The sequence below is a fragment of the Pituophis catenifer genome, unplaced genomic scaffold, assembly GCF_029215685.1.
Source record: "Pituophis catenifer annectens isolate HBS135680 unplaced genomic scaffold, rPitCat1.0.hap2 SCAF_2, whole genome shotgun sequence".
Taxonomy (NCBI): Eukaryota; Metazoa; Chordata; class Lepidosauria; order Squamata; family Colubridae; genus Pituophis; species Pituophis catenifer.
The window spans coordinates 149,099,419-149,171,507 of NW_027256882.1; the positions used below are offsets into that span (position 1 = coordinate 149,099,419).

The 72,089-nt window shown below is 42.1% G+C and overlaps 1 protein-coding gene across 1 annotated transcript; it reads right to left on the bottom strand.

The window, feature by feature from the left end:
* Positions 1 to 13,825: 13,825 nt before the first annotated feature.
* C1QL4 (complement C1q like 4) lies at positions 13,826 to 55,599 on the bottom strand. The gene is made up of 2 exons (XM_070934782.1): positions 55,036 to 55,599; positions 13,826 to 14,005 (listed from the first exon to the last, which is right to left on the bottom strand). The coding sequence occupies exons 1-2, from the start codon at positions 55,597 to 55,599 to the stop codon at positions 13,826 to 13,828; spliced, it is 744 nt and encodes a 247-aa protein (XP_070790883.1).
* Between the last annotated feature and the right edge of the window lie 16,490 nt (positions 55,600 to 72,089).

The window sequence follows — 72,089 nt, forward strand, 5'->3', positions numbered from 1 at the left end:
CTGGTCGAGTCACTACATGACCAGATTTTATGTTTATAATAGTTGTTAAGCGAGTGATCATGATCATTAAACAAATTGCATGGTTATAAATTTCAATCCAGTTTTTTCCAATGGATGGAGGTTTTTTGCTGAAAAAAGGCAAAAAAAATAATAATCACAAAATGTGATCACGTGATGCAGGATGCTGCCAACAGCTGTAAATGCAAACCAGTTGTCAAGTGCCCGAAATGAAATCACGTGACCATGGGGATAGTGCAACAGTTATAACTTTGAGGATCGGTCATAAGTACTGTAACTTTTTTTTTTGAGCCTGCTGTAACTCCGAACAGTTGTTAAGCGAGGACCATCTATATACATCTTTGATGCTGCTAGGCTTTTTTGAGTAAATATAGTTTAATTCAAACTTTCTGTAAAGAAAAGTTTCCTGCTACTTTTTGATATTCCCGTGGTGTTTCTAAATTGCAGAGACACGAGCAAAAGACACTTTTCTCACTTAATTAGGGGCGATTCTTGTCACATGTTCCATGTTGGAATTTGAAATAGGGTATTAAAAATATCTAATTCTAAGTCTTGGCTGAAATTAAGCTCAGTGTGTGTGATTCCTTGCACTATAACTTTTAACCCTTACAGAATCAGGGGTGGATTTAACTTACCTTTACCACCGGTTCTCCGTACCTGTGTGTATGCTCACTTCATGCACTCTGTCCGTGCATGTGCCGAGCCTCGAAAATGTGCCTAAATAGCATGTCTTGAAGCCTGGGCGGCCCCACCCGCAATCACTGCTACCGGTTCGCCTGAACTGGTGCGAACCGGCTAAATACCACCTCTGCTTCCAGTGCTCGCTGGCCAAGATCCTCGGATATTTTAAGATATGGAATCTGTTCAAGAATGCTTCAGCAGCAAGGTAACATACCTCAAGTGAGCTTATCTCAAACTCAATGATTATAACTAAGATCTGGCATTCTTCTTTAGCTCTTTCACTAAATCTACTTGAGGACGTTGAATTTTCTTCTTTAGGCCCTCACAAACCCCAAAAACAAACGAGCAATTAAATATATAATATTTATGCTGATTCCTTCAAATATATAAAATTGAATAAACACTCTACCTCCATCAGATGCCCCTGGAATTATTTGGATTACAATGCCTAAGAATCATTCTGATTGACTGTTCTGGGAGTTGAACTATCCCGATAGATGTGGAAGTTTGGAAAAGTAGAAGAAAAAGATTAAGAGTATAACAAAGCAAACTTTTTATAGGCCATTCCCACAACAGCCATAATTTCCTGCACAATTGTCTAATAAATTTACCTGCATGGCCAGTGTAGTGAGTGTTGTAATTAAAATAAAACTAAAACATTCCTAAAGGTTAATTCTAGTCTGTAATTAAAATTAATGTTAATTTAAATAATTACATGAAAGAATTAGCGCTTGGTTGTGTGAGAGGTCCTTGACTGAAACAATCTCTCTGGAGAATTATTCAGACAGTAATCCCTAACTCTGTTTACTTAGAAGTAAGAACTGTTTTACTTCAATGGAATTTATTCTCATGTAAAAATTAATAGGATTGTAGCTGTAGATATAATTCACCATTGGCCAACCTTGTGCTCTTCAGATAAGTTGAATTTCAAGTTTTTTTTATTTGCTTTTAACTAGTGTGATGAAGGAGTTGGCTGCAAGCGGGGCTTTAAATCTGAGAATTAATTCAAGTAGTACAGATTATTTTATTTGATCTATTTATTAATATATTTTTAAAATAGAATTTCACCTTAACCAGAAGTGCTACACTTAAATGAGCTTATTTTGAATTCACAAGGATGCTGCTTTTAATATAATATCTATGGCTTTTGAAGACATTTTTTCATTTTTTTTCTTTAAACAGTTATAACAATCTTATTTAAAAGTTTAAAACAAAAATGAAGCTATAGCTTGTTTGAGATTGAATGAAAGATGGAGCACAGCCTCTGGAACTATTCCAACTTTAAAAGTTTGTTTTAATTAATAGAATGTAAATTAGACCCTGAAAATTTGGTAAGAAGGCAAGGGTTGGGTGTACAGTGACAAAGGAAATGTAATGTTTGAAGATCTGTGTTGAATGGAGAAATAATTTGCGGACATACTTTAGGCTCCTTTATATTCTGATAGGAGACCAACGTGTGCGAAACAAGTGATGAATATAGATTGGGAATTTGGTAATACAATTACTTTAACTTTCACAGAACAAGCAGTATCAGTGTTAATTAATGTAATTAACGCTATCCTACAACTGAGCTGCATTATTTCGATCCTTTTTCTCGGAGTGTTTTCTCACTCTGTGTGTGGACATGAAATGCCTCAAAACGGCTTTACTTGCTCTCTTCTAACTTTGATTCAGTACAGCTGAATTGAATTAAACTTGATTGTGCAATTGTTTCTTACAGACCCCATGCCTCATCCAAAGAAAGAACATCTTCTAGATCAAGGCTGTCAAACTAGCAGTCCGCGGACCAGATGCGACATGTGTTGGCCACGTCTGGTTTAGCGAAGGGGAAAAAAACTCACAATATGTCACGTGATGCCACTGTGACAACGTGAGTTTGATACCCCTGCTCTAGATAGCATAGTCCTCAATGGTCAAAAGTTATTTAATATACAGTATGTCACAGAAGTGAGTACAGCCCTTCATATTTTGCAAATATTTAAGTATATCTTTTCATGTGACAACACTGAAGAAATGACACTTGGCTACAATGTAAAGTAGTGAGTATACAGCTTGTATAACAGTGTAAATGTGCTGTCCCCTCAAAATAACGCAACACATAGCCATTAATGTTTCCTCTGGTGTGAAGCGCTGGTGAACTCTATGCCCAAGAGGGTTAAGGCAGTGCTGGAAAATAATGGTGGCCGCACAAAATATTGACACTTTGGGCCCCATTTGGACATTATCACTTAGGGATGTACTCACTTTTGTTGCCAGCAGTTTAGACGTAAATGACTGTGTGTTGCGTTATTTTGAGGCAACAGCACATTCACACTGTTATACAAGCTGTATACGCACTACTTTACATTGTAGCCAAGTGTCATTTCTTTAGTGTTGTCATATGAAAAGATATACTTAAATATTAACAAAATGTGAGGGGGTGTACCAGGGGTGGGTTCTAGTTACCTTTACTACCGGTTTGTAACGGGGCCGCGCGCACGTGCGCTGCTTCACTCGTGCGCTGCTTCGCTCTTCTACGCAAGCGCAGAAGGTTCTGTGCATGCGCAGAAGCATTTTGATGACATCGGGGTCGGTGGACGGAGCCTCCCGCTGGTTTTGCTACCAGTTCTATAGAACCGGTGCAAACCGGGGGCAACCCACCACTGGGGTGTATTCACTTCTATGACATACTGTACCTTAAATGGGTCTCTCCTTCTCTCTTGTGTGCTTTAACAAAGAGGAGTTTCAAAAACACTGTGTTGCAGAAGACTCCTGTTTACCTCAAGAACTTCTAAGACTACTCACTCTTAAATAAAAGAAGGAGTAGATTTAACAGGACATCTTATCCTTTGATCTGCAAGAGGGGAACCCAAGTTGTTTTGTAGAGGAAGCACCAACCAGATATACTATAATGGAGCTTTCTTAGTTGAATCCTATTGTCCCATACACTAAATAGGATCTCATAAGTTCCTCATAGAGTAAGTGACCTCAAACCATGCTTCTTGCTTAAAGTTACTATTTACAAGACATATCTACCCATCTAACTAATGATGAATTTATGATGGTTCTTCATTGTTGAGCCTGAGGTGTTCATCGTTTACTTTAAATCTCTCTGGCATCAGTCATTTTTTGCTTCCTAGTGATGGGATTTAGGTAGGCTTCCAGGTAAGTTTTTAATCCTAAATGATACAACCAAGATCATTGGCTGATTTTTCTGGAGAACTTTTTCTCACCAAAACCCATTTATTGGCATCTTTTCTGCCAGCCCAAGAAAATCGAACTGAGAAAGTAGGAGAGAAAATATAGTATTTTACCTGTCAAGTAGTTATTTTTTTTAAAGTGAACGTTGATAGCAAACCTACATTAAGACAACACATCTTATATGATTTAAAAAGTAAGGCTGCATACTCCTTGATCTTGTTTTATTAGCTAGACATAAACTGTTGTAGGCATACTCTATAGCAAAGTCAATGTTCTGGAAAGACTTTTCAGGTTTATAATTGGGTCAGCCAACCCAACCTGGTGCTCTCCTGCTGTGTGAGCTATACGGTAGTTATCTTCATTCTTCATAGCATGAGAATTGTGAATGTAGTAGTTCAAAATATTGAAAGGGCAGCTGGTTAGGCAAGGCAAGCGATTGAGAGCAGTCATGAATTACTTGTAGTAAAGTTGCTATTTTTTGTGCAAACGGTTGGGGTTTAATCCCAGAGTTCAGTTTGGGGAGGGAATAGCATTAGCACACATGGTTTTGTATGTCTGTGCACATTAAAAAAGGAGCCCAACCTTGCAATGGAATCCCCACCCTTCTAAATGTGAGTTGCATATACAACACGTTAAAAAGTAGGACATTGTGCACTCACAGCCACCATCTTGACTTTTTTGACTTTGCTGCAGAGATCCCCCTCAGGTCTGAAGCAGATAAAATTGGGCTAAGAAGCCCAAAGTACAAATCAAGTTCCTCTGATAGCATTTTTTCCTCTGCTGAAAGTAGAAGAAATTAGGTGTAGTTGACCATTCATTTTGTACTCATTTGTCTTTCGGAGTTTGCAAATAAGTTTTTGCAAACTAGGAATGCAATATTTTATGACATTTTCTGATATTTCCAAGTAGGAGCATTTATGTTATGAAGGTTGCCTGTTCATAAGCACAAGCACAATGTGCAGCAGTCTTCTGTAGCGAGATGGGCAACAGTTTGGGGTTTTGAGGGCAACAGCTGGTATCACTTGCAAGCTTTGGGGGCTGCAGCAATACACACATGCATTTATCTGTCCCCTGCTCCTTTCTTTCAGTGCGATTATCTTTTGGCCTTCTAGGGTAGTGAGGAAACAGAGTTTGATCTCTTTTAGTAGGAAGAGATTTTGATCACATGACCACGGGGATGCTGCAAGAGTTGTAAGTGTGAAAAACAGTCATAAGTCACTATTTTCAGCACCGTCGTAACTTTAAATGATCACTAAACAAATGATTGTAAGTCAATAACCAACTGTAGTTTAACGAAGCTCTCAACTACAGGAGATGGACAGATGAACCTCCCTTCTGAAAAAACTTCATGGCCAAAAGCTGACCATGACAGCAGCCCCAGCAAAACGCCTCTCCATCTACATAGTATATAGCTCCATCTATCTACTTATTTAAAAGGGATGCGGTGGCTCTGTGGCTAAGACACTGAGTTTGTCAATCAAATGGTCGGCAGTTCAGCAGTTCGAATCCCTAGTGCCGTGTAACAGGGTGAGCTCCCGTTACTTGTCGCAGCTTCTGCCAACCTAGCAGTTCGAAAGCACGTAAAAAATGCAAGTAGAAAAATAGGGACCACCTTTGGTGGGAAGGTAACAGCGTTCCGGGCGCCTTTGGTGTTTAGTCATGCCGGCCACATGACCATGGAGACGTCTTTGGACAGTGCTGGCTCTTCGGCTTTGAAACGGATAATGAGCACCGCCCCCTAGAGTCGGGAACGACTAGCACATATATGCGAGGGGAAACTTTACCTTTATCTTATCTACTTATTTGCACCACAGCCTCTGGTACACACCACAGCACTTTGCCTAGAAAGGTCTGCTTTGGTATTTGCTCATCCGCTCTTTATTGCGCTCATGTGTGGCTGCCTCAGATGTATGCTCCCTTTTGCTTTCTCAGCCCCCTCTAACTTGTCCTATTTGCACTTCCAAGATTAGCTCCAGCAGGCACAAATGTTCTTTAAAGCCTCGCTCTCACCTCCGTGCACTCTCCCTTTACAAGCTGTCATCGGAGTAGTGAACTCCCAAGCTTCCATTTGACTTAATGAAGATTCTCGCCATGCCATGGGAATAGAGGGGGAAGGGGTGGGTGGGTGGGTGGGTCAGATTTGGAGAGAGCTCTTGACCCATTTCCTCCCAAGCGTTGATTTAATCATCTCAACAGGCAGCTCACAGTCCTCAGGCCCTTGGCTCTTTTTCAGAGCTGCTCTCCCAGCCTGAAATGTCAGGAAGTTTAAATCCCTGGTTTCCCACCTCAGTCAGGCTGGGGAGCTCATTAAGTACTGCGAAAGTATCTCTCATTCCCCCCCCTCGGCATCATGACAGGGGCAGGGCAGAGTGCCAAATTTTATTGTGTTTGCCTCAGACATGTGATATAGCAATAGCACTAGCAATAGCACTTAGATTTATACACCATATCACAGTGCTTTACAGCCCTTTTTACGCAGTTTGCAGAGTCAGCATATTGCCCCCCAACAATCTGGATCCTCATTTTACCAACTTCGGAAGGATGGAAGGCTGAGTTAACTTTGAGCCAGTGAGACTCGAACTGCTGAGCTTCCTGGCAGCCGGCAGTCAGCAGAAGTAGCCTGCAGTACTGCATTCTAACCACTGAACCACCACTAGGTGGCCAGGCCTCCCTCCCTCCCTCCCTCCCTCCCTCTCTCTCTCTCCCCACCCCCACTCATCTCACAGGGTTGTTGTTGTGGAGAAAATGAGGAGGAGGAAGGAATATTAGATATGTTCACCAATTTGTATTGTTCACAAAAACACAGGTAGTCCTCGACTTACGACACTTCACGTAGTGACAGTTCAAAGTTACGACATCACTGAAAAAAGTTATTTTTGACCATTTTTCACACTTATGACCATTGCAGCATCCCCATGGTCATATAAACAAAACTCAGCTTTATGACCTTTGCAGTGTCGTGGGATCCCCTTTTGCGATTTGACAAGCAAAGTCAATGGGGAAGCCAGACTCACTTAACCACCGTGTTACTAGCTTAACAACTGCAGTGATTCACTTAACAGCTGTGGCAAGAAAGGCTGTAAAACGGGACAAAGCTCACTTAACAAATGTCTCCCTTAACAACATACATTTTGGGCTCAATTGTGGTTCGTAAGTTGAGGACTACCTGTAATAAAGGCTGGATGTAAATAAATGAAAAATATGGGAGGGGGCTGTCTAGAAGGCCTCTGGGAAACTCAGCATTTATGGAGGGGGATTACATTTTCTTCCACATGCAGCAGTTCTTCAGCAGATGTCTCCTGCTTTCTTAACGTGTTGCCTGTGTGAGCTTAAGCACAAGGGTTAATATTTCTACAAGTGTACGCGAGACTCCTGCACCGCTGCACCCTCCTGAGGCTGCCCACGGGAGTCGGTGTGCATTAGAGCAGAGGCTTGTTGGACAAGGCGCACGTTGGGAGCGCGACGTCTGAGGTGATGAGGCTCCTGTGATGAATTCAGGGTGACGTGTTTCCATTCTTGTGACTTTCTAGTCTGAGCGAACTGGATGGGGAGGCGTGACAGCCATCCCACAAATCCAGTGCTGTGAGGCCCTTTTACCAACACTGACAGCTTCTGAGCTGAGGAGAGGAGAATAACTGTGAGTGGCAGGGAAATGAAGAAAATGTTCAGAGAAGATGCTGCCTGCCTGCCTGCCTGCCCGCCTGCCTGCCCTGTAGAGGAAATCTCAGTATTGGATCCTAGCTGAGTCGGTTAAATAGAGGTGGTGGGTGAAGGGCTACTATCAGCCAAGATAAAATTCAGATATGCTCTGCTTACAAACTATACACACCACAGCCCCATTCTGTATGGGTAGTCCTCATTTAGCAAGTGCCTCGGACAGTGACCATTGATGAAAAAAATATTTTTAGGACCAATCCTTGCATTTACAACCTTTGTGGGTCTGCAAAGCAAAGCAAGGCTGAATTAAGATCATAAGCACAGATCGAGGTTTCACTTAGCAACCACTTTGCTTAACAACCACATTGCTGATCCCAACTGTGGTTGCTAAATGAGGACTATATGTATATGCTGGGTATGGATATTTATTGTAAACCACCCAGAGTCATTAGGTGAGATGAGTGGGATAGATGGATGGATGGTTAGATTAGATAGATGATAGCTAGCTAGCTGGATGGATGGATGGATGGATGGATGGATGGATGGATAGATAGATAGATAGATAGATAGATAGATAGATAGAGATGGATAGATAGATATAGATAGATAGATGATATAGAGATAGATGGATGGATGGATGGATGGATGGATGGATGGATGGATGGATAGATAGGTATAGAGATAGATCAATGGCTGGATGGATGGATGGATGGATGATATAGAGATAGATGGATGGATGGATATATACACTATATAGATAGATAGTTATAGATAGATAGATGATATAGATAGATGATATAGATAGATAGATGATAGATAGATATAGATAGAAAGATGATATAGAGATAGATCGATGGATGGATGGATAGATAGATGATATAGATATAGATAGATATAGATAGATAGATGATATAGAGATAGATCGATGGATGGATGGATGGATAGATAGATATAGAGATAGATCAATGGATGGATGGATGGATGGATGATATAGAGATAGATGGATGGATGGATATATACACTATATAGATAGATAGTGATAGATAGATGATATAGATAGATGATATAGATAGATAGATGATAGATAGATATAGATAGAAAAATGATATAGAGATAGATCGATGGATGGATGGATAGATAGATGATATAGATATAGATAGATATAGATAGATAGATGATATAGAGATAGATCGATGGATGGATGGATGGATGGATGGATAGATAGATATAGAGATAGATCAATGGATGGATGGATGGATGGATGATATAGAGATAGATGGATGGATGGATATATACACTATATAGATAGATAGATATAGATAGATAGATGATATAGATAGATAGATATAGATAGATAGATGATATAGAAATAGATCGATGGATGGATGGATGGATAGATAGATAAATAGATGATATAGAGATAGATCGATGGATGGATGGATGGATAAATAGATAGATAGATGATATAGAGAGATAGATGGATGGATGGATGGATAGATAGATAGATAGATGATGTAGAGATAGATAGATTGATGGATGGATGGATGGATGGATAGATAGATATAGATAGATGATGTAGAGATAGATGGATGGATAGATAGATGATATAGAGATAGATGGATGGATGGATGGATAGATAGATAGATAGATAGATAGATGATACAGAGATTGATGGATGGAGATAGATAGATAGATAGATAGATAGATAGATAGATAGATAGATAGATAGATAGATAGATAGAGATATAAATAGATAAACAAGCTTAGGTAGTCTCTCCCCTGATGAATGTTGTCCTTGTAGAGCCGATGCTGAGATCTGGTTGATTATAGCAGCCCCTGACTGCTCCTATCAAGCCTGAGTTCCGTTTTTCCTTTCTTCTTGTCACCCCAAAACTACTCAACCAGGGTCTGCTTCTGCCAGGTTGGTGTTAGGAGGGGATCGTGCACAACACCCAGATTATAAATCCCCGTAGGCTTGTACTCTCCATTTAAAAATCAGCCAGTTTGGAGGAGGCTAGTCCTATTGCAGCTTTTTTCTTTAAAAATAGTATCCTCCACTTACAGCATTAATCCTGCCATTTTGTTTCCTGGGAGTGTTTTTGTGTGTGTATTGAATGTGTATTGTGTTGAGGAATATGAAAGGAAGTATGGGAACATATACAAACACACATTTATATATAAATGAATACGCAATACTCTCCCCCCCCCCCCGTGTATTTCTTGATATGGCTTTCTTAAAAAGAAAGCAAACTTTTCAAAAAGAGATTATCAAGAAGTAAAATACTTTTTCTGAGCTTAGGTTGGCCTACAAGGTAGAGAAAGTGTTCTGATGGTGCTGAAAAGTGATCTGGAGATGTTTCTTTAAAATTATTATCCAGTGGGGCATGGGACAAACAAATGTGTATCTTTCAAACGTGTGTTTTCAAATGTGTGTGTTTTCATGGACCTAGTTTGTGTAGGTGCAGCCCTATAAAACATGTAGATGTTTCTGGGATCATCCATCCCCATGCAAATGAACGTGCTAAAGACAAGACATGACTCAAAAACAAAGTATCTTTATTAACTGATAAAACACAGATTCTGATAATTCAGTGACACAGAGCTGATTGGGCCCAATAGGATTTACAGTATATTCTTGGCTGCAAAGCTGGGCTGATGCTGGAGGTTATACTGTGCCCTGGAGACCCTTCACCAGGTTTCTTCTTCCCAGGCAGTGTTTCTCAACCTTGGCTCCTTAAAGATATGTGGACATCAACTCCCAGAATTCCCCAGCCAGCATGGGTGGTTGAGAAACACTATCCTAGAGCATGTACTGAGCACCATTCGAATTCTCTCTAGGTCTCTAAAGAAAGAGCAGACATGCAGGGCAGGTCTTGCCAAATAACAGGGCTGCAATAAGAACAGAACTGCAGCCCTTGGAGGCAGACAGCGCTTTCTCTGTCCCCAAAAAGATGAGGAATGAGAGAGCTCAGAGACGAAAGCAGAAGGGGCTTCGATAGCTGAGAGGAAACTGAAATGGAGGTCTTTAATCTGCAAGACATGCCTATGCTGAATAATAATATGTGCGCTCACAGGTGTGTGTACTAGAATACGTGTGGATGGATGTGCCTTCTTTATGTAACAATGATATGGCCGTGCCTCTCACAATTGTAGACCTTTTGCCACTCACACCTTTGGATGTGCAGTCTGTGTGTGCAGATGCCTGAATTCCCTTTCATAGATTCCCTTCTGGTCTTCCAACCTCAGCCATGTTCATCCTCAAATAAACACGCATAAATACATAAAAGTGATGGATGTCCTGTAGATACAGTGGAAAGATTCCTGCATTTGTAAGCACTACCACAAGTAGGCACAAGTACATATATTCATTGGGCTCTATTATACATCTCAAAGCAGCATGAGAACTCTCAAGATCTTTTTCACTTTTGGTACTTGAAAATATAACAGTGCTTCATGAGTCAGTTCGGCTAATTCTGTTTTGTTTTTTGTTTTTTTTGGCTCTGAGGCTACTGAACTTCTCTTCACCCCCCTTTAAATTTTGAATAAATAGCCCTGTACATAAACATAAATATACAGTACATTTACAATTTCATTTGTATTGGCACATGCATGAACAGCTATGCTATTTATGGGGTCAAGAATCTCGTCTGAACAATTTTTTTGACAACATGTGGAGAGATGGTGAGATCTACAAACATGTGTAAATATACAAGTGCAAGTGCACACGTTTTCATATTTCAGTGCAGATAATGACACCTAGAAAGAGTTGTTGGTCTTGCTGTCCACCATGTAGAGACGTGTGGAATGAAGAACACTTTTTGTTTGTTGTGAGAAGAAGAGGAGGAGGAGGAGGAGGAGGAGGGGCCCAGGGTAAAGCCAACTTAGAGCATTGACTATCTTGTCTCCTTGCTTTGATCAAAGTTCTAGACGCCAAAGCAGTGTAAAGGCAACATGCACTTGGTTGAAGAAGCTCAGGAATTATTATAGGCATGCCATGGACTGGGGGAGAAACAGTCTGAAATGATTCCATGGTTTTGGCTTAATGTGAATGCAGTTTTAATTGATAAGGCCCTGTTGGATAGGTCAGGATTGCAATGTCAGGCTAAGAGATGTTCTGTCTGAAGAACAGCCAACAAGATGTGTCCTCCACCAGTTCGACATTTCATTCAGGCACCAGTTCTCTTGCTTGCTTCCATCTCAACCCCTCATGGTGCTACTTGAAGCCAGTTGCTTCATTGCTTGAATCCGTTCCATCCTTATTGAAGCGCATGGGTGCAGCATGACTTCGTTTGCATCTGGGAGCTGTTCTGGTGCATATGAACATGTGTTGGGGAGGTAGCTGGAATAGGATTTCCACAGCTCTGCAAATGAAGGAGTCAAATGCTAGAATGAATACGGATGTCTTGCTGGCAAGTATACATACCTGAAGTATGATAAGAGGGATGCAGTCTTTGGTGGATAGGTCAAGGAGAAAGTGAGGTCAGAGTGAGACATCTCAAGCTTCTATTGATGCCTGTTGGGCTGGCTGTTCTGTTTTTGAGGAACATGACAAAACCCATCCATCAGCCCTTTGGCTGATTCCAGGATGGCAGCCAAAGAGAACATTTGCTGCTCTTCTTGTTCGGTAGTAGAGTCATCATTTGATGTGAGGATCTATGATTCAGGATAGTACAAGTCTCATTTCTGAGTTCAAAAGGACTATGTGGAAAATGGAACAGACTCCACTGGTTTGATGTCTGAAGTCTATTTTCACATTATTTATATATCTTCATGCAGGTGAACAAAAGATTGTCCTCTGGAGCAGCTACGCCCACAATCTGTGAATAAGTGTACAAAGCTTGACAGGAATTGAGGTTAACTGTCTAATGTCTGTTGAAAAGCAAGGTAGGAGGCAGGATTGATGAATGAAAAAGGATCCCCCCCCAATTGCTTTCAATAGAACAATCTCATATTGGAAAACTTTGGCCTCATATGCAGAGTTTTATCTGAATGTTTTCTCATGCTGATATATTTCAGATTATATGGAGGCCAATAGGACTGCGGAAACAAAAACTTGCTTGAAGTGCTCCATCCAACAAATAACTTCACATTGGCTGTTCTACTTGGAAAAGCATGGTCTATTTTTGCTAGCCATCAGTTGAGATCCTTAATGAGGATTATGTGTCTCTTCACCAGCAATTGAACATGTAGGCGGGATGGGTGAAGAGGAGTGTGTGTGTGTGTGTGTGTGAGAGAGAGAGAGAGAGAGAGAGAGGAAAGAGAGAGGAGAGAGAGAGGGAGGAAAGAGAGAGAGAGAAGGGGGTCAGACAAAAAAAATATTATTGAGATGTTGGATAAAGAGAGGTGGATGGTCCCACACATTTTCAGTTTTGGCCCTGCCCATCATGTCTTCACCATTGGCATTCAATGCAAATCTGCAACAGATTATTCTTGTAGAAATGTAACCCCTTCACACACAAAAGGATCTCACTCTAATCAACATAGTTTCAAAGACGGCAGGAGGATTGAAAATATATATAGCAACCAGAGCCAGCATAGTCCCATGAAATGATGCTACTCTCAGTTAAGACACCCAAATTAAATTCTCATTTAGCCATGAGGCTGGTTGGGTGATCTTAAACTGGTACTCTGAAACGGAAATATCTCATAGGATACTTGTAAGGTAGTAAGTCATCCTGAGCTTCTTCGAGGAAAGATATCAGGGGTATCAATGCAATGACTTCTATTTGGTGAACTATGAAACAGAGTGCTGGCAAAAATCCCCCTTCTTTTATTTAGGGAAGGGGTATATATGTAGAGAGAATGAGTTTTGTAGAATTTGCCAGGGATTTGACTCCATTCTTATTTAATTAAGGGCTTTTTCCCTCCAAAGTACCCAAGCTCCAAAATTAGAAGTTATCTCTCTTAGGGACACTCTTTTATTGACCAAGGTCTCATAATAATTATAATAATAGGATAAAAATGCCAAATCCAGTCTAAACATCTGGCGGACTGGGCCACCAACCATAATATAATAATAGTTTACCCTGTTTCCACCCCCTCCCCGATTTTCCCCATGCAGAGAAAGTCTCATATCACCCACCCTCCTTCCATAGGAGGGGCTGGATGGGGAGGGTAGAATCGCTGCGTCTCCCAAGTTTTTCTGATTCATCCTTGATTGACCAGAGCTTACAGAAGAAGCCTCTGGGAATCCACAGAGATGGTTAAAGCCAAGAAGAATAAAAGCCGACTCACGGGGAAAGGATTTGGGGAGGCAAAACAGGGAGGGAAAAACTGGAGCTGGGAAAGCTCAGTCTGGGTAGATGATGAATCCAGAGAACGTGCTGTACTTATTGGTGTTTCCACCATGAACCTTCCCGCCATCCAGCTTGATGAAGACTTCATCACCTACGTCCAGGTGCAGGATCACGCTGTTGCTGGCATAGTCGTAGTTCTGGTCAGCATCTTGTGCAATAGCGCTGGCGCGGACCTGGTTAAAGAAAACAACAGAGGTTGTGCCTCGTCTGCTTGCAGAAACAATGAGAATCCAAGAGTTAGGTAGAATCTCTAGTCTTACCTCCCCAGGTGAGGGTGGGATGAATGACAAAAGGCAAGGGACAAAATGTGTCCAGGTAGCCCTCGGCCCAGGGCCACAACTGAACTCAAAGTTTCCATGGCTAAACCAGACAGCTTTTAAGGGAGTTTTGCTCCATTTTACGACCTTTCTTGTCACCGTTATTAAATGAATCACTGCAACTGTTAAGTTAGTTCCTCATTCGTTACATGACTCTGACTTCCTCATTGACTTTGCCAGTCAGAAGGTCACACAAGGTGATCACATGACGCTGCAACCATCTTAAATACATGCCAGTTGCCAAGTGCCAAAATTTTGATCACATGACCATGCTGCAAAGGTCGCAATTATGAAAAATGGTCACTTTTTTCAGTGCCTTTGTAACTTTGAACGATCACTAAATGAGTGGTTGCAAGTCAAGGACTATTTGCATGTGGTTTTACAATGCAAGCTCTGTTGCCTGTTGTTGTGTGAAAGAATAGACTTTGCATTGTGACTCACAAGACCTGGGATTTTTTTCCATGTTGATATCATTGTGCTCAGGAATGGATGCATATATTCTTATCAATAGGTTTTGAAGTAGATATGAAAACCTTTACGGCTATTCACTAAGAAGACTACATAGAGGGTGAATTTATTTAATATAAGTAGTCCTTCATTTGCATTTAGTTTGATCCCTAATTTTCTTCCATTTTCTGCCAAAGCCAATTGTTTCAGGAACTTACCTAATTTACACCTTGAATATATATATATATATATCTTCACCTTGAATGGTGAATATATATACACTGGGCACCTACTCTTTGAGAATGGTCATCACTCTCATCCTAGAGCCAACGTAGTATAATTTCTACCAGGAGTGTAGCAAAATCCTGCCTATGTTGCCACCAAACCGTAATTTTTAAACTGTGAAGGAATTTCACTCAGTTCATTCTAAATTGAATGAAATGGCTGGTCCCATTATCAGCCCAAGCAGGTAAACCAGATTAGGAAACCAACTACACAGGAAGCAAGGAATTACTTTTAATGAGATTGGCTATAATGACAGAATTGTCTGATTGTGCTGTACCCAGGGCCGGATTTAGATGAAAAGAGGCCCTAGGCTATTCCACTTATGAGGCCCTTTCACCTATAGTGAAAATGTAATTTTAATTTTGCTAACAATTTGAATGTAGGCCCCTCTTGATCTTGAGGCCCTAGGCTGAAGCCTAGTTAGCCTATAGGAAAATCCGGCCCTGGCTGTACCCAGTGGTGGGTTGCCCCTGGTTCAGACCTGTTCGCAAGAACCAGCAGTAAAATTGGTGGGAGGCCCCGCCCACTGCCCCGGAAGTCATCATTGGTGATCTGCGCATGCGCAGAAGCAAGGCATGCGCGCAAGCCCATTGCGAACCTGTAGTAAAGATAAGTAGAACCCACCCCTGGCTGTCCCTCTATCCCCTTCTTATACATACTCCAGTGAAGTAGGGAGATCTTTCCTAAGCTGCTTCTAAATGTTATCTAGTTTCTCAGGATTTAATTTTTTCGTTTGTTTCAACACTGTTGCCTAGTTAAGTGTTACCAATATTGCATATTTACTCTCTACATCTGCTCAGGCAACCTCTGGCCTTCTTCCTCTTTTTTTTTTTTGGTGCAGCTTCGCTTGAGGGTAAAGAAAAAAAAAAAGGATGGCTCTCCACCCCAAACAAGTAGTCTACAGTATCCCACATGGACACCCTTCCAAACAGGTTGGAATTACAATTCCCAGAATTCCCTAGCAGCACAGCCAATGTTTTTGGCACTTCTGACAGCTGAAACTCCCATCCTATCTGGAGAACATCAACTTTAAGAAGACTGCTCTAAAGAAATAGGGTTACCTATACAAAACATGTGATTCTGTTCTCTCTAGGAGCTGCAAATTCAGGAAGCTGTAAACTCAAGGACTCCCTGGATACAGCTGCAATTTATAACCATTCGTTTAGTGATCATTCATTCAAAGTTACAACAGCATTGAAAAATGTGACTTGTGACCAGTCATATGACCTCCCCCCAACAAGCCACACCCACAGAACCAGTAGGGGAAATTTTTAAATTTCACCACTGCTTACAACTATTACCATGCCCGCATCCCCATAGTCACATGATCAAAATTCAGGCGCTTGGCAAATTGGATGTATTTACAACCGTTGCACTGTCCCGGGTACATGTGATCACCATTTGTAACCTTCCCAACTATCTTACGAGAAGCAAAGTCAATGAGGGAACCCAGATTAACAGCCATGTGATTCGCTTAACAATTGCAGTGATTCACTTGGCAACTGTGGCAAAAAAAGGGGGCACAACTCACTTTAACAACTACTTTGGGCTCAGTTGTGCTTGTAAATTGAGGACTACCCGTACTCTGAATCCTGAAAACTGAGTTAATTATGAAAAGAGAGTAAATTTGCTATATTTCTTGTCACTTCAAAGAGAGCATCCAGAGACCCAAGAAGAAATCTCATTCGCTGTGCAGTCAACCACTTTTCTGCCTTCTGAGATGTCGTGAAAACCTGTGCCCACGCTCTTGCAATGTATTTTCCTGGCATTATGGGCTAAGGTACTTCAGGGAACAAACAAGGCATTAACACTGGCATGCTCAGGAAGATTAAGTTCAAGTATCAAATTCTGTACATCTGCAATGTGATCATAGAGCAGGTAACAAATGTGGCTCAGACAGAGCATACCAAACAGTGATTAATCTTTGAGGAGCACTCAATAATTGTAGATTGACAAGGGACGGCAGCTGCAGCTCACAGAGGACACCTGAGGCCTGAATACCTCCTATACATCCTAACTGGGCATTAACTCAAGGCGCTGTTTCTCATCCAATCAAACTTTTAGGAGATACAGTATAATTTCTGGAGCTTCCTTTGTGTGCTAAGGCACCTTTTTATTATTTTTATTCATTTTATTCAACCTTTATTATTTTTATAAACAACTCAAGGCAGTGAATATATCTAATGGTCCTTTTTTCTCCTATTTCCCCAACAGCAACAACCTTGTGAGATGAGTTGGCCTGAGAGAGAAAGACTGGTCCAAGATTACCCAGATGGCTTTCATAGCTAAGGTGGGAAAAACTCAATAGTTCCCAGTTTTTAACCTGGTACTTTAACCACTGGACCAAACTAGCTTTTTCATTCCAGACAGCTTCGTGTTTGGAACATCTGCCTATTAACTGATTTACACATGGACTATTCTAATGTGAATAGATACCTCAGCCTGCGCATTTAAAAATAAATTCCATTGATTTATGAGCATTAGCTTGTCTGGCTGTTTGGATAATTCCTTTGGTACTGATAAAAAAAAGTAATCTTTCTCCTGTTGCTAAGTGAAAATAGCTTTCTGGCATTTATTTTGATTGTCTGGAAGGCATATTTGGTAAAGATGTTGAATACCTGAGGCTGGATTACACCTGGCCACTTTCTTCCTCTTTTCCCATAATATTTTATGATGTCTTGATTGTTATGTCTTGTTTGGGCAAGAAAAAACCCAAATGCACAGGTATAGTATATAGGTGGTACCTGGCTCAATAGTAGTAACTGTGAGAGAGTTCTTGGAGTCCTAGTGGACAATCACTTAAACATGAGCCAGCAGTGTGCTGCAGCTGCCAAAAAAGCCAATGCAGTTCTAGGCTGCATTAATCAAGATTACATGAAGTGCTGATATCACTTTATAATGGCTTGGGAAGACCACACTTGGAATACTGCATCCAGTTTTAGTTGCCACAATGTAAAAAAGATGTTGAGACTCTAGAAAGAATGCAGAGAAGAGCAACAAAGATGATTAGGGGACTGGAGGCTAAAACATACAAAGAATGGCTGCTGGAATTGGGTATGCCTAGTTTAATGAAAAGAAGGACTAGAGATGACATGATAGCAGTGTTCCAATATCTAAGGGGCTGCCACAAAGAAGAAGGGGTCAACCTATTCTCCAAAGCACCTGAAGGCAGGACAAGAAGCAATGGGTGGACATTAATCAAGGAGAGAAGCAAACTAGAACTAAGGAGAAATTTCCCGACAGAACAATTAATCAGTGGAACAACTTGCCTCCAGAAGCTGTGAATACTCTAACACTGGAAGTTTTTAAGAGATTGGACAACCATTTGTCTGAAATGGTCTAGGGTTTCCTGCCTGAGCAGGGGTTGGACTAGAGTAGATCTTAAGCTCCACTCCAACTCTGTCGTTCTGTTATTCTGGTGTTACAAGTCCATCCAAGTGAGAGCAACTAATTCACTGTAGGTGCTCCTAAAAAGTGACTTGTTGTTATCAAAACCATCTGGACATGGCTTTGTAGTCACCAGGAACTGAGCCTAAACTAAAGGTGTCCCTACTTTTATTGAGTAGGTCCAAAGGTAGCTGCTGCCTCCTCAAATGCAGATTTCCTTCAGGAGAAGAGGTGTATGAGCCGAGTGCCTTCACTCTGTAAATCAGCTCACTAAGTTCTGAGAGTTATAGACAAAATACAGATTATAGATGCAGATGACAATGCCCAAAGAAAGAAAACATCAACCGTAACATTTGCAACAGCCAGGAAGTTTCCCTTTGCATGAAAATTGGATTGTTTAGGGGTCCACAAAGTAAGAGAGACAAAAGGATTAGGCCACAGCAATAATTCTGTCTTTTACTTTTAAATCCCATGAAAGATCACATATTTAGCAGTTTTGTGAAATAGCTCCCATCTCATCCCTGACTTCAAATGACAAGGCTGGTTTTACAGATTACGCTGTCACAATTTTGTTAAACTTGGTTTCTTGAATAAAGCGTGATTGATTGGGTTGGCACAACACGCAGAATTGAAACCAAAGAAACTGCATTATGGCTGAGCACGTACAGAATTGTGAACCCTTTCTAGGATGTTTTTAGTGTTGTGATGTTGTCCTCCATCACAGCCCAGGACTGGATTAAGATGGTATGAGTCAGTCGGTAAATAAGAGGGTAGAGGGCTGCCAACTCAAATAATATTCTTCAGTCTTCTGCCTCAAGTAAGACTTTGGCATTTGTGCTCCTGCCTGGTATGGGGGAAAAAAATGGAAGTCCTATTTACGTACTTTAACAGAAGGGAGGTGGGACAATGTGTGAATCTGTGTGTGTGGTTTGAATCGGGGAGATATTAATTGCCAGTTAATCCTATTGGATGCCTGGATGCTTCTAGATAAATAACCTCTAGTGTTGTCATTCAAAAGAGGATGACACATTACTGTTTTTCCAACCTCTGTTAGCACAAATTCTATGAAGGAAAAAAAAAATCGGAAGAAATACAGAGGAAAGCACAAAGGGTTTTTACAAAGGGGTTTGCAATCTGACTTCTCCCTCCTTCCCTTTTATAAATCTCATGAATGAAGCATGTTACTATAAGAGCCTGTTTTGCAAGCAATCCTGGAGTTGTCTCCAGGGAGCCCACAACACCTATTTCTGGATGTGCAATTTAGTTGCAGGGAGTTGAGGCATAGCTAAGGGAGCTGCATAATGAACAACCCAATGAGTATTAAGATGTTTTCCTACCGCAGAATATTCTGCACTTGAAAGGCACCAAGGTAGCCAGAGCTGACCATCACAAGAGTTTTCTTTGAATGTGCCTATTCTTGCAGTTGACTTGCTGCTTCTGAGCTTCGTTTCTAATATTGCTCTTGCCTTATAACCAAGTATGTAAATAGATGGATCGCAAGGTTTGCTTGAGTGAAAAGAGCTCAGGTTAGGATAACCCATGTTTTGAAAACTGACAGAAATTTACAAATGCTGGGGTGGTCTCATCTTCAGATTATTCTTTTATTGTTCATAGATAAATATTTTTTCCTCTGTTTTATATGCAAGGTGACGGGAATTAGAGACATCTGACTGGAATAATAGACATATCACTTTCAGCTTCTGCTAGGAAGAAATGGTTGCTTTGAGTAATGCTACCCTTCATCCAAGGAACTCTTCTGCACCACTGTTTTAAATGCTCAGGAGCAGCTTTGTATCAATCTGTGACTGGCTGCACCACAACTGAATAGTACTCTTCAGAGTCAGGTGGCATACATGTTCAAATAGCAACTACAATAGCAATAATAATAATATCATGGCTCTGGACTCTCCTTCAGAACATCCTTCCTCCCAAGGTTGCTGCTCTGGGGGAAAAAAATGGGAGGAGGGAGTGCTACGGTAGTCCTTGAGTTACGACCGTAATTGAGCCTGCAGTTATAGCCGTAAATTGTGACAGTCATAAAGTGGGTCATCACATGACAGAACTGGATTTTTTTTTTTTTTTTTTGTGGTGGTGGTGGTGGTAGTTTAAGCAAAGTCATTGTTCACTCTGGGGAGGTTTTTGCCAGAATTTGGAAGTAAATGTTGGTTTCTTGCAAAAATATTGTAAATGGTGGTCGCATGATTGTGGGGTACTGCAAGTGGCTGTAAATGTGGGGCTGTTGCTGAGCACCCAAAATGCAATCACATGACTGCAAAGGAGGGAGCAGCAAACATTGGCGCTTAGAAACTGGGTTTTAAGTAGCTTTTTTGGGGGGGGGTCTGTCATAAGTTTGAATAGTCACGGAGTGACCAGTCCTAAGTTGAGGATAACTTGTATTTCACCTTGAGCTCTTGCAGGAAAGGTAGATTATAAATCTAATATATAAATTTTTTTTAATTAAAAAAATCTCTTTAATGGACTTAAAGAAAAACAAAGAAGTTGCATTATTGTGAAATGAGCTGCAGACCAGCTCCTTCTAGTGAGGAATGCTTTCTTTAATTTGGAACCATTGACAGTTAGATTCCCATTTTTTACATAGTGTCATCTTTTCAGTGGAGAGTTGGATTATAACTGTTTATATTGTTTTTCTTATTTGTTTCTTTTAATCTGAGTGATACAGATAACATTGGTCACTGCTCAATCATCTTCAATTGGAATGACTCATGTGCCTTGTCAAACAAATGGAGCAAAATAACATTTCCCTGTTGGCTCACTCAAAACAATATTAAGTGGATGGTGTGGTGTATGGGGAGGAATTGAAGCGGGGAGCTGGGAGGCAGGAGAGTAGTCTCAGTGAAAGGCTGGCTCTGTGCTCCAGCATTTTTGATGCAAAATGATCCTTCTGCAGGGATTCTTTTGTGTCACAATAGAGCAGGGGTGTCATACTCAAGGCCTGCGGCCCAGATATGGCCCGCAGGGTGCTTAGATCTGGCCCGTGGGGCTGCCTTGGAAACGGCGAAGGACAGGCCCATGGTACCTCTGCCACCAAAAACCGAGGGGCCACGGGCGGTAGGAGGCTGCCACAGCCGAAAACAGAGCTCCATTTTCACTGGCAGAGGGTTGCAGGAGGCCGTCGCATCTGAAAACAGAGTCCAGAAGCCCATGTTCACTGGCAGAGCGCTTGGGCGGCCACAGGTGCCCCCGATATGAGTGACAATGAGCTGGCCATGCCCACCCCGGCAACGCCCACTCCAGCCCCCCGAGTCAAACATAATCCTAATGCAGCCCTTAATGAAATTGAGTTTGACACCCCTCCTATAGAGGGCATTAGGCATGTGATCACATGGGCACTGAGCCAATCCAGAAGCAGCACATCTGTCATCTGTAGAAGGGTCCAAAATCTATCAAATCAAATAATTTTATTCCAGTTGTTAACCAGCAGAACCCAAACCTCTCCTTGAGCCATGAAGTTGCTGATATTGGGTGCTGATGGTGACTTAATGAATTGTCCATGTAGTTACCAGGAGTCAACAGTGACTTGAATGAAGTCTGCAAATTCATATTTCTACCTCCATTCTCGGCATCTATTGTGTTGTTATGTTAAAATAGTCAAGGGACCTGTTGTGAAGTTGTGGGCCTAGAGTGTGGTAGCTAAAAATCAAATCAAATCAAAGAGCCTTGATAGTACAGTGGTCTAAGCACCCTGTTATTAACACAGCTGCCTGCAATTTACTGCTGGTTCGAATCTCTCCAAGGCTCAAGGTTGACTCAGCCTTCCATCCTTTCTAAGGTAGGTGAAATTTGGACCCAGTTTGTGGGGGCAATAAGCTGACTTTGTATAAATATACAAAAGTATGAAGGCTATTGCTTAACGCATTGTAAGCCGCCCTGAGTCTCCGGAGAAGGGCGGCATATAAATCAAATTAAAAAAAAAAAAAGCTGAGAAACAGACTGGAAGCTAATAAGATAAACTCTCCCCATGTGTCTCAGCCTGAGAGACTGCACAGGATCCAAATGGGTTCGCTTTTCTCAAGCCCATCTTGAAAAGGGCTTTCCAGGGCACAGGTCTGAACTGATAACAGAAGGTGGGCCATTTTAGTGAGCTAGTATGTAATCCTATCAATAAACTTGTACTGGCAATTTCTCATCCTATCCCAGCTCCAAGTTGTTTTGCTGAAGGCTCCAAGCAATGGTGGGTTTCTACCGGTTCACCCTGGTTTGGGCGAATCGGTAGTGGCTGTGGTGGGAGGCTCCGCCCACCCCCCTGGACGTCATCACAGATGCTCTACGCATGCGCAGAAGTGTCGCGCGCAAGCACGCACTCACAGTTTCAAACCGGTAGCGAAGGTAAGTGGAACCCACTACTGGCTCTAAGGATTCTTAATCTAGGTCTATCCAAGTATGGCACCAAGATTTCAAAACCTTCCCCTTTGATGCTGACAATGTCACTTGATTCTCCAAGCGTAATGTTTCTATTAGTGTTTCGAGAAATGTATTATACAGGGTGCACATATCAGCTTCTGCAAAAAATATCATAGATGGGACAGATCTGACAGCAGAAAGGGCACTGCCTGGAAACCAATATATAAACATTTCACTATCCCCTAAATATTCTTTCCAGAGTTCAAATTGGCTATTCTTGAACAAATAGAGGATAGGGTTTTCTTCATTTTCTTATATTACATCTTCTCTTTCTACAGTTAGTATGGAATTGGGAGAGAAAAATAGAGAGAAATCCTATGAAGACCTATGAAAGGTTTAAAATGAATAAATGATAAACAAACAAACAACCAATTTGACATTGAAGAAACCCAGTCTTCAGTAGCTGGTAAACTGCTACGCAGGCTGATCAGTCATGTTTCTCCCTTCCCCTTCTTTGTTATTACATTATATGAAATGTAATTAGTGCATGTTATGTTAATTCCATTTAATTAAATTAATTTGCATTGTTAATTTCAGCACTAGAACATATGCTACTTTCAATTTTTCCACACCTTTTAGTAACACAACTGAAAGTGTCATCCAGAAGAGATTTGAATTGCTGTGTGAAGGAAAGAAGGCAGGTCTTGTTACCTTTTTATCGTTGTCGGAATCCTTGTGGTTTGCTGTTCTATAGAAATAAATAACCTATACAATTGTGTGTGTGTGTGTGTGTGTGTGTGTGTGTGCACATGTGCCTGTGCCTTTGAGTCACTCTTGACTCACTGGACAAATACTTGGAAGTTTTTTTGGCAAAATTCCTGAAGTGGTCTGCTACTGCCTTCTTCATGGGGCTGAATGACTGCCCAAGGTCACCCAGCTGGCTTTGTGCCTAATAGAGGACTAGAACTCACACTCTCCCAGTTTCTAGCCTACAACCAAACAATCTCTTTATAATCAAGGATAGAATAGGTTAATTTTAATCAAAAAAATTATTCCCCCCTCCCAAATAGGCCATTAAGACCCATTTAAATAAATGTTATGTTTACATCATTCCACTTAATTATTTAATTTAAGAATTGAATATTGGAGTTGTTTAAATTAAATCATGTAAAATAATTAGTAATTCCCTATTTTGAACTTTTGAACAAAGATGAATCTTCTTCGGTAGCTTCTGCAATTAATGTACACTGGGTTGCAATTAAATAGAAAGGGAGTGTACCAATTCAAAATGTTTAGACAATAATTGAGTAACTCTTTGCATTCCACTATTATCTGACTAAAAACACAGATGGTAATGAACTTCGCCTAGGTTTTCCAGGTAATTGTGCAGGGATATTAACGCAGGCTCTTTTCTTAGTATTTAAATATGCAATATCTTCCTGGCTAAATAATTTAACATGGGAACAAGAACATAATTCAGCTCAGTTTGAAGGTTTTCTACTCCCACTGATTTTTATGGGAAATTAAATGTCAACCAAACACCCTGCAGTTGAAGTTAACATCCTGGTTTACACATCATGCTTTAATTGTCTGACTTAATATCTTATCACCAATTGCTGGATTTCTATTATATACTGTACTTAGGAGTAACTAAACCAAATACGTTGTTAAATAGTGCAAATGTAGGCAACATGTTTGTGTGCATGGGCCACAGTTTTAGAAATTTTTAGTTTACAATTAATGCAGGGCACATCTGAAATTGTGTGTGTGTATTTAGTTCTGCCCTAAAAAAAATCTATTTTACCTAGCCCAGAATCAGATGGTTACCATCCAATTTAAGCAGCAGCTTAGTGCATTTGTGAATCCAGTCAGGGAGAAATAGCATTGTTCAATTTACAAAATGATACATTGCAGATTTATTCAAGCATGCTATTTCTTAAACAAGAGTAGCTCTTTATACTTATGAATATATTTAGATTGACACTTAATTATGCCTTGACTGGTTGTCTAAATTAGTAAATGTTCACAAATCCTAATAATTGCCACAATAATTTTACAAGACTTCATCTCAAGAGACATTTTTTTTTATATTCAAACAGATGCTTGTGTTTCATAGCCATCAAGTATTTAGTTGTTCCTATAGATTTATATTTACATGCATACATATTCATTATGTTATTTACCTGTGCGAGATTATGCAAAATGCAGAAAAGGACCTACAACTTGGTCATTCCATATCCTCTTGTCCTTCCAAACCAATGACTCTTCAACCATACTGATGCATTTCTTTGTACATTGCCTTCTGTTACTTAAACTTCTTGCTTCTCGCTTTTTCAGATTCTCGTCAACTCCATACTTACTGACCCATCCACTCTGCCTTTACATTTTTGCAACTGGATCCTTAAGGTAAAGGTAAAGGTTCCCCGCATATGCGTGCTAGTCATTTCTGGCTCTAGGGGGTGGTGCTCATCTCTGTTTCTAGGCTGAAGAGCTAGCGCTGTCCGAAGACGTCTCCGTTGTCATGTGGACGGCATAACTAAACACCAAAGGCGCACAGAGCGCTGTTACCTTCCCACTAAAGTGGTTCCTATTTTTCTACTTGCAACTTTTATGTGCTTTCGAACTGCTAGGTTGGCAGCAGCTGGGACAAGCAACGGGAGCTCACTCCATTATGTGGCGCTAGGGATTCAAACCGCTGAACTGCCGACCTTCTGATCGACAAGCTCAGCATCTTAGCCACTGAGCCACTGTGTCTCTTCCTATTACACCGAATCATATCAACACTCTTCTTTCTCTTGTCACTCATTTTTGCACAGGTAGTCCTCGACTTACAACAGCTTGTTTAGTGACTGTTCAGAGTTACAACAGCACTGAAAAATGTGACTTATGACCATGTTTTAGAGTTATGACCTTTTGCAATATCCCCATGGTCATGTGATCAAAATTCAGATGCTTAGCAACTAGTTCATATTTATGACCATTGCTGTGTCCCAAAGTCATGTGATCACCTTTTCTGACCTTCTGACAAGCAAAGTCAATGGGGAAGCCAGATTCACTTAACAACCGGATTGCTAACTGAGTAACTGCAGTGATCCACTTAACAACTGTGGCAAGAAAAATCGTGAAATGGGGCAAAAGTCATTTAACAAATGTCTCATTTAACAACAGAAATTTTGGGCCCAATTGTGGTTGTAAATCAAGGACTACCTGTAGTGTACCCACTCTAATCCAGCAGCTACTCATTTTGAATCTTAGTTCCTCTTCATTTGCTACACTCTTCTTAAGTGACCCATTTTTATCGGCTCAAATTTATAGCTCTTCTGAAAGCCCCAAATTTAATTTCCCAATTGCAAAATTGACAAAAGCATGCAAATATACACAGGCATTTTTGTTCATTTTAACAAATTTGATTGTTGTTTTGCAAATGACCTTATGTACCGTACCTTTCTACAGTTTTCACATATTTTATATTTGATTCATCTAACTTAATGTTTTAGTAGACAATCTACTAAGCCAGTGATGGCTAATCTTTTTTGCCATCGTGTGCCAAAAGCTGGGAGAGTGTGGGGTGATTGCATGTGCGTGTGCCCATACCCATAATTCTATGCGCCTTGCCTCCCCACGCATGTGTGTGCGACCCCCACCCCATACTCCCCTCGCTTTTGCCATGCGATGGCACGGTGGGCCCAGTAGGCCCGTTTTTTGCCCTTCCCAGGCTCCAGAGGCTTTCTAGGAGCCTGGGGAGGGTGAAAACAGCCTTCCCACCCTCTCCAGAGACCCCCCGGAGGCCGGAAAAAGCCCATTTGCTGACTTCCAGTGGGCCCAGAAGGCCCAAAAATCAGCTGGTCAGCGCACGCATGCGTGATAGAGCTGAGCTAGGGCAACGCTCGCATGCCCACCAATATGGCTCCACATGCCACCTGTGGCATGCGTGTCATAGATTCGCCATCATGGTACTAAGCTATACAAAGTTGTTTACTTGCACTAACTTTTCATCATGTATGAATAGTGTGCAGTTTAAAATTCAGTTTTCTCTGTCAAATGCAACTGTTTTGCTTTTTGATAAGAAACTGTTGCAACTACAGTATAGTATATCTAACATTCACTGCAAACCATTTTCATTCCACAACAGAGTTGCCTCACACAAATGCATGCACATATTCAACACACTTCTAGCCTCACCACAATCAACAACTTCTAGCCTCACCACAACTCCCTATGCAGTTATCTATAAATACACTAAACATGAAATACATTTGCATATAGTTTTACCACTGATGTTTTAATTATTGCTGAGTTTTTATTGTGTTAATCAAGGGAAAGATTGGAAATTATGGCAATATATAAATATAATTAATAATGCAAGCCTCTTCCTTTTATTACACACTTTCTCTAAATCTATAACGATTAAATAAATTTTCCTTGTCACATACGTAGATTTCTCAGTAACTGACTAAAGAATAAAAATATAACCTGTATATATAACCTCTGCACGGGCCCTGCACTTACCTCGCATCCAAAACGGGCCACATGGAGACTCCTGGGAGGGGCGGGGTGGGAAGGGTGGGGCGGGGTGAGCGGGGCCAGCCAGGGGTGAGATTTGGAGGTTCTCCAAATCTGCCCAAGAGAATAAATACACCCAAACTGGCCATCTGAGCTCAAAGCTAGAACAAGATAGATAATGTTTTACTCCTAGGTTAGTCCATTACTGAACTCAAAGTATCAATGGAGGAACAGAGATATTGCTTCAATACAATGAAAGACAATCTAATTGCAATACATCAACCAATCCAAACTGTTACCAAAATGTTGAACAGGGACAATGTTTTCCTATGTGTGGCCCTTCAAGTCAGTGTTGACTCCTGCTGCTGTCTGGACTTCGTTGTTCAGTCACTAAGTTGTGTCTGACTCTTTGCAACCCCATGGACCACAGTACATCCGTCTCCCTCTGTCTCCTGGAATTTGTTCAAATTCATGTTCATTGGATCAATGACACTATCTAACCACCTTCTTCTCCTCCTCCATCCCCTTCTCCTTTTGCCTTCCATCTTTCCCAAAATCACAGACTTTTCCAATGAGCCTTCTTTTCTCATTTGGTTGTGAAAATATTTGAGCTTTAGCTTCAGTTTCAGTATCTATCCTTCCAAAGAAGATTCATGGTTGATTTCTTTTAAGATTGTCTGATTTGATTTCCTTGCAGTCCAAGGGACTCGCAAGATTCTTCTCCAACACCACAGTTCAAAAGCATAAATTCTTCAGTGCTCAGCCTTTCTTATGGTTCAACTCATAGCCATACGTTATTACTTAGAAAACCACAGCTTTGACTATATGGACCTTTGTCTATTTCTTAGTATGCTGTTTAACTATTTAGACTAGTCCCTGCAAATTTCTTGGCAAGATTTTCAGAAGGGATTTTTGCCTTTGCTTCTTGTTGAGGTTGAGAAAAAGAGACTGGCTCAAGATCTGGCTTTGTGTCCAACATAGGACTAGAACTCACAGACTGATGGCTTCTGGTGTCTTAACCACCTCACAAACTGGCTCTCTTTTAACCCATTTTCTTTGGTATAATTCAGCCTCTATTCTTATTTATGAGGGCTTCCTCTGTATCTCAACTACTGGGTAAACCTGTTAACTCCCCATCTTATTTTTCCTCCATCCCTTTTTTCTCTTTAGCTCATTGTACTGTATTTAAACTCCTATAATAGTGATGTGCATGTGATGAAGTGAAGTGCCATTCACAAATGCTTTAATACAGTTGGTTATTCTCAAAAGTGCTTTCAGATTTGTGTCGCTCCTGTGTTGCTCTGTGCCTAATACACACAACACCCAGGGTTATTTGGAAAAAAAAAAATCAGAAAAAGATTCTTTTATCTTCAAGGAACCACTAAAGTGAATCAGAAGCAAAGTAGCCTGTGGTCAGAGATCAGAAATTCTAGCTTTTCAGCTGAGACCCAAAGTGCAGAAAATAATTTGAATTGGTTCTAAGAGGGCCTTTTTCTTAATGTAGGATTGCTTGCGTCCTGCTACCAAACAATGTACACAGTGCTTGCCAAGCTATCCTTGTTATTTTTATCTATATACTGCTCTCCACAAAGAATAAACAACATTTGGAGGGAATGTAAATAGTTCCTAATCATTAAGGCATCTCCATTTTTAGTTTCTCCAAATTTGGTAGTGTTGGCGGGAAAAAATACTTTGGACTCGTGTGGTGCGACCAGTGTTCCTAGATAATTTTTCGCCCATGAAGAGAATGTGTGCATGATCCTGATTCTGAACTCCCTCATTCACCTAACTTAACAGGCTAGTCATCTTAAACAAGCTGACTCACAGCAGGAAAGCAGATGTCCATGCGCTAACGTCCCTAAAGTAACTCTTGGAACATTTCTGAGCCCTGCAAATGTGTTAAAACATGGCAAGACCTCATTTAAAGTTGTCTGTATCCCTCTGCCTTTGGAGAAACGGGGTTTCACTTTTTTTTTTACTCTGCCACCGATGTCCAGATTCACCTTGCACAATTTAATCCAGCAGCGTGTTTAGTGCTCCAGAGAAACCAAGAGATGCACCCACATACCCCAGCTTTGGTGCATATGTCTAAGGACAGATATATCAATGATGTGAAAAGCTCAAATGCTCTAGTGACAGTGTCCAGGTAATAAATCTCTTGGATAGACAGATCAAAAGAGGCCAGCATCAGGCTTTGCCAAACAAATCTCTGACAATAGAGTGAGCTCTTACATGGATCAAGCTGTCACCAGGGGAGATGAAAGCCTGCCTGTATCAGCAAGGAAGGATAAACTTGCCATGTGGAGCTTATGTCTGAGCCATTGACATAGGGCAACTGCCATGGGGCCGGAGACAGGATTTAATGGGGAATCGGCCATATCTAGGGTTGCTGGTTCAAACTGGGCTCAAGATACTTGCTTTCTCTCTGCTTTGTAGGCAAGTCCATGAAAAAGACACCATCAAAGATGTATTTTGTTTATTGCTTCCTGGCTCTAAAAATCACTAGTACTCTGTTCTCAGTAAAACCAGGCTTGAATTCTCCAAATTAAAAACAGTCAGAATAAGCCTGAAAGGTGTTAAAACAGTCAACATTATTTACTGTGAGGTATAGTACATGCCTAAGAAATAATACGATACTTTTTGGAAAAGGATGTCTGCATTGAATCATACAACTTATTTCTTCTGGATCAAATGCAGATGAGCGGAATTCAAACCCCCAGTTCTGTTGTGGCTTGGACATATATTGCACACTATACCCACATTCTGGGAACAACAACATGTCATTCCCGAAATATGTGTGAAAATGCATAGAATTAACACAGGCAGCAAAAGGTCGAGTGTGTTAATTCCTGAGATTGAACTCTCAGTTTCAAATATGATCAAGCACAGTTAATTGAAACAGTAACAGTAACCATTGTTTAATAACTGATTATCTTTTCTGTTTGCATTCATTTAACAGAATAGCAGAATATAGATATCCTCAACTTACAACAGTTTGCTTAGTGGCCATTCGAAGTTACAACAGCATTGAAAAGAGTGACATCTTTTTTTTGACGCTTACGACTGTTGTAGCATCCATGGTCACGTGATCAAAATTCAGATGTTTGGCAACTGACTGATGTTTCTGACAGTTGCAGGGGATCATGTAATCGCCCTTCAAGACCTTCTGACAAGCAAAGTCAATGGGGAAACCAGATTCACTTAACAACCCTGTTACTAATTTAACAATTGCAGTGATTCACTTAATAATTGTGGCAAGAAAGGTAGTAAATTTGGGCAAAAGTTACTTAATGAATGTCTTATTTAGCGACAGAAATTTTGAGTCACAAATGTGGTCGCAAATTGAGGACTACTTGTAACAGAGTTGGAAGGAACCTTGGAGGTCTTCTAGTCCAACCCCCTGCACAAGCAGGAAACCCTGTACCATTCTGGACAAATTGCTGTCCAATCTCTTCTTAAAAAACCTCTGGTAATGGAGCATCCACCACTTCTGAAGGCAAGCCATTCCACTGGTCAATCGTTCTCACTGTCAGGAAATTTCTCCTTAGCTCTAGATTGCTTCTCTCTTTGATTAGTTTCCATCCATTCCTTCTTGTCCTGCCTTCTGGTGTTTTGGAAAATAGGTTGACCCCCTCTTCTTTATGGTAGCCCCTCAAATATTGGACACTGTTATCACGTCACCCCTGGTCCTTTTTTTCACTAGACTAGATGATTTCTTGAGGTTTTTATTGTTTTTTATTGTTTTATAATTTTAGAATTATAAGATGATTTGTTTCACTTGATTGAGTTGGGAGGCAATAAGAATAAAATGAATTAATAAATAAAAAAAATATTGTTCTCTTGCTTATTCTTTCTACATTTCCCTTCTTTTCTCCAGATGTCTCTCTTGCTTTTCTCACCTTTTTTTTTTAGTTAAGTACCATGCACATGGATGGTGCCAAATAAATAAATTGCTAATTGCAGTAATTCACCCTATGAGCCAATCCGTTAATTAACAACTGTGGTAATGTGTTATATGCAAGAGGTAGAGAGACAAAAGTTGCTCTAAGAAAACCATTCCAGACCACTGACCACCTCCTAGGCAGTGTTTCAGCCAACCCAGAGGAAATTACAAAAGGTCTTAAACAGAATTAATACATGGATTTCCTGGTTAATTAGTCTTTCAGAGCCAATGAAGAAACTGAGTGAATGGGCTGGAGGCAAACAGAGAATAGATATTTATCTATGTTTTCTTAAAGCAGGTTTGAGTCTCCTGTTGACTCAGATACTTTTTTTGCTGACATAATACTGTATTAGAGAACCAGCTTGGTGTAGTGGTAAAATCACCAGGTTAGAAGATGGGTGTCAGAGTTCCAAGTAACACCCCCAACGAAAAAAAAAAATCCGAGGCTAGAAGTTCCTCAAAGTTCCACTTTATTAGAGATGTCATATTGCACATCTGGGATACATTGGCACATTCATATTGGAATCTGAAAGCTTCCAGGTTTTCCCCACCCAAAGAAAAGTCAAAGTCCCTTCCCCTGCACCCACCCTTTAGCAAACTGCAGTGAAAGACAGGATGCACTTTGCCTAGTATGCATGGGAGGTTAAGCTGAACTGTTACTGGGTTAATTACTTTCACAATTGGAAAAGGTCCTAGGAACTTAGGTCCTAGCTTTTTACTGGACAACTTCAATCTAATATATTTGGTTGATAGGTAAAACCAATCTCCCACATAGAACGGGGGTTGGAAAGATTGGTGTTTGTCCGCTTGTTTTTTATACGCATCAACTGCTTCCGCCAGCACTTTCTTGGTGTCTTCCCAGCCCCTTTTTAACAACTCCATCCATTCGGTTAGAGACATGGAGGAGGGTGGCTCTCTGGGCAGCTCGGACATGGTAACAAAGTCCATGCCACTGGTGACCTGAAAAGGGGTCAATCAGGTGCTGCTGTGTACTGCGTTGTTATAAGCCACTTCTGCAAACGGCAACAGGTCCTCCCAGTTCACTTGCTGGTAATCCACCTAACACCTTATATATTCCATCATTACGTTTGCTCATTCCGTGGCTCCGTTCATGCTCGGATGGAAAGCCGAGCTAAGCCCCTGAGTAGACCTGACAGATTTCAGGAACTCCCTCCAGAACTTAATGGTGAATTGGATGCCTTGGTCTGAGATTACCAGGCGGGGCACTCCATGCAGCCAGTAAATCTGTTTGATAAACATTTTAGCCAGCTTCTTGGCTGACAGTAATCCTGAGCAAGCCGTAAAGTGGGCTTGCTCGGAAAACAAATCAATTTACCGTCTAAATGATCCTCCACTCTCTGGGAGCTTGACTATAAAGTCCATTGCAATCTCCTCCCAGGACAGGGGTGAAATGCTCCCGGTTTGGACCGGATCACCCAATCCGGTAGTGATGGAGGTGGGTGGTTCGGGGAACCGGTAGCAAAAATCCCTGCCCCCCCATGCCCAGCTGAGCCGCACAATCATCAGAGGTTTTTTTATTACTTTTAAAAGCATTTTTTTCTACAACCTCTTAGGCCAAAAAAATGCTTTTAAAAGTAAAAAAGAAAGCCTCTGATGATCATGCGGCTCAGCTGGGATCGTCAAAGGCTTTTAAAAGAAAAAAACCCCTTTTTTTCTTTTAAATGCCTCTGACGATCCCAGCTGAGTTGCCTGATCGGCAGAGGCTTTTTAAAAAACTCAGCTTGGATCGTCAGAGGCATTTAAAAGAAAAATAGGGGTTTTTTTCTTTTAAAAGCCTTTGACGATCCCAGCTGAGCCGCGGGATCGTCAGAGCCTTTTGAAAGCATTTTTTTACAACCTCTCCGCCAAAGAGGTTGTAGAAAAAATGGTTTTAAAAGTTAAAAAAAATTGGCCACGCCCATCCAGTCACATTACCCCCCCCCCCACAAGCCACGCCCACAGAACCGGTAGTAACAAATTTTAGATTTCACCACTGTCCCAGGGCCAGCTAAGTTAGCCACTTGTTGGAGGAGGCCAGGAGGTTTCCCTGGTCTCATTTTCATGGTTGCGCAGGTAGCACAACTTTCTATGTTGGTCTGTGTGGTAGACAGGTAAATCCCATTGTCGTTTTAAAGAGACAAAGACCAAAATAATCCTGGAACAAAGTTTATTCTTTGCAAAGGGCCTTTCTCTCTAGAGTAGAGAAAGACGAAAATAAAACAATTTACACAAGTTTTTATAGTCTTCAGGACATTCAGAATACACGTCAATAAAGTACCTTGGGAATCAGTTTCAGATCTTACATAACATCTTATATAACATATGCAGTACATAATTCCACCCTGGAAATTCCCCAATTCCCAACAGAAATACCCCTCAAAAACATCAATGGCGTACTTCCTTTAATTAATAAGGGCAAGTTGACTCAAGAACATATTTCCTGCAAAACAAACATCCTCTAAAAAACACAGGAATTACACACTTCCTTTCTCATGTTCTTAAATGTCAGCTAAATTATATAATCAGGTTATACAAGGTAAAACAAAACCTTAACATGATTTCAAAATGGCGTAACTCAGGTTATGCTTTTACAGGAATAATTCTTATTTTTCTCACAATCTGCATCTTTGGCCACCAGGCCAGGTGAAGAGTTTTCAGGAAGCCGAAATGGCCTGCCAGTTGTGAATCATGGCAAGACTTCCAGCCTCAAGCTGGTAGGGACATATAGTTTGGACCCCTCCAAGCTAGCCCATCTCTTATGGTCAGAATGTCTCTGTTGTCCGTAAACCATTGATTGGCTGGGAGTGCTGCTTTCAGTGCAGCTGTCAGTTTGTCCCACATGGGATTGGTTTGGCGTCTGGCTTGGCTCCTAGTAGTGATTTGCGCTGCTTGTTGTTAGGGGGTATGATGGTGTAGACTACTTCTTCCCTCCAGCTATTGAATTGTGAATTTCTTGATAAAGCATTGGCTAGCATATTCTCCCCCCCCACAGTTGTATTTTAATTTGAAGTTAAACCGTCAAAAATATTTTGCCCAGCGGACTTGGTTAGGGGAGAATTTTCTGAATTTTTTAGGGCTTCGAGGTTTTTGTGATCAGTCCAAACCTTGAAAGGCACCTTGCTCCCTTCCAGGAAGTGTCTCCAGGAGAGGAGAGCCCAGCGGACTGCGTAGGTTTCCTTTTCCCAAATTGCCGACCGCTTCTCGGTGTTGGTGAATTTTTTGAACATATATGCGCAGGGCTTCTGTAGGAGCACGACCACAACCACTACATTACTGGCGTTGGCTTGGACAATGAATCATCTTTCAGGGTCAGGGTGTTGAAGGATCGATTCCTCAGCAAAGAACTTCTTTAATCTTTCAATCTTTGGCAATCCAGTGACCAGGCAAATGGTTGCTTTGTGGGAGGGGGCCCTGTTTTTAATAGCTCCGTTAAGGGCAAGGCTACTTCTGCGAAATGCTGGGATGAATTGCCTATAGAAGTTTGCAAAACCCAGGAAGCCTTGGAGTTGTTTGCGGGTGAGTGGGGGCTGCCAGTCTAGCACTGCTTTCACTTTCCCTGGGTTCATCTCCACTCCTTCGCTTGACACTCATTAGCCCAGGTAATCTAGGGAGGTTTTATGGAATTCACACTTTGACAGTTTCGCGTAGAGCTTTGCGGCTAGGAGTTTTTTCAGCACTTGCTGCACTAGCTTTACATGCTCCTCTAGAGTTTCACTGAATATGAGAATGTCATCCAAGTAAACTAGGACCCCTTTGTACAGGTGCTCATGTAGCACCTCGTTAATCAGCTGCATGAAGATTGTGGGGGCTCCTTGTAGGCCGAATGGCATGACTTTGAATTGGAAGATACCAAGCAGGCAGTTAAATGTGGTCTTCCATTCGTCCCCTTCTCTAATCCATATGCTGTAGTAGGCTTCCCTTAGGTGTAGTTTGGTGAACACCTTGCCCTTCGCTAGCTGGCTTAGCATGTCCTTCATTAGGGGGAGGGGGAGGTGTTCTCCACGCACATTGTTAAGGTTATTGTTGTTGTGTTACCAACCAGCAGAGTAGATTGCACAGTGAAACATTGCTGAGAGCAATGAATAAGAGATAAGCAAACTGGTTTATCAAAAGCTTACTTTATAGTAGAAAAACAGTCTCATAGTCTTTAAACAAATTCCAAGTCTTTGCCAGTAAATCAGTCCAGTAGTTACAGAATCTTCTTACTTAACAAACAGTAGTTGGTTAGAATAACAAACTCACTCTGGTTCACGATGGTTGCAGATCCATCAAACAATGATTACAGATAGCATCTCCTCTCAATGATAGCTTATTATCACAGCTTCATACACAATGGCAGCATGGCATTGCAGCTTCCTCACAACAGCATATCATAGCAGCAACTGAACACGTTGCAGTACCTTGCTTAAAAATTCTTACCAGTAATTATGTAATTACAGCATGACTCAGCATTAAAGCCACATAATACATATACAGATAAAGTAACAGTACACTTATATTGCCTGGACAACATAGTTAGGCTCAAACCATATCCTAACACACATGACATTAATTCTGCAAAAATCCACGCAGAGCCTCATCCCTCCATCTTTCTTCTCTTTAAACAGTACGCTGCCACTCTGGATTTGGCGGGCTGGATGAAACCCCTTGCTAAGTTGGCGTCGATGTATTTTCTTAGTTTGGCCAATTCTTTTGGGGTTATAGAGTACATTTTTGGTTTAGGCAACTTTGCTCCCAGCACGAACTCAATCAGGCAGTCTGTTGAGCGGGGGGTGGGAGGAAGTTGCAGTCCTGCTCGCTAAAGACATCTGAAAGGTCTTGGTACTCTTTGTCAGCGTCCTCCAGCTCCAGGGTTCCTTCATTGTGTAGTTCATCTATTTAGTCTGCCACGTCCCCCTCATTCATGCTATCAGCATTTGCTGATATAATATCTCGATCGGTCTGACATTGATCCCCATATCGATTGATGTGGGACCAAATCAGTTTGAGAAAGTAGGCCAGCTTCTCTGGGGTCCCATCGAACGTAACTCTAAACCATGGAGGAAGAGCAGCCGGTGGTGCCAGTTGCGGTGCCAGTACTGGTAGTGGGGCTGGAGCTGGCATCCACTGGTATTAAACCCACCCCTAGCTGGGGTAAAAGGGCCAGCCAGGGGGATCTGGTTGGCAGGAAGCAATCTGAGGACTGGTTAGCAAGGGGGGATGTTGGGCCTTGGCAGTCCCAACGGTTCTCCTCGCAGCCCTGGACTGGACTGCCCTAGCAAGCCTTGCAGCGGTGCTGTGCCAACTCCAGCAGGAGCTGTCATCCCGGTAGACCGGACCCAATGGGGAAGGCTAAGATAGGATTTGCTTCACGCCAAGTGAAACGAGGCTGATGCTCCACTCTGTGCAGTTGCAGTCCCCTGGCCTAGGAAGGTGAACATGGGCTGAGCCAGAACCCAGCCAGGTGGGCCGATGATAAGAGGTTGTGCGATGCTACCCACACTGATCTGGTCAAACTGCTCCAGTAGACCTGCCAGCAACTGGCTTTGCATCGGCAGTGGAAGGCCCCACTCCCAGGAGTTGCTGAGATCAGCTGGGCTCGGTGTTCTCCACTCAAGGGCCTGGGTGTGCTCTGTTCTGCTCACCCCCATCTGCAGTTCCTGCAGTGTTGGCAACTCCTGGGATGGCGCGGCTCCCGTAGCCTTGCCCCATAGAGAGGGATCCAGCTGACCGGCTTGCCAAGGCACCAGCTCTTTGGGCCAGGCATCCTGTCGACATTCTGCTTTGGCAGCCTCCGCTGTCTTCACCATAGACTGAGAAGGGGAGTAGATAGTTTCAAGGTGGACCATCAAACCAGTCCCGGTGGTTCCCTCCATGGTTGCCATTTTCTCCTCCTTCTTCCCTGAGTCTTTCCCTGGTGTTGTTTTGGCGCTCGGGGCTCAGAACCCTGGACAGCACCCTGGAGGTTGGGGAGCTGGTTGAGGTTTTAAGGGAGATTCGGGTTAATGTCAGGGTTCCAAGTAACACCCCCAATGAAAAAACTCCGAGCCTAGAATTTCCATTTTATTAGAGATGTCATATTGGCACATCTGGGAAAACCCAAATCTAAAAGCTTCTGGGTTTTCCCCACTCAAAGGAAAATCAAAGTCCCTTCCCCTACACCCACATGTCCACCACATGGTCCAATCAATCCACCATCCCAACTGGAGATGCCTCCTAGTCACGCCACTCCAGGTGCAGGCTGAATGTCCTTGACTCCTAGAGAAAAGAATGTTGTTATGGCTAGATATCTCTACAACTCCATGCAATCCCCTCTTCTAGTTTCCCACAGCACCAAATGTGGCAGCCCTGAAGATTCAAAGAAAAAGATGGCCTCCAGAGCTGACAATGGGAACTTTGTGAATTCTAGTTCTGCTTGCAGTAAAAAGCCAGCTGAGTGAGCTTGGGCCTGTCATTTTCCTTCAGACCTAGGAAGAAGGCAAGGGCAAACCACTTCCAAAAAATCTTGCCAAGAAAACTGCAGGAACTTGTTTCCATATAGCCTCCTAGCATTAGACACAATTGAATGGAAGAAAAAAAAATACTGTATATTTTTTTCACTTGAAGAATACAGCTTTGCTTTCCTCACAGTTATCACTCTTTCAGCAGAAAAGGTGACTTCCACTAAGAATGAAGAAGTAAAGTTTACACAGGATGCAAATCAAAGCTATAGTCAAAGGTTGCGATATAGCCTTACCTACAAATGAATTTCTTTTCTAGGTAATAACCACCACCAGCCAGTCAGCCAGGCATATCCCTTATCCTAGAGAGCCATTCCATCCTCTGTCTTCCAGGTATTAGATTTTTTCTTTTTCCCAAATCCGCTACATTGTGTGGCGCTGAGCACATTCACTTTTAGAGAATGACTTGGTTTTTGTTTCTCAGGGGCTCCGTTGTGGATTTCATTCCCATCAGCAGTCAGAACCCGTGTTTGCTGTTAGAGGGAATGACCGCAGATGGCCACTATGATTGCACTACAGGGCTGCAAAAAGTGAGATACTTCATAGAAGAGCCAGTTCAGTCTTGCCTGAACTCTGAGCTACAACTGTTGGAAGCTGTAGCACACACTGCTTTACTTTGCTATAAAGCAGTGTTTTTCAACTTTGGCAACTTTCAGATGAGTGGACTTCAATTCCCAGAATTCATGCTGGCTGGGGAATTCTAGTAGCGTGAAGCCCACACGCATCTTAAAATTGCCAAAGTTGAAAAACATGGCTGTAGAGGGAGAGGTGGAAAAGCTCTGGGCTGGCACTACACACGAATGAGCACCCAGGGACAACAGTAGAAGAGGGATCAGAGGAAGGAGAGGCATGAGATTGAAAATGGTAGGTGTGAAGTGGTAAGAAGGTTGTTAGGAGGGCCCGCTTTGAGGCCTGTTAAAAGGGGTGGGGGGGTTAGTAGTGGGGCACTATAGGCAATTTCAGCTCCTGATCTCTGAAAAGGGGGTGGGGGGGAATCCACATTCTCTGGCCTAGGAAGCATGAGGATGGCAAATTTGTGCAGTGAGTCGGTAAAATTAATGTGGCCTGGGAGGAAAGACTGTCACGTAATTGAAGGCTCCTGAATTAGAGCAAAAAAGAAAAAGAAAATAGCTTGAAGTCTCAATAAGGGTCAAAAGGAACTCCTATTCAACTCTATTTGTTTATTTTTTATCCTGCCTTTATTACTTTATCAGTAACTTAAGGCGGAGAACCTACTTATTACTCCATGCTCCTGTTTTCCCCACAACAACAACCCTGGGAGGTAGGTTGGGATGAGAGAGAATGATTGGCCCAAAATCACTCAGCTGACTTTCATGCGTAAATCAGGATTAGAACTCACCATCTCCGGGTTTCCAGGTCAGCGCCTTAACCACTACACCAAACTATAGGTAGTCCTCAAAGTACAACCATTTGTTTAGTGACCATTCAAAGTTACAACATAATTGAAAAAAGTGATTTATGACCATTTTTCACACTTACAATCATTGCAACATCCCCATGGTCATGTGATCAAAATTAGGACACTTGGCAACTGGCTCATATTTATGACAGTTGCAGTATCCGGGGTCATATAATCACCTTTCTGACAAGTAAAGTCCAAGGGGAAGCCAGATTCACTTAGCAACTGTGTTACTAACTTAACAATTGTAGTGATTCACTTAACAACTATGGCAAGAAAGGTCGTAAAATGGGGCAAAACTAACTTAACAACCGTCTTGTTTAGCAACAGAAATTTTGGGCTTAATTGTGGTCTTCACTCAAGGATACCTGTAATATTTTCCACAGGGGGTACGAAACTGTACACAAAAAATGGCTTTTTTAAGAAAAGCAAATCTGGATATGGAGAGATGTGGAGAAGTATTGATCTAGACCAGAGATGGCTAACCTTTTTGCCGTCGCGTGCCAAAAGCGGGGGGAGAGCGGGGGGATCATGCGTGTGCGTGCCCACACCCATAATTCTCACCTGGCTCCTTGGTATACTGAGGAGCTGAGGGAGATGAAGCGCCAGAAAAGATGCCTAGAGAGCAGTTGGAGGGCTAGTCGTTCTGAATCCGACCGAACACTGGTAAGATCTCATATTAAGAATTACCTAGTGGCGATAAGAGTAGAGAAGAGTAACTACTTTTCTACTCTTATTGCGTCATCAGATAATCGCCCAGCCGCCCTGTTTAGGGTGACCCGCTCTCTGCTCCATCAAGAGACGCGGGAAGACCCCTTGGAGGGTAGAGCTGAGGATTTTGTACAATATCTGTATGACAAAATTGCTCAGATTTGTGAACAGCTAGACTCTGACTGGATTGATCCAGAGGAGATGACAGGGGCAGGTCCTGAGAATATTATTTGGGAAGAGTTTGATCTTGTGACTCCCGAAAGCGTGGACAGGATACTGAACAGACGAAAGGCGACCACATGTTTATTGGACCCGTGTCCATCCTGGTTGGTACTGGCCTCCCGGGAGGTGACACGAGGCTGGCTCCAGGAGATTATAAATGCTTCTTTGAGTGAGGGTGTCTTTCCCACCGTCTTGAAAGAGGCGGTGGTGAGGCCCCTCCTCAAGAAGCCCTCCCTGGATCCAGCTGTATTAGCAAATTATCGTCCTGTCTCCAACCTTCGCTTTGTTGCAAAGGTTGTTGAGAGTGTGGTTGCACGACAACTGCCTCAGTACCTGGATGAATCGAATTATCTAGATCCGTTCCAGTCGGGATTCAGGCCCGGGTACAGCACAGAGACAGCATTGGTCGCATTGGTTGATGATCTCTGGAGGGCTCGAGACAGGCGTTGCTCCTCAGTCCTTGTCCTATTAGACCTCTCAGTGGCTTTTGATACCATCGATCATGATATCATGCTGCACCGGTTGGAAGGGTTGGGGGTGGGGGGCACTGTTCTACAGTGGTTCTCCTCCTTTCTCTCTGACCGGTCGCAGTCTGTGTTGACAGGGGGGCAGAGGTCGACCCCGAGGCCCCTTATATGTGGGGTACCACAAGGATCGGTCCTCTCGCCCCTTCTATTCAACATTTATGTGAAGCCGCTGGGTGAGATCATCCGTGGTTTTGGGGTGAAGTACCATCAGTACGCTGATGACACCCAGCTGTACATCTCCACCCCAGACCACCCCAATGATGCCCTCGAGGTGATGTCCCGGTGCCTGGAGGCCGTACGGATCTGGATGGGGAGGAACAAACTCAGACTCAACCCATCCAAGACCGAGTGGCTGTGGTTTCCGTCGTCCCGATATAGTCAGTTGGCGCCATCTCTGACTATTGGGGGCGAGTCGTTGGCCCCCACAGATGGGGTTCACAACTTGGGCATCCTCCTGGACTCACAGCTGTCTTTTGAAGAGCATATGATGGCCGTAGCCAGGAGGACTTTTTATCAGGTTCGCCTAATTCGCCAGTTGCATCCCTTTCTGGATCGGGACTCGTTACGCACGGTCACTCATGCCCTTGTCACCTCACGCCTGGATTATTGTAATGCTCTCTACATGGGGCTCCCCTTGAGAAGCACCCGAAGGCTCCAACTGGTCCAGAATGCGGCCGCGTGGGTGGTAATGGGAGCAATGTGGCGCTCTCATGTAACCCCCCTCCTGCGCGAGCTGCACTGGCTCCCAGTGGTCTTCCGGGTGCGCTTCAAGGTTTTGGTTACTATCTTTAGAGCGCTCCATGGCTCAGGACCAGGGTACTTACGAGACCGCCTCCTGCCACCAATAGCCTCTCACCGACCAGTTCGCTCCCATAGAGAGGGACTCCTCAGGGTGCCGTCGGCCAAACAATGTCGACTGACGGCCCCCAGGGGGAGAGCCTTTTCTGTGGGGGCACCTACCATCTGGAACGGGCTTCCCCCGGAGTTACGAAACATCCAAGACTTACGCATTTTCCGCCGAGCCCTGAAAACATTTCTATTCCAACAAGCTGGTCTGGCCTAACTCTCCCTTTTTAATTGGCTTTTAAACTGTCTTTTAAATTGGGTTTTAAACCTCTTTAGATAAATTTGGATGTTTTTTAATCTTTGAGCCTAAATTACTTAATCTGTTTCTTAATAGTTTTTAACTTCTATATGTATTTGTATTTATTATGGCTGTTCACCGCCCTGAGTCCTTCGGGAGTAGGGCGGTATACAAATATGAAAAATAAATAAATAAATAAATAAAATAATTCAATGCCCACCTGTGCCCCACCCTCCTGCGCACGTGCGTGTGCTCCTCCTGCGCTCTCCCCATTTTTGGCACATGATGGCACAGTGGGCCCATTTTTCACTCTCCCCAGGCTCCAGAGGCTTTCTAGGAGTCTGGGGAGGGCAAAAACAGCCTTCCTCAACACCCCCAGGAGGCCCTCCGGAGGCCGGAAACAGCCCATTTCTCAACTTCCGGTGGGCCCGGAAGGCCCGAAAATCAACTGGCCGGCGGGCACATGTGTGCTGGAGTTGAACTTGTGTGCCCTCAGATATGGATCCGGGTGCCACCTGTGGCACCCGTGCCATAGGTTCGTCATCGCAGATCTAGACGTTCATGGCTGGTATCAATGAAGCAGTGATGAGTCTTCGGGCTGAATGGCTGTTGCCTAGTTTTATTTGGTCTGAGGCCACAAAGCAGCTCACCCTGCTTCTGGAGATGCCAATCACCAGTTGCTAGTGAAATGTTAGGCTGGAATAAAACTAGACCAGGGCTATTCAGTCCGAAAGCTCCTCACTGCTTCATGAAAAGCAGTGGCTCTCATATGAAGGGGAATGGGACAACTTGTCATAGCTAACTTGCTACGGCCAGTTCCCCATGGCCAATTCACCGCAGCCACCTCATCACGGCCAATTCATTGCAGGACAACTTCCCACGGCCAACTCTCCATGGGACAACTCACTGTAGGACAATGTAACAATTCTACCGTATTTTTTGGAGTATAAAACGCACCTTCCTCCCCCCCTCAAAAAAAGAGGGTGAAAATCTGGGTGCGTCTTATACTCTGAATGCCCAGCTTCTCAAACGGAGGTTTCAGAGGCTGAAAAAAGCATCAGAAACGAAGTTTCAGAAAAGAAGCCCCAAAACAAAGCTTCAGAGGCTTTTTTTCTGAAGCTCTGTTTTGGAGGCTTTCAGAGGGAGAAAAGAAAGCAAAAAAAAAGCAAGGCACAGAGCTCACAACCAAGGAACCTGTTGCTAAAATTCACCTCTGGAAATAGCTGATTGGGGGTATTCCGGGAGGCCGATCCACCTGCCAATCAGCTTTTTTCTTATTTTCCACCCCAAAAACTAAGGTGCATCTTATACTCCGAAAAATACAGTATTTAATTATTTAAAATAAATATAACATATTTTAATTTTTGCCATTCACATTTTATTCTGTCCCTCCATTTGCATCCTTCCTTTAATAATTCTATTCCACCATGTCCTTGATATTAGTGTAACTCTTGTCCCGCAGCGAATTGTCCTCTGGCAAGATGGCCATGGAGAGTTGGCTGTGGAGAGTCAGCCATGGTGAGTTGGCCATGGCAAGTTGGCCGTGGCGAATTGTCATAGATCCCATACGAAGCAGTATTTTTGGATCTCTGCCCTGGGCCCACTGCTAAGGAGAGCCTTCTGCCTCCATGGCTGCTTTTCATGCAGATAAATTATCCTGTGAATGACTAGAGTGACCATGAGGAGCAGTTACCATTGCCAGTTTTTTCATATGCTACTTTCTGGGCTGCAGTGGTGACTGGACTTGGAAATGGAGGGATTTGGAGATGATTGGTGCGATGACAAAGTAATTGAGCTATGTGCTGCATTTTACTTGATATGAGGTTGTGTGAAAAGTCTGGGGTTTTGATGGGCTGATGAGCAGTCATCGCTGCCTGATCCAGCAACACCTGAACCTTCAAAACAGCCCTTTTGATATGACACATTTATTGACTATGCTCCCTCTTGGATAGAGATGATAAACGGAGGCAATAGAAATGCTTCTGCTGTATATTGGTGACCGTAATGATCTCTACAGTTGTCACCTTTGTTTGTTAGTTTATTTATTTTACAGTCCTTGTAATGTGCCCCAGTTTCAAGGGACTCTGGGTGGCACACAACATCAAAACAAAGAGGGAGAAAATATTGGAAGTTCATGACATGATGTGTCTTTCTCTGGGCAGGCATGTGGCATACATGTTGTGTCTGTGCATGTGTGTGTTTCTGCTCCTCCCTCGCATGTTTGTGTGCATGCGGTTTAGGACCACGGGATAGGCTACATATTTACATAGGGGTCATGTGGCCAGGAAGGACAGAGGCTTAGAATGGAAGATGCTGCAATATTCCACACCCTTCTCCGATTCCTGTCCCATAGAGATATATTGGGAAAGGTTTTTAATTTATTTTTCTCTAAACCCCTGTCCAGAATCTGCCCATTTTTCAGCTCAATCTTTCATTTGTTAGCTTCTCTCACCACACCGTAATCCTATTGTGGATTGGAGAGCAATCCTGCTGAAGGACAGCTAGAGAGAAACTCAGAATCTTTCCACAATTTCTGTCTAATCTTCCAGTCACTGGAAAGACTACAAAGAGACAAAGGAGAACTGAGCTACAGAACGTTGACTGAAAATTAAAAAAAAAAAAAAAAAGAAAACGGAGCAAGGGAGAGTACAATGGAATGGCCTCTGGTATTGCCCTCCTATGGGAAGATGAGAATATTTCACATTTTGCTGCAGGTCTCACTTCTTCGGTATGCTTTTTGCACAAGGTGATTTACTATGCCAATGAGATTTTGTAGGAGTGCGCAGTGTAGAGGTCAGTTGTAACAAATTAATGTTGTTTAAAAAAAAGTGCAAATGGCCACGTTTGCTCACTGTGGAGAGTTGGGTATGTCAGGAAAAAGCAAAGGTAGTATATAGTAAGGTGGGCGTGGTAAAACAAGGAAGAGAGAGGTTGAAGAATGTCTGCATGCTGAAAGGATGTGGACTGAATACCAAAATGGCCAATCAAAAGAAGTGTGTTGAGGTCATAGGGAGAGCGAATATGGATTACATTGCAAAACAAATCTAGGAAGGAAGAGTGAATGGATCAGGAGGAGGGGAAGGTTGTGTTTAGAGAGAGGCGAGATCCTCAAAGAGAAAGAAGTTTAAAGAACAAAAAACATGATCTGAAGAGAAGATTGGCAAGGAAAGAAAGGCAACATGAGATACGGTGAATGGTATTCCTGTAGTTAGGTTTGCTTTATTTTCCTCTCGGCTCCTTCCTTTAATGTCTTCTGCCAACTAATCTCCCAACTAATCTAATTCTGCTTAGAATTGCACTCTGAAAGAGAATAGTGGGTGGGTTATACGAATGGACATTTCTCTGCCTATTTTGGTTGGTCTCCAATACAGGTAGTCCTCAACTTACGACCACAGTTGAGCCCCAAATTTCTGTTGCTAAATGAAACATTTGTGAATTATGCCCCATTTATCAACTTTTCTTGCCACAGCTGTTCAGCGGATGACTGCAGTTACTCAGTTAGCAACCCGGTTGTTAAGTGAATCTGGCTTCCCCATTGACGTTGCTTGTCAGAAGGTCGCAAAAGGTGATCACATGACCTTGGGACACTGCAACCGTTATAAATATGAGCCAGTTGCCAAGCGCCTGAATTTTGATCATGTGACCATGGGGATGCTGCAACGGTTGTAAGTGTGAAAAATGGTCATAAGTCACTTTTGATGTGTGCCGTTGTAACTTTGAACGGTCGCTAAACAAACCGTTGTGGGTTGAAGACTACTTGTAGATGAAAGGCCAAGGACTTGGGCTGTTTCTCCAGTTCCAACGTTCAAACTGAACCTAGTGGGGGGATCCCTTGTACTGGATGGCTTCTCTGGCCACAGAAGCATCTGAATCTGTAGTGTGAGAAGAAATCCAATGTTTTTTCAAAGAAAGGCAAAGGTATTACAGCAGAAGACACTCTCCGCATGGGTATAATTCCTGCCCAGGGAGGCCAAAGCATTAGGCCTGACTTAGAGGAGTAGTGTCCTCTTTTGAACTGCTAGAGTTTTCCTGAGTGGCCCCCTGTCCAAGAAGCAGAGCTGCTAAATTGGGATAAACTGACAAGATCACAGACGGAGTTGGCAGGACTGCATTCGATGAGGGTATTTATGACAATATATCTGAGAATAATGCAGCCCTGGGAATGTATATGTGTTTTTAAAATGACTCTGGAGAGAAGTTGGAAGGAATCGCTGTCTGTCGATGAACTGATCATAATTCCTCCAGTGTTTCCTCAAGCAGGCTTGGTGAAGGCTGAAGGCATGGGTGTGTTCCTGAGGGCCAGTTTCAATTAGAATTTAGACGTTTTGCTATGTGAGGGAGAAGGTAGAGAATCGAATAGGAAGAGGCTTGTCAACCTGCATTGGCTGACGGACAGTGGGGCTTAATACTTGATTATGGATGTGGCTGTGGATTCCACCCGATTCCAGCATTTGTATTAAAAGACAATTCAGACTGAGGAGAGAAACTGGGGTGAATAAATCCAGTATTTTCCTTCTTATAAATTAGAAATCAACAGTTAAAATCCCTGGAACCCCCAATGATGAGAATTACAGCATGTTGTTAAGTGCGACATTTGTTAAGTGAGTTTTGCCCCATTCTACGACCTTTCTTGCCACAGGTGTTAAGTGAATCACTGCAGCTTGCCTTCAGAAGTTATAGATGCTCCAACACTAGGGGTTTTTAAGAAGAGATCGGACAGCCATTTGTCCAGAATGGTGTAGGGTTTCCTGCTTGTGCAGGAGGTTGGACTACAAGGCCTCCAAGGTCCCTCCCAACTCTGTCACAGGTAGTCCTCAACGTACAACCACAACTCAGCCCCAAATTTCTGTTGCTAAGTAAGACATTCGTTAAGTACGTTTTGACCTGTTTTACTAGCCTTTCGTGCCACAGTGAATCACTGCAGTTAAGTTAGTAACACAGTTGTTAAGCGAATGTGGCTTTCACGTTGATTTTGCTTGTCAGAAAGTCTCAAAAGGCTTGAGATCCCCAGGACACTGCAACTGTCAGAAATATGAACCAGTTGCCAAGCATCTGAATTTTGATCATGTGATCATGGGGATGCTGAAAAGGCCATAACGACGGTCACAATGACTTTTTTCAGTGCTGTTGTAACGTTGAACGGTCACTAAACGAATTGTTGTAAGTTGAGGACTATCTATAAATTTAGCTCTTGAAAAAATAGAACTGAAGCCTATACCTCTATTTTTGCTTAAACTAAGGTATGATGGGCGACAAAGATGTCATGATAAACTATGTTTAAACTATGTTGCAAAGATGTGATTTATTTATTATTATTTATTATTTATTTATTTAATTAATTTGTATACCGCCCTTCTCCCAGAAGGGACTCCGGGCGGTGAACCGCCAAAATTAAAAATACATACAATACAAAAGTTAAGATAATTAAAAAGAATTAAATTATTGGCTTCCCAATTTAAAACCCCCAAGTCTATAAAATTTAAAAAGTGATGATAGTAAAGTAAAAAGGAATGGCTATGGGAAGCCAGGAATTAGAGAATATTCTTTTTTCTTGCCTTTCAAGAGAACTATTGACTTGATAACTATTGGCTCCCGTCACTTGAACAAGTGCTCTCGCTGTATCACAGTTTCTATTCTTAATTTTATTTTATTGGCCCATGAAGCAAATGTAAGATCTGGTTGAAATAGGTGCCATTATGAAAAAAAATGCCTTTGCATTGATAATTTGAAAGTATGGAGTGATGGAGAACCTATGGCATGTGTGTCACAGCTGGCATGCAGAGCCCTCTCTGCGGGCACACGAGCCGTCACCCAGCTCACGTCCACTGTGTATGTGCACCTGTGTCTCCCGCCGGCCAGCTGATTTTTGGGACGCGCAGGGGGTGGGGCACATGCAGGAGACATGTACGCATGTGCGGGGGGTCACACACAAATGTGTGGGGGCGGGGGAGTGTAAGGACAGTGGTGTGTGTGTTCCAGAAGTGCAGAAATGGGCCTGTTTCCAGCCTCTGGAGTCCAGGGGAGGCCGTTTTTGCCCTCCCAGAGACTCAGGGAAAGCCTCCGGAGCCTGGGGAGGGCGAAAACGCCTCCCCCTGCCGTGGGGCAGGTTGGTAAAATATTTGAATCCACCCCTTGTCCGCATATGTGTGGGGGATGGGGTTGCATGGGGGTTGCATGTGAATGCACGGGGGTCGTGCGTGTAGGGGCAGGCACGCATGCATTGCTTTATGGATGCCGGCACGCGCACATGCTGTCGCGCACCCTTTTGGCATCCAAGAGAAAAAGGTTAGCCATCACTGGTATATACTGTATCAACAATGATCAGAAGTATCAAAACAAAGATTCATAGAATTCAAACTTTATATATTATTCAATAACAGGTGCCATTCAATATTAATTTTGGCATAATGCAGACAATAATTTGTTGTGTTGCATTGCTATACAAGTCGTGGTTTATGAATTTCTTTATCCTCCCCCCAACTTCCATTACTTTATTTCTAGAATTTTTTTTTCCACAACCAGCTGTTTTAACAGTTTTCCTATCCAGTCTCCTAGCAAGTGAACTTCAAAAGGTATTCATACTAGCTTAATTTTTCATGCTGAAACCTAAGTCTATGTCCTCTGCATTTCACAGATGGACACTCCTAATAAGAGATTACAGTTGTGATAATAAATTGCAAAGTTTATCCTTGCAATGCTTGGAGGAAGATGATGTTTTGTAACAGTGCTGGATCTGGATCATAAATAGAGCAAGTTTCAAATCTCAGCACAGCAATAAAAGTCACTGGATAATAGATCTCATTATATATTTTGCATGGGAATTATGGGGAGAAATGTGGTAGATACTCCCTATGCTGGAGTGTATACCATTCTGAGTTTTGGATCGAATATGGTGACAATAGATAACAATGGGGCTGTCAGGTTCCCTGTACCTGCAACTTTTCTATTTTTCTGGCAGTGCTTCTGTGCTTTAATATCTGCACAACAGGAATCAAAAGCAATGGTACTTTTCCTGACAGAGACATGTCAAAACGTTTCAGTGGTGAGTTGCTTCTCCTGTTGAACTAGTGTCCCTAGAACTGAAAAGCACAGAAACTCTCTCTCTCTCTCTCTCTCTTTTAAGAAGGTGGAGGCTATGAATATTTCCCATTTCCAACTGAACACATAATGTTTTTAAGGCTACCTCTTCTGCTCCCTTGTGCAATTTTCTTTGTAGCTTTGTTTTTCCAAGTGTAAGAAATCCTTCCTATAAAATGATGCTTGAATGGCAGCTGATTCTTGTTTATTCAAACAGTGGACACAACTTTGCCTGCCAGTCAGTGGCTTCCAGGATCCTGACCAGGGCCCCACCACAAAAGTCTAATTCTTCCCAGCCTGTGTAATCCTCATTTTCCCTCTACTACAGATGTCAGTTAGTTTAGATCAGTGGGTCTCAACCTTCCTAATGCCGCGACCCTTTAATACAGTTCCTCATGTTGTGGTGACCCCCAACCATAAAATTATTCCTAAGACCATTGAAAATATGTGTTTTCCAATGGTCTTAGGTGACCCCTGTGAAAGGGTTGTTTGACCCCCAAAGGGGTCCCGACCCACAGGTTGAGAACCACTGGTTTAGACACTAGTTCAGTGAAATGGAAGGTATGTGTCTGTGTGAATCCCAGATGTTCTTCAGACCCTGTCAGTCACATGGAGGCATGCTGCTTCTCTGGAAATGAATAGTTCCCTGAATCCTGATCAATAAAATCTGGTTTGTGAGTGCAGGGAACTCCTGCACTGGCAATAAAATTGGGGTGGGGAGAAATATTAAGTTGAGCCAGGATGATGCACCATTATTTATTTGCTGGTTAGATCTGTATCTTTTCTTATACATAGTCCCCTCCTCCAAATCTTCCCAATAAGAACAACCCTATGAGGTAGTTTGGCTTAGAGAGAGTAACTGTCCCAGTGACACTCAGTGTGCCAGCTGAGCGTGGACCAATTGGTCTCTCTTATGTCAGACCAATTTGTTAACCATGATACTTCACTAGCTGTCTAGTTTGTCCTTTGAGGTAAACCCAAGGAAAAAGTTCATCTAGTCACGTGCAAAAAGGCTCAGACTTGGCCTCTCCATGTATCCTTAATTAGGAAGAAGCCTTTGTCGGCTGGAGGTGATAATTTCCAGGCAGATCTGAACCACAACACTCCAGTGAGGAGCTGGATTGAAGCCATACCTGGGGCTGCCCTATTACTAGTGAAGTCTCATATTTGAGCCATCATAGAAGCAAATTTTGAATAATACTTGAGGCTGAGTAGAAAAGGAAAACTAAACTAAACTCAACCTCTTCAAAGCCCAGGGACAGGAGCCAAGAATATGTCGAATTCCTTGTGAGATTTGAGACTGACAAATGATGAATATTGAAAGAGATTGGCCAAAGAGGGCACAAGACAGTCTGATCTACTTGGGAATGCTCCAGGTTCTCACTCCGAGAGAGGTACGCTGCCTGTCTGCCAGAGAGCTGAACCGTGCCAAGACACAATAGCTGAGCAGAGATTTGGGGTTGGGTGGGGGCCGTTTTATGGGTTTGGACTCCTACCAAAGGACTTGGAATTTTGAATCAGCTCTCCCAATTGCCTCCACGTATCCTGTTGATCTTCTCCCTGCGCATTTGCTTTACAATCTTGACTTATTAATGGCAGAGAAAGCTGTTAAAGATGAAGAAAAATTAAAACGGGCCCGGCGAGATGTATGGAGGGCAGGAATAAGTTGTTCTAATTCTGATTTTCGGTAACTTCTGAAGTCTCATGCTGAATTAAACCCTTGTTAGGCTTGGATCCTTTCTGTCTTAAGTGGCTTTTCAGGTGTTGCCAGAGATGTCAAGTAAGGCATACGTGTCCATCTCACCATTGAGTTTATGACCCTTTCAAGACATCTCTGCTTTTGAGAATTGAGAAATGCCTTCTGAATTTAATTTGCCCTTCTAATTCCAGAGTTTAAGATTTAGTAATTTAAAGTGGGGATTGGTAGAGATGTCTAGGTTTAAAATCACAATTCAGGGGAATTGTTATATTCCCCCAACCTCTGGTGCTCTGTCCTGAGGAATCCCTTCTATTTACGCCTTGATTAATTGTGCATTAAGAATGGGATAGAGTGCTATTAAACTCGGAGACTTACAAAGATTAAGTGCTAAAGATTTTGTTTGTTTGTTGTAGGATCCTGCTGTCTATGTGTGGGTAAGCTTTTAAACCTCCCCCTTATTTGTGTATAGGATTATTGTTGGATTTATAGGATACACATAGATTTCTATTTTGATCCTTTGATTAGAAAAAAGGTATAGGACATACAGTAAAGAGAACAGGAGTTGTGCGGAAAAGGGAAGGAAAGCAAGAACATGGCTACTGCTCCCTCCCCGATCTCAATTGACAGGAGATATTTTGATCTTAAAACTTTTATTTTTTTCTAAAATGCCCCTTCCTGACAAATTGACTGCAAACAGGTCTCAGGAGGCGAATTGACTGAACCAATATTACCAGGTGTCCTGTCAGTTTTTATCCTTCCTGCTATTTATTATTTAATAAGCAGGCAATTGTTCCTCTCCACCAGGCACAAATTGTGAAGGTGTTGAAATTTAAACATCTCTCTGAGGGAGGGGGAAAATTAACCCTCTCGTTGCTGCTTTCAATTGTCTGTTGCGATCTATGCTGCTGTTGGAGAAAGGATGGGGGGGGGAGAAATTTTTATTTCAAGTTAGGAGTGGGGGCTGGGAGGAAAAAGCAGAAAAAGAACAGAAAACCTCAAGAAGCATCAATCACTTGGGGAAGAGGGCAAGGCAGCGAGTGATCCAGCCTGACATAAATTCTGATCAATAGAGCCAAGTGCCATTTTACTACCTGGGAGGGAGAGGCTCCCAATTTAGGTCTGGCAGCCTTTTTGATGTCTAAATATTGCTGATAATTAATTGACTTTTTTTTTTTTTTGGAAGAATAAGATATAACTGTGAAGATAACAATAACATTGGACGTAAGTGTGAAATCGATTGTGTTCTCTATTTTTTTAAAAATTGTCCTGGAATTAAAGAATAGAGCCAAGGGCATGTTTGGACTGTCCCTGATTTATTTATGCGGCAAGGAAAGTAAGTGGCGGATTGGTACGCTGTAGCATACAAACACGCCTGGGCAGGCACTCATTTTGGGGGCCAAAGTGAGGAACCAGACACAACCTGTTTCAATTTATGTGACTATCCAGAAGAATGGCTAAGACTTGTATTTTGGAAGTGTCCTCCAAAGCCAGGCCCAAATTGTTGTCTTAGTTCCACTGAGTTTCCCCTTTTGTTTGCTACACGCCATGTCCCTGGATCTTTACTTCACACATTGTGGGTTGGGATGTTGCAATAAGGATGGATGTGTGTGTCACATGTCCACTGTCAAGACGGAAGTGACTCCACCTGTAGCACTTGAGGGGGTTTTTTTGCTGCTCTTAATCCTCATTGAATTCAGAGGGCACAAACTAACCCCCACCCCCCAATTCAGTTGATGTTAGCTGCTTGTTCACTTTCCAATCTAATTTATTTATTTATTTTACAAGGAAAAGAAAAAAAGGGTGGGGGGGAAAGGACGCAGGACAATAGAAACAGATACCAATTGAACAGAAGAATTCTATCCGGCTGTTAAAAGATTTTTGTTGTTTTTGCCTTTTCACAAAACAAGAAATTATTTTTACATGGTATGTCTCCCAAACCCTTTTGCTGAAACTCCCTGTTAGCACATGTAAATATGTTTATTGATTTGGTGAAGGGAGATGACAGATTCCTTCTCTTGAGATGTTGCTTTCATTAGTTCAGGTGGCTTGCTGAGGGATAAAGGAATGAATTTTTAAATTTCAGATCGATGTCTTCTTTCTATTTAATAAATGAAAAGAGTTGGAAATGAGACTCTCTAATTTAACCTAATCAATGTAATAATTTGGTGCCCTAGGTAGATTTAAAAAAAACAAACATTTCACTCATAGTTATCTCTCTTAATCTTATGGTACCAAGTTTGGGGACTTATGAAAAGCCATTCAATAAAAAAAGAATTATCTTGAAAAATAAATAACTTTTTAAAAGCCCAAGTTGCTTGTAAAGTTTCTATCCACCTGAAGCTTCAGGCAGGCAGTTAATAAATACAGAGAGGAGGGAGAGGTCATATAAACTAGTTTATTGAAAGCTGGTTAAAAGAAGGGCAAAAAGGAGCAATGGATTTTGATGGATGGAAAAATTGCTTGGCTAGAGAGAAACAAAGTAATATAACATGCAAGAAGATATTGAAGTAATATTGCTCTGCATTTGGCATTCACTTGGCTAAAAATATTCCAGCCCCTACTTTTCTTTTTAGATTCATAACCCAATGGTGTAGTAATATTTTAGATTCAATCGCAACAATTTATTTTGATAATTGTCAGATTTTATCTCTATCACCATTATCTCAAGTTGGGAATGAAATTATTAGTAATTTTTGTTGTTGAAATATATTAATACTGAATTTTTATGCAACTATCTGTACATATAAATGTATGTGCCATTGACCTGGAAAGCATGCAAATAATAATTATATAAACTTACTAATCTTTACATACCGGTATGGGTTGCTACCAAAACCTGAGGTAAATCTAGACTGTACAACATAGTTCAATACACACAAATTATTTTATTTTTCTCTGCAATTCAGCATAACTATTTCTTAACTATTTGCATACACCATATACAATATATATGTATGATAATTCTTAGCATTTAAATTTTATATATTTTGATGTATTTAGTACAATACTGACTGATAGTTTCTCTTCAATAATAAAACTATGGGATATTGAATATTAGACACTGTGCTAAAGTGAATAGCTTTTTCATGTAGGTGAAGACTTCTTAATGTTCATTTTTTAAAAACATGAAGATGAATGGAGGCAATTTGTATAAATGATTAATTCATATGCATGCTACAAGTACATTATATATATATAATTTATGAAACATACATTTGGTGAATATAGGCACAACCGTTTTAAGAAATACCTCATTCTTGTGTGCAGGGCATATCTAATAACCATTTTATTAAAATAAACTTAATTCTTCTGTAACTGGAAGAAAACAATTATCTTACTGATTTGATTGTTTTACTAATTGCTTTCTAAAATCCATTCATTAATTTTGTTTTTGAAAAAGAAATATCCGTTTCCTCTCCTTTCAGTTGTACACTCTATCCATTAATGAGAGATACCTATTTGAGAGAATGTCCATCAGTGTGTTGCCTTAACAGCTGGTTGCATCGTTATGCAAAGTTTTGATTTCAGATTTCCTACTGTATCAGGAAGCAGAAGGTATTTCTTTAATTATGGCACGGTGAACTGAAGTTTCACAGTCGATTAACATGAACAATATTTAAAAAACAAAATAAACCCCCTTTCCAAGCTATCTAGACATGTGTAAACAGAACAAACCCAGTTAAACTGTGAATCCCTTTTCAGCTGCTTTTGATCCAAATGGTCTGAGAATCACAGAATAGAATTTTTCTCTCAATAGTATATTGCCTTACATTATGCTTTATTTTGAAGTATGTATTTCTTTAAAAAGAAACAAAAGAGCCATTCAGGGTGGAGAAAAGGAGAGAAAAGTTGAATTCAAGGGTAATTTCCAATTCAAGAATTTTTAGTCAATTGACAGCAACACTGAATTGCAAATCTAGAAATTTTCTGAATGGGAGAACCTATGTTAAGTGATAAATACCAGAAATATATTTTATTTATTAAGCCATATTCTTCTTTTTCCTATGAAAATTCATAAGAAGAGAACTAATGACCATTTATAAAGACAAGCTTATTTTAAACACTGTATAGCATGCCTTGTGATTCTTGTAGAGCTTTTAATACTGATGTTACTGTTTTATTTTAGATCACTCATTGCAAATGTAAAAATGAATGAGAATGAATATAGAGAAAAAATAACAATTTTAACTAAAGTTAAAGGAATTAATCCCTTCTTCTAACTCTTTGTGAGCATCCTTACGAATAATAAAATCATTCATTTCAGCTGCAAACTTCTACAGCACAATACTACATACATACATAGCACAATCCTGAGATGTGAGATGGATTGTGCTCCAAGTAATTAGTTGTGAAGTTTCTGCACTTAAAGCACATTCAGGTTTAGACTAAGTTTTTAGAACAGGTGCAAGGTGTTTATAATTAAGAAATAAAGCAAAGGTGAATGTTAGTTTAGGAAAAGTTAGGGTTTAAAAGAGGAGGAGCTAGTAATGGTCACTGTGGTTAATTGTTGGAGTGGGAGGGGTCCTAAATTTGAACAGGTAGAATGAAGAACAGGTAGTTATAATAGGCTACACCTATCAGTAAAATGAGACTTAGGAGTAGAGGAAATTAATTGGGAAGAGGCAGAGGCAACAGAAACTCACACAGATTTGTATACAGAAAAAGAGAGAAAGGTAAAACAGGAGAAAATGACCGTGGAAAGGAAAGACTTTGGGGATAATAGAGAGAGCATTGCTTTACCTGCCCGTTCTTCATCAGATCTGCCCACATGCTGGTACCATCACCACCACGCATGAGCACATGGTAGGTGAAGAAGTAGATGCCAGGGAGAGGGCAGGTAAACTTGCCACTTGATGGTTCATAGTAGTTTCCCACATTAGTCACCACATCATCAAAACGAAGGATCTCATACCCTTCGTGTGGTTTCCGCAATCCTGCATAAAAGGCAATTTTAGGGCTGTAGAAAGATGGGATGTAACCTCCAGGACCTGGACCCGGTGGGCCTGGGGGACCTGGTCTTCCCGGCTCTCCAGCTGCACCTCGGGGCCCAGGTGGCCCCGGAGGTCCTGGCGGCCCACGGATTCCAGATTTGGCCTTTCTCCCTGGGTCTCCTTTCCCTCCAGGCACATAAGGCGGCGGTGAGATGAGAGCCAGTTCTTGGCTTGCCTCTGCTGAAGCTGCCCCGTGGGTCTGGGGAGTGTACGGATCACAGACCATGCGACAGCTGCCCAACATCTCATAGTGGGAAGTAGTTTTGGAGCTGTGCACCAGCAAAGGGATGGCCACCAAGAGTACCAGCACCATGGCCACCCCGATGGCGGCCCCAATGACCCTTTTTTTGCGGCTCAGCCTGGAGGCGGCCAGGGTTAAAAAATCGTCTTCGCTTTTGGAGGTAATGATGGAAGTTTCTCTGGATTCAAAAACCACGCGGATGGAGGTGTCCCCCGAAGGGTCCCTGGAGTGATGCTCTCCTCCGATGTCCTGTCCTTGGCAACGAAGCACTGGTTTCCTTGCAAGGCAAACTCCGTCCCAAGTTGTGCAGCTCTGCTCCTTGGTCTGCCTTTCCTCCACTAGAGAACTGCTCTCTTTCGCAGGAATCACTTTGTCTCGCTCCTACTTTCCGGAGAGCAGCAGCAGCAACAGCAGCAACAGCAGCAGCAGCAGATGTGTTAGGGGGTGGAGATGGAAAGAGAAAGAATGTGTGTGCCAGTGTGTGTGCCTCTGTGTGTCTGTGTGTTAGAGAGCGCGAATATGTAAGTTCTGTCTATGCCTTCCTTTCTCTTCTCCAGTGGAGATCTCAGCTGGTGGCCACGGAGCAGCTCTAGGCTTCTTGTGCCATATCATATGGCCATCAACAGAGAGCCAGAGGGAGAGAGCAGGATTTCCTAACAAACAGGTCATCCAGCACCCCTCCCTACCACATGCAAGAAGACTCTTTCCATAAACTCAAAAAGAGAAGATCAGACTGAGCTGTCCAAGATGCAAAAAGTAGCTTTAAGCCAACCAGAGCGACCTCTGGTGCTTCGCAAAGGAGGCTTAGCGGCTCAGCTGTGGAGACAGGTCTGTCTGAAGTCTGGAAGGGTCTCCTGCCATCATCCATGGCAGCTGGGCTTTCTGCTTGCTTTCCCTGAGCCTGGGGCAGATGCTCAGGCAGAGGGGAGCAGGAGGCCTCCGTCCTCTGATGGTAGCAATCCAGTTGGACAAGCATCCCCGTCCCGTCTTGGAAGGAAGAAGGACTCTTGAGGGCTGATAAAGCCTCTCTGCCTGCCTGCCTTGTCCATTTGCATCGCTGAAGGAGGAAGAGCTCCTGTAGTTAGTGCCCCCTCGCCTCCATCTCTCCTGGACTCAGCTCACTCTGTCTACATCCCAGCCAACCCCCAGCCCCGCTGGCATCCGGAGTCATGTTTAAGGATGTGTTTTATATGCTGGGGTTGTATCATTTCCCCCCCTGCAATTAAGTGCTCTACCTTTGTGCCTCCTTTGCCTCTCTCAACGGAGATTGATTAACAGCTGACAGATCCAGCAGGAATCTCCTAGAGGGGCTGCAAGCCATCCCATTCATTAATTAATCAATTATTCCCCCCTCCCCAAACACCCAACTCTCTCTCTCTCTCTCTCTCTCTCTCTCTCTCTCTCTCTCTCTCTCTCTCTCTCCCTCCTACACACACATACGCACACACCCTGCACAAAGAAAGGTGCCTTAATGCTCTGATTCAGTTTGCTGAGATGCTATACAAAGCGGGGTGGGAGGGGGCAGACTTAAAACTTCAGAGGCAGCAGCTACACATTGAGACGGCTGAGGAAACCAAACAGAACACACGCGTGAGAATGAGTACATGCCCCATTCAGACTGATCGTTCCTGCTGACATGGGGATCATTCATAAACATGCATGGGGGAAAAAAAAGGATCCATGCGTAAATATGGATACACATTTGACAGAAATAATATGGGATCTGTTGGGTAGGCAAATAATATACAGTGATGTGTGTGTGCGTGCATGCCTGCACACTGAAGTTTGCCTTTGGTTTATAGAAGTGTGTGATAGATGAATATCTAAGAAGGTTGAGAATATGGGCATGATAAATACATTTTAACTTGTAGAGGAGCAACTGTACCTGTATGTACATTAGAGTACACACCTATGTGCTGAAAAATGTTAAGAGGCAGGTTGAATTGTTTGATTGACTATTATGAAACTAATTTTGGAGCAGGATACTAGAGTAAGGCGATATTTTATTAAAAGCAGGTACTATGAAAAAGGCCAATCCTTTTCACCTTTCACTATATAGAGTCCTTCTGTCAGTGTGCTGTTATGGTTTTATTATCCACTGCTCCTTCTTTCTTTATAAGCCTTAAGAACATTGTGTGGCCATTACCTTGTCCTTTCTCTGTCCCTTCAGATTCGAATCCACAGGCATACCAATGCAAGGCTTGGTTTTTGTTAATGTCATGGAGGCAGATTTCACCAAGTGAATGGAAAAAACAAAAAACAAAACAGACTTTTCCGCATGAGATCTGTGTGTTCAGGAGTCATCAGAAACATGCAGGTATATGTGACCGGCATTAGATCTGTCCGATTAGAAAGAACTCTGTTTGCATTTATTTCTAAATCCATTACTACACTAATATATATAGTTCTAGAGGAATACCTACTTTTGTATACACGCATTCATGAATGCACTTATATTGGAATGTGCAGAATTATATTTGTCTAATGATAAAAAAAATGTGCATATTTACCAAACACATACGATACAGACACACATATATACACACATACTGTTGTTGTTCTTATAAACTGCTTAGAGTCCCCGAAGCAGTCTAGTAGTTTCATAATCATTCAATCAATCAATCTCCCTGATGGTAACACATATATTTTACACACACACACACACACAGACTTCCTTTCTCAGTTCATTGGCATCTTCCTTCTATTGAATCACGACAGCATATCAAAGACAGCATAACCCAAAGCAATAGTACATCGAGTAAAACCAAAATATTTATATTATATAGACAGGCAGAATATCATATCATCACCGCTACTGGCTCGGCAGAACCGGGTGGAACCAGGCGGAACCCACCACTGCACACACGTATGTATGTATGGGTATATATATATATAAACGGAGCGCTGTTCCGTGTGCCTTCGGTGATTAATCATGCTGACTACATGACCACATGTCTTCGGACAGCGCTGGGTACATATATATATATTTGTTTCTTATAAGTGCAAAATAGATCTATCTTAGTCTCCTTAGTCTCCCAATGGGCAGCAGAGTGTTTGCTGGCTGCCAGAAAAAAAGGCCTAGAAACTAGTGGATTGTGACTTCACTGAACTAGGGCTGCATAAAAATCTTGGTTTACGTAGGAAGAACCTGGCTAAAGAGAAATACATACATACATACATACATACATACATACATACATACATACATATAAAGTGTTTATCTATCGAGGCACCTGGTCTACCGCAATATGTGGGAGGGAGCACACTGCATCCTTTTCACCTTTCAGCTCCAATCCAGGAGCCCTCAAGCAGTCGCGTTGACGACAAACCATTTTATACCAAATTTATATTTCGCTGATAAAGAAAAAAAATTAACTTTATTTCTTTATCAGTGAAATATAAATTTATATGTTTTCTCAGGTTTTCACGGGTGTTTGTATGTAGGTCTTTGGTTATTCGGGTCTTCTCCCACGTAAAATTGGAAGTGTCTTGGCGACGTTTCGACTAAGTCTCATTCGTCATCTTCAGGCTGGTGTTCTCTTGCTCCTGGAAGCACGAAGCCGAGAACACCAGCCTGAAGATGACGAATGAGACTTCGTCGAAACGTCGCCAAGACACTTCCAATTTTACGTGGGAGAAGACCCGAATAACCAAAGACCTATGTATATATATATATATACACATATATATATGTGTGTGTGTGTGTGTGTGTAATACACACTGCCTCTCAGTTCATTGGAATCTTCCTTCTATTGTATAATCAATATATGTTGATGTCCTTTGGAAGGGTGGTGAATAAGTGAGTTTGGATGTTGTTCTACCTTGTTTCCTTCTGTTCCAGTTTTATCAGTTGCTATAAGCTTGATATTAGGTAAACAGAATGAGTTTTAAATGGAAATGTTGCAGTTCCTTTTCTAGAAGAGTCACTTTGTTCTCTAATCTACAGCATTCAAAGGAAGGGAGGGAGGGAGGGAGAGAGGAAGGGAGGTTTTTTAAACTGGATCTGAATCTGAAGCACATATACATGTATATGTTTGATAAACAAACATTAAATAAAAAAGAATGTGGCTGGAGATACTAGACTGATTTACCAGTGAAATTAATCCCCCCCAACACAGGTAGTCCTTGATTTATGACTGACCCCAAATTTTCTATGGCTAAGCAAAACAGTTGCTAAGTGAGTTTTGTCCCATTTTACAACCTTTCTTGCCACCGTTGTTATGTTAATAACATGGTTGTTAAGTGGATCTGGCTTCCCCACTGACTTTTCTTGTCAGTAAGTCGCAAAGGGTGATCACATGACTCCATGTCATACGGCAATCATCATAAATACATGCCAGTGACCAAGCATCCGTGACCACAGTAACGGTTGTAAGTGTGAAAAATGCTCACAAGTCACTTTTTTCCGTGTGTTGTAACTTCAAAGGTCATTAAATGAAGGGTTGTAAGGCAAGGGCTACCTGTAATAACAAATGCCTGTGTGGCATTAAAAAAACCAGGTGTTCTCTCTGGAGGGTTCCTCCTTTGGAACAATTCAACCGCCTCCCCCTCTGCCATCACCCCAAGGTAGGGATGACTTCCATTTTCATAGCCTCCTGGAAACTTGCAAAGATCTGACCCTTCTGGAAAGTCCCTGGAATCAGATATATAATGATTGATAATATAATATAAATGTTTTGGTTTTACTCGATGTATGGTACTATTGCTGTCATTGCTTTTATAAACTTGCTTAGAGTCCCGTGAAGCAGACTAGTAGTTTCATAATTCATTCAATCAATCAATCAATCAATCTCCCTGGTGGTAACACATATATTTTCTTCCTGCAGGAAGAACTCTACTGGAAACTTCTTCTGGGTCATCTATGGCAGGGGTCTCCAACCTTGGCAACTTTAAGACTTATGGACTTCAACTCAGCTTTGCTGGTTGAGGAATTCTGGGAGTTGAAGTCCACAAGTCTTAAAGTTGCCAAGGTTGGAGACCCCTGTTCTATGGGAATGTTGATGAAGAAGTAGAGCTGTGTGGCTAGCAAATCCCAAAGTTGGGCGGTGCAAATGTTCCCTCCCCCCCCCGCAAACCTGGAATCTTCCAAGCAGATTTAACAGAGATTTCCATCAGCCCCACCCAAAGTAGCTCTTGGATATGTCAGGTTGAATCCAATACATCTGAAAACTGCCAGCCTGGGAAAGGTTGCCTTATACTGAGCACATACACATACAGGTTCCCTTTGTTTAATAGCCACAATTGGGACTGGCAACTCAGTCATTAAGCAAAACAATCTTGCTTCAGCTTTCCTTTGCTTTGCCGACCTGCAAAGGTCATAAACTGGTTGCAAAGCAGGGGTGAAATCCAGCAGGTTCTGACAGGTTCTAGAGAACTGATAGCAGAAATTTTGAGCAGTTTGGAGAACCAGTAGCGGAAATTTTGAGTAGTTTGGAGAACCGGCAAGTATCACCTCTGGCTGGCACCAAAGTGGGGTGGAAATGGAGATTTTGCAATATCCTTCCCCTGGTGTGGGGAGGGAATGGAGATTTTGTAGTATCCTTCCCCTGGACTGGGGTGGGAATGGAGATTTTGCTGTATCCTTCCCCTGCCACGCCTACCAAGCCACACCCACCAAGCCACACCATGCCCACAAGCCACGCCCACAGAACCGGTAGTAAAAAAATTTGGATTTCACCACTGTTGCAAAATTACATTTTCATCACCCTCGTAACTGCAAACGTTCACTGTCTGAGGTAGTCACTAAACAGTATCCCTCTGTACAGTAGGAATGACTGAACTATTCTGCCTGTCTCAGTTCTGTCTGGGAGACTGATGTCATCCTTGCACCGATGATATTAGTTTGGGCTGGGGGATTGACGCGTGAATTCACTACTATGTGTTTGTATGTATGCATAAATATGTATTTTAATATGCAGCGTTTAAATCTTTACACTTAGCACCTTGTTGCTGCTACCTACTGTTGTACACCACTAAGCTAAGCAGGTGCTAACCTCATCTTAGAATTTCTGCTCACTTGCATTCTCATACACTTTCTGCATCCATTCCTATCCTCCCCGCCCCCCCGTTTAATATCTTATGTTTCCCTCCACACAACTTTTAACATTGATTTGTTCCCTGGCATGTGACAAAACGGAGCTGTATCAGAGGGCTCCTTTGCGGTGTTTTCACCCAGAAGGCAACAACGCAGAGACTCCAATACATCTCAATCGCGACATGCCTCTGCCCCTAGCAGCTGTCACTCACTCTCCCATCTCTCCCCAACCTGAAGAAGCCGGCTGATTTATGAGTTGCTCTTTTACCATCTTTCTTGAATTTTTACCGTCTTTGCTGAATACCGCTTCTTTATGCAAAATTTAGCTTTTGCCCTCCGAATTCCCAGGAGGCTAGATTTCCTTCAGGAGGGATTAGAGTCTGCATTTTTCTAGGCAATTAAAAAGGAAGAGGGAAAAAAAAAAAGACTAGAAAAATGCAAGGTTTTATTGTTGTGTACCATGGGCGGGGCTAGGTGAGAGAGAGAGATAATTTCTCTGTATTCATGAAAGCAGCACCCACTTGATTTTTTTTTTTTACTGAAATGAGGGGTGGTCCTGCATCTCACATCTCCTCCTGCTCTTTGTGGGCTGGGCCTCCATTGTTGTGCTAGTTTCTGCCTGTGTAGGAAAGAAAAGTGTGGTTTTTCCGTCACTAAGGCTTTGCCACTACTAGCCAGTGTCTGCCAAGCGTGCACACTTGCATCCTGTTGTTATTCTCTGTTTTACTCTCTGCTGTCCTTGTGAAATCCTACTTGGTCTCAAATTGTGTACATGTAAACAATGCACATGGTTGAGCAGCGTTTCATTTCTTACATTCTCTGGCAGCCTGGGGTTCCATTTTTTGTGCTTCTTGTAAGAATGAAACTTTTTTTTTCCTAGGGAACGTTTGGGTGAATTATTATGTGCAATTGCTTACTTATTCTACGATGTATGAACATTTGTCTTTCTTTCACCTAATCATTGTTTGCTTCATCTCTCTGTTGTGGTTTTGTTGTGTGTGTGTGTGTGTGTGTGTGTGTTGGCATCTCTTTCCTTTATGTGTGAGATTTTTTTACGCTTCAACTGGTCATCCTTTGTTTGTTTTTGCCCTGCATTGGTTTGCTGTGTTGTTATCACACTGATTCTTTGATTTGGGGCATTGGACAATTCCCGTTCTGAGGCCCTGCTGTGCTCCATGTTTCTGGTCCTTCTTTCTCCTGCTGACCCACACACAGAACCCACTTCCTCCCATTTCTGCAACAGTATATGTAATTTATTAGTATCATTTTAAAACCTGCAGTCCTGGACAGAGCCTTTTCAAAGGGCAATAATCAATCAACTTAGGATATTAGATGGATTTATGGATGCTTTATATACTAGGATCAATGCAATTCTTAAAAGGGAAAAAAAAAAAAACCAAACCAGCCAGCCAGCAATGTTTGTGCAGCAAATTATGCTTGCCTCCCGCCCTTATCCTCGGTGCAACGGCTGAGCAGAATATATTTGAGGGGATTGTCATAGGATCGATGCTCTGATCTTCAGCTCCACCTTGGCTAAAGACAATTGCTTTCCCCTCCTCCCTTCTACTCGGCTTTGCTTGATGGGGGGAACGGAGGGGGGGAAGGAGGCTCTAACCAGCCAGCCAGTCAAGCTGTTTCCTTTGTAGCCCAGAGGCCACTGGAAAGACTGTATTGGAAGTCTTCTGCAGGCTGATCCTAATGAGCAGCACAAGTGAATTAATTAGAAGGAAGCTGAACAGTGGGGAGAGGAGAGGCCTCTGGAAGTGGAACCCCTGCTAATTAGCAGGACGCCTAGGTGGGGGCATCCAGGCAATGTGGCAGATAGCCAGAGACCTCAAGGAAAAGGCTCAAGTTAGCTCAAGCGCCAAGGGAATCCTTCCTCTGATGAGAGAGGGGGGTGGGTGGGCTTTCCTTAGAACTGCCTTTGTTTCAGGCAACAGAAAAACCAGGATATATAGGTTGTGCTTACCAGCTTCTTCCTGTACATCCAAGGCTCCGAATGTGCCTTATGTGCAGCAGACCCACTGATGAATTTGGTGTACTGCAACGCAAAAGAGATCCAATGTGATTAAAGTAGTGGATCATGGACCAGGACTGTGGAAAAACAAGTCCAAGCCCACTCTCAAACGTAGAAGCCCCAGTCACTACCTTTCAGCCAAAGATACCTACTAGTCAGGGGTGGGTTCTACTTGCCTTTACTACCGGTTCACATCGTGCCCGCTTGCTTCGCTCGCATGTGCGCACTCTTCTGCGCACGCGCAGATCGCTTCTGATGATGTCCGGGTCAGTGGGCGGAGCCTCCCACCAGTTTTACTACCAGTTCTATAGAACCGGTCCAAACCGGGGGCAACCCACCACTGCTACTGGTACCTCACAGGAAGACTAGTTATGGGAATCAAATGCAAAATGAAAGTCCTATGTGAATCACCTTGATTTCCTGGAGAACAGGTTGGGTACAGCATGAAATAGCTAAGCTAAGCAAGAGGCACAATTATAGCCTATAACACTGTCTGCAATAAATTGCAATCTAATAGGATGTGTACAGGGATCAGCATGCAGGGAAACAGTTGTGCAATAAGATGCAGCTTGCGTGGTTTCGAGTTCTGTACAGCCACTAATATTCATCTTTCTCTCTTGGGTTTCCTATCACATACCAATTATACATGTGGCTGTACATCTGCAATTTTCAAGTTGGAACTTCTGCAATCTATTTTGGTTTTGTCTGGCTGCCCCTCATATCAGGACTGGATGCAAAATTAAGTTGGTTCCTTTTCATTAGAAATAAGTAAATGTCTATGGAGATTCTCAACCATCCAGGTCATGGTTGTCCCAAAAGTGCTTTTCCAAAAGATAATTGGACTTTCTTGATTTTTTTCCTTGAAAACGTTTCGCTTCTCATCCAAGAAGCTTCTTTACTTCTAACTGAATGGTGGGAAATGAAAGGATTTATATTCTTTCAAAGAATATCCAAAGAATATAAATCTTTCCAGCCGTTTTTCAGGCCTCAATCATTTCCCTGGCTACCTTTGTACCTGCTCGGCCAACAATCTTAGTAGCTGCAAAATTGAATGTATGTCCTTGTTCATTGCAGTATGAAGCTATCAATGAGTTTGGGTCTCCTTGTCTGGCTGCTTGCTAGTGTTCTTGCAATCTGGTGGTTAGCTTCCTCCCTGTCAGTCCCTAGTCACAGGGGCAATCCATGCGAGGAATCCAGTAGATTATATTAGGAGTATCTCCCATCTCCAAGCGATACATGATTTGTCCTCATATGGTAGCCTCTGGGCAGTGTGTGATGCCCGCTTGCAGGTCTCAGAAGCTGCATTCTACCACTTCCGATGTATGGCAGTGTGTGCCATATAGTTGGTCTTGTACCTTATTTCTTCCTTTCACTCCTTGCGTTGCACAGGCATCTTGTAATAAATGCTTGTGTGTACTCAATTGTTCACGTAGGTACTTGCTCCCCAGTTGTTTAACTTGCTAGGTACTACAGTGGGGTCTCACCCTGCCATATCATATTCTGACGCAACTCTTTTTGTGTGACAGTGGATGGTTACTGTTGAAACTAAGAATATGTGGAGCACTGGTGATCTTGCGATAAACTGTGATTTTTAGGCTTCCATCTTCCTGCCTGTTGACAAGCACATCTAACAATGGTCATTTTCTAGCTGTTTCTTCCTCTATTGTGAATTGTATGTCTGGGAAGACGGAGTTCAGTAGGGTATGAAAGTCTTTCAGTGCATTTCTTTTGATTATGACAGATGTGTCACCCACATAGAGGCACCAAAATTTAGATATGTAGTTTTGAAATGCATGGTGTTCTGGTCTGTGCAGGATAGTTTATTCAATGACTCCCAATATTGGGGAATCCCATGGGCGTCCCTTTTATTTTCTCATACATTTCCCTTTTGAATGTGAAGAAGATATGTTGACAGCACTGGAATTGCTTCATGATTTGTGCCTTGGTTAAGTTGTTCTGATCCGTGTTGGACTCTTCTTCTAGTTTTCTATCTATTACTTCATATGCTAAGTATCCATCCTTCCCCACTTAGCATACATCCGGCACTATAATTGATATTACTAATAAAGCACAGGCCAGAAGGTAGAAAGCCCAAGCTCAATGACCTCGGATTGGTAGGATATCTCACGAATTAAAATGGATTGAGAGGTTATCCAACATTTTCAAAGAGCCCTTACTGATAAGAACCAAGCTCATGTAGTATCACCAGGTAGCTGGCTCTACATGGACACATTGGTGAAGTTTTCTTGCACGATGTAGAAGTGGATTTTTCCCTTGCAGACTCTTGGAGTAGTTGAAGAACAATGATTGGTCGTAGAAAGCAGTCTCTGAAACTTATTAGATCCTGCTCTCTGAAGAAAGGAGGGGGAAAATGTGGATGATCAACTTATAGGATAGAGGGAATGAAAGAAAGTAGAAAATGAATGTTCAATAAGTTAATACTAAAATATCTGTAAATAGTGATATATAGAAAGAAAGGATCACTGCATACAGCTGAAAAGGAAAGTGATATTTTCTCTTTTTTGTTTTTATTTTTTATTTTTCTTCTATAAATGTTGTATGTCTATGTTTTGTTTTTAATGTGTTTAAAATAAAAAACTTAAAAAAAAAATAGATCCTACTCTCAAAATCCCTGGGCTGTGGCATCTAGTATTTTCTTTCTGCATGTTAATACTGCCTCACTGGAATGAGGAACAAATTGTGCTTCCCTATTGCAGCAAGGGAAACCCAGGGCTGCTTTAACCTTTATAAAGACACTTACAAAATGCCCATCATTATGATGGATGATTGTGTGTGCATGTGCGTGTGTTCGTGCCTGCGTGCATGTGCATGTGAATGGGGAGAAGGAGAGATAGAGATGGGGAAGTATTTGCACCACTCTGTATGCACAGACACAGTTTTTCCCTCTGCAACGCTGAGAGTGAGGAACGGCAAGGTGCTCTTGCGCTCATCCTATAGAGATGCCCCTATGCACAGTGCTTCACAGAACCAAAGGGAATCACCAGGCAGGTGTCTGCTTCTGCTTTGAGAAGCCTTCTCTTAAAAATATGACTCCATCCTTTCATCTCTGGGGCCCCATCCTGAGATTCAGAGCATTAGGATTTGGTTTTAATGCTGATTTATTGGGTTGTTTGTAGGTTGTTCTTCAATTCCCTAGGCAAATTATAACAATCCATTTAAAAAAAGACAATCTGAAAACAATCCATTTTTAATATATACATGTGAATTTACAACTAGTTCAGAGAAACAATAAAACAGTTAAAACTGAGCATAATATATTAGCATAGCATAGCATGGCATGGCATGGCATGGCATGGCATGGCATGGCATGGCATGGCATGGCATAGCATAGCATAGTAATATCAATTTCCCCAAGCTGTAAAAAAATAGCTTATATAGCACACAGTCTATTCTTGTAAGGCGTGAAAGATCAGGTCCACATATCTTCCAATTAAACTGATCTATTGCTATTTATACCTATGTACAGGAGTATTTTCAACTAATGGTTAGCACCTGCTTGGACTTAAATAAGGGTCCATAGAATTCAAGGGATTTAAGTTTGCTTGTGGCTGTGTAGTAGAGATTCTTGGCTTGATCCCTCTTTTAACTCCACCCCCAGATTCTGCCACTCCTCCTTCAATTCCACCTGTAATAATTATATAGAACTGGAATGAGTAGAAGATAGATCCACTATTAGATTTCTGAGGGAATTGTAGGCTACTACAGATTTCAAATTCTAATTGTTTAATTAACACTAGAGAAAAATTACCCTGCTTGTCATCAAATTGTATTGCTAGAACAATAAAAGGAAACTTGGCTTAAACCGGTGTCAATTTTTGCAAGGAACCAATGCCAGCCTCACAGGCTGAATTAATCTCTTGTTTAAACCATGATTTGTTGAATAAGCCAAGCTGGCTTAGTTCACACATCACACTAAGGCATCAGCTAACTGGAACAGTTGAAATTACAAAAGTAATTAATTTAAAACAAAATGCATTCTGGCATTACGCATCTCATTAGACCCTACTCACACAATCTCCCGTCTGTTTCTGTGTTTAACATATTAACATTTGAGCATAGCATAGCATAGCAACACAATATAAATTTCCCCAAGCTGTAAAAAAAATAGCTTATATGGATTGTGACATCAAGCTAGAAAATCTAGCTCTTTTGAGGTGGAAGTACTTGCTAGGTATGGACTGCAAAAAGCTGGATGACTACTAAAAGGCCCCAAAGAGATGAAGAAGACTCTTTCTCTTTGTTGTTATCTAGTGGTCATCTGCATTTTTGCAGCCCAGCTCCGTTAATATTTCAGTAACACATTCTCTAATCAATGATTAGTACTTTGTGCAACCTCAGAGGCCAAATTCTCAGCCATATTTTGAATTCTTGTGTCTTCCAGAGGTGTTGGAGTTCATTTCCCATAATCTCCCCATTAGTACAGCCATGCTGGCAAGAAATTCCGAGAGCTGAAAAACAGTAATCTGAGACAGGGATCTCCAACCTTGACAAGTTTAAGACTTGTGGACTTCAACTCCCAAAGTTCCTCAGCCAGCTTTTTTTACTGGCTTTTTTTATTTTGCTGGCTGAGGAACTCTGGGAGTTGAAGTCCACAAGTCTTAAAGTTGCCAAGATTGGAGACCCCTGATCTGGGAGACACTAGGTTCAAGAAGTCTGGATAAATTGTAGCTACTAAAACTTTTGAAAACATGTTAGGGGAGGAACTACAATGCTGCTTTTGTTAAGTTTCCTTTGCACAAGTCAATGTGGGGCCCTTTAGTTACATTCTAGAGCGCAGGTGTCAAACCTGCAGTGTCACATTGCCGTCAGGTGATCTTTCACGATGTTTTTTCCTTTCACGGAGCTAGGATGGGCATGGCCTGCGTGTGACACATCTGGCTCGCGGGCCACCAGTTTGACACCCCTGTTCTAAAGGTACTGAAACATAGAAGTCAATGTATAAATGTTGAACCTTTGGATTGGAATTATGTTCTTTCCACTAGTGCTATAGCAGCCAGATATCCCTTTTATGCGGTGTGGAAGTTAAACAAATGGAAATTAAATAATACCTACAAATGAATTCTCTACTGAGGAGGCAACCTTGCCTGAATAAGAGTCTTAATCTTCCTATTTTCCTTGGCCCCACAGTGCTCGTTCCTCTGGGCCCTGTTTAAATCTGAATTCTCATCACCACAGAGGCTGAGGATCCCAGGTTATTCTTTAATTCATGACTTGGTGATTTGTAATTCATGACTTCATTATTTTGATATTTAAGCCACAAGGATTTCAGAGAAATGGCCCATTTTGCAGGGCTACTCATTAAGTGCCCCAAATTGCAAAACAATCAAAGGTCTGCTTGTCAATCACAAATGGTGACCCCCATCCTCGAATCCCATAGAGACTTCAGTTGTAATGGTATGCCTAGCATTAGCAGACAAGATAAATTGGTCTCCTGCTAGGATGCCTATCACATATTCCAAAGTGGGGCAAATATTTTTGCCTTATATGACTCTCTGGGGCAGAAATGTTTTGTTCCACCCCAACTTATTTCCACAATATGCCTGACCCACCTGATTAATAAAGGTTCTCAACATTGGCACTTTCCCCCTCCACCTATATTTTGCTCTTTGATTTTAATGCCTTCCCTCCTTTCTTTGTTTTGTTTCTATCCCTTTTTTTACCAACTCTCATGTTCCTCAACAAATACCACTACGACACAATACAAAGTGGTGACATGTGTTTCTCTGATGACAAAATATTCTGTGCCAACCTCTGGCACTATAGGATATCTGCTGTATCTCCCTCTCTCTCCCTCCCTCCCTCCCTCCCTCTCTTCTGTATCATCTCTCTCATCTCTCATCTGTCTAAATCTACCTATCATCTGTCTGTCTGTCTGTCTGTCTGTCTGTCTGTCTGTCTGTCTGTCTGTCTGTCTGTCTATCTATCTAATCATCTATTGGATTCCTGTCTTAAGTAGGGGGTTGATTTAGAAGATCTCCAAGTTCCCTTCCAGCTCTATGATTCTGTGATTCTATCTATCTCTATTTCTCTATCTCTCCATCTCTCTCTCTCTTTCTCACCCTAATATTATCTATCTATCTATCCTATCTATCTATCTATCTATCTATCTATCTATCTATCTATCTCTATCTATCTCTATCTGTCTATCATCTGTATCTGTCTCTCCTCATCTCTCTCTTTCTCTCTCCTCTATCTCTCATTAAATATCATTTATCAATCTCTATCTAAATTAAATACTGCCCATCTCACTCGCAGAATGTTATGCACAAATGCCTACTAGAACTGCCTTAAGCAGTGAGCTGATGCAAAGGAATCATTTAATTGTACTAGAGTCCAGAAGCAGTGTTGTTTTGTTTAAAAGTGAGAATCACATTAGACGTGTCCATTCCTGTGTGTTTGTTTCCAGGAGCAAAAATGGCAGAGCTGTCTTTTCATTATTTGGGCAGTGATTTCCCTCCGTTGGAGGATTTGCATAGATCTGACATCCCTTCTCACTTTGCTTTGGTATGTTATGTTTTAAGTGGATGAATGGAAGGCAGGGAGAGAGAGATTAGTCCAGGAAAGCTTTTCCGGACTGAGTGCCCAAAGTGTGCATGAGCGCAACCCCCCAAAACGCAATGTGCGCGCGGCCCCGTGCATGTGCCCCACCCCGCATGCGTGCACACCCCCTGCACATGCCCCCACATGCACATGCAGCCCCCCTGCATGTGCTCCCCGCATGCATGTGTGGCACCCCTGCTTGCGCCCCCCACGGATGCCTGCGTGGCCCCCACGTGCATCCCGCCCCCTCATGCATGCGTGACAGAGACTCAAAGACCAGCTGGCTGGTGGGAGGCACGTGTGCATGCGCGGCAAAGCCAAGCTGGGGTGATGGCTCGCATGCCCACAGAGAGGGCACTGCGTAGCACCTTTGGCATGCGTGCCATGGGTTCGCCATCACTGGGATAGAGTAACCATGGTGCATGTCCATGAGTTTCCAATATTCTTTAATTTTCTTTAGCAATGGGATTTGCCAGTGTATTTTACTTTGGTCCACAAAAAAAGTCTGAATAAAAAACTTTCACTGTCACTTTCCTTAGAGTACCTCTGAGAATCTATCCCTGACATCAGTTTCAGCCGTGGCTCCAAAGAGAACCAACTAACCCTAACCCTACTTTAATTTTCATTAACCACCTAATTTCTCCATGTATTGGTCCACAAAGAAGTACAAATGAACAGTTGTCTCATTCTCTTTCCTCAGAGAACCTCCAAGAATCTACCCTTGACATCAGTTTTTGGCTCTGACTCCATGGAAACCTAAACCTATCCTAACCCTAAGCCTAACTACAGTTTAATTTTCTTTGACAATAGGATTTTCCCATGTATTTTATTGTGGTCCACAAACAAATCCGAAGGAAAAGCTGTCATTGTTGCTTTCCTTAGAGAACATATAAGAATCAATACCTAACATCAGTTTTCAACCTTGACTCCGAGGAGACCTAACCTTAACCCTAACCCTAGTTTCACTTTATTTGGCAAAGGGATTTTCCTATATATTTTATTGTGGCCCACAAAGAAGAACGAAACACTGTCCCTAGGAAACCTCTATCCCTAACATCATTTTTCAGTCATGACTCCAATTAGACCTAATCCTAACCCTAAACATAACTCTAATCCCAATTTTATTTTCATTGGCAATCGCTTTTCTGAGGTATTTTACAGTGCAGAATGATGTTCAAACAAAATCTTGTCATGGTCACTTTTCTTAGGAAACTCTCCCCTATCTTCAACATCAGTTTTCTGTCCAGACTCCAAGGAGACCTAACTCTAACCCTAACCCGAGTTTCAATTTTATTGTCAATAGGATTTTCCTGTACATTTTTCTGCGGTCCAGAAAGAGTGAGAACAAAAAGCTGCCATGTTCTCTTTCTTTTAACAACCTCTAAGAATCTAGCCTCGACATCAGTTTTCAGCCCTGACTCCAAGGAAACCCTAACCCTAACCCAATTTTCATTTTTATTGGCAATGGGATTTTCCTATGTATTTTTCTGTGGTTCACAAAGAAGTTCAAACAAAATCTGTTAGGTTCTCTTTCCTAGGAAAAACACTTGAGAATTTGTCCCTAATACCACTTTTCGACTCTGACTCCAAAGAGATTTAACCAGGGGTGAAATACTCCCGGTTTGGACCAGATCGCCTGATCCGATAGTGATGGTGGCAGGTGGTTCGGAGAACTGGTAGCTTCTGCACATGTGCAGAAGCGTTGCGCGCGTGTGCTCGGGATTTGAAACCCACTACTGGTGGAAACTCATAGTAAGGTTTTCTTCCTTTGCTTCGTTTACATTGCAATCAGTTGAATGAATTCATAGAGTGATAGCATTTGGGAGTGGTTAGCATAGCAAGTCCTCAGATTTCTGTCTGGTGGGAGGGAAATTTGTCCAGGATGTTTGTATTGTTGTCTTGTAGAAGTAACTGCACACACACACACACCACTCAGAATCAGACTGAGGC

Coding starts and splice junctions, on each gene's coding strand:
- C1QL4 (XM_070934782.1), bottom strand. CDS start 55,599: ATGGTGCTGGTACTCTTGGTGGCCATCCCTTTGCTGGTGCACAGCTCC. Junction 14,006..55,035: donor ATCTGATGAAGAACGGGCAG/GTAAAGCAATGC, acceptor TTCTTTAACCAG/GTCCGCGCCAGCGCTATTGC.